Here is a 72,089-nt window from a genome sequence, read left to right as displayed (position 1 = left end):
TGACTGGTAGAGAGTTTACATAATTTTCTTTTCTGAAAATCACACTTACGTCTGTTGTGGTGAAAATAATCTTTACTCATCATTCAAATGAATGCTACAAAAATTTATCTAATCTTACTTTCTTGAACCCCCACAACTCCTATTTATGCCACTATTATTTTTGGTCATTTTTCTGGCATGGTCCTGTTTTAAAGTAAATAATTCAGTATGCATAGTATATGTATCCATCCATCTCTCCTTCTGCTGTCTTTGCTTTTCTTCATGTGTTATCTCATTCTTGAGGATGCCTGGATGATCGTGTTGCAGCTGCCTACACTTCCCAAAGGATGGTATATATTTTAAATTTAATCTTTACTGTATTTTTCCATTATGAGTTAGTCCCCTTACACCCCCCAACCTGCAGCAATCACCACACTGTCATCCATGTCCATGAGTTCTTTTTCCTTTTTTGCTCCATCCCTCCACCCCCTAATTTTCCCCTCCACTAGCTGTCATCTGCTCCCCATTTATGAGTCTCTCTGTTTTGCTAATTAATTGAGTTTGTTCATTAGATCCCACATGTAAGTGAAATCATGTGGTATTTGTCTTTCTCTGACTGGCTTATTTCACTTAGCGTAATGTCCATCCGTACAGCTGCCTAGGATCGGGCTGGCCTGGCAGAGTGTGGCAGGTTTGTTGTTCTTTGGGTGTTCCAGAGGGGATGGGCTTTGAGGCAGAAGCCTGGCATTCTTCCAAAATTGTGTAGATTTTGTATCTTATGTTGTTTTAGTTTGTAAACTAATCCTATAGAAATAAAATAATTAAAAACTAATAGGAGAAATAATAGGGGAATTTCAGAGTTAAAGATTTTAGCTGTAATTGATACGCTTAAGTGATTAAAGCATGTAGAATGCTGTCATTCCAAAACTGTGTAGCTTTTGAATAAAGACTCCTTCCCTGTATCACCAAATCATTGCCTCTGGACTTTTGCCTGGAGAGTGGCTGCAGGTAGCACGCCCTCACTTGCTGTTTGGTAACACGCGTTGAAATATTAAGGGACATGACATGAGCTAACCTTAAATGTGCTTGTGTGGTTCAGCGAGGCTTCTTGTGCCTCTGCCCTATGTCACGAGAACTTCAACCAGGTAGTTACTGGTCCAATCAGGATGCCAGATGTGAGGAGCAGACCTGGGCCTAATCTGCAGCCTTAAAGCTGAGTAGGACCAGTTGACCTATAGACCGTGTTGCATGTTTGTTGTCGGAAGCACTGAGTTATGGGTTGTTTTTTTACACATCTTGCAGTGATATCCGTTAATATGGCTGGATTCTACAATAAATGGCCATGTTTAATAGATGTACTCGTTCTGAATCAGTTACAATTGCTAGTACTTAAATTAGCTAGGCTTGCATTACAACACATTTCACCCTCCCCCACATGCCCAAGTAGCTGAAGATGGCTCAGGAATGGGGGCTACAACATGATCTCACGATATGAGAGAGGAATTTTTCCAAAGGAAAGTGGTGGTTTTTACCAGAAGAAGGGAGTTGGTTTGCAAACATAACAGGCAAAAGTCGTTAAGCACTCTGGTGCTCTTTATACTTCAGTATGCATTGCTAAATTTTAACTTGGTTGTGTGCAGGAATTTTGCCTTACTCAACCTGTATTTATTTTAACACATCAAATCTTCCAAATTGTGCTCATATCACTTAGGATTAGGATTCACTGCAAGTAATATAAACCCCCCAAGTAGCAGTGACTTTAAAAGAGAAGACCTAATTTTTTCTCTTGCATTAAAGTCTGGAGGTGGGCAGTCTAGGGTGGGTGTGGAGGCTCTGATCCACGGAGTCCTCAGGCCTGCATGCTGCTTCTAGCTTTCTGCTTTGTCATCCAGGGGATGTGGATCTTATCTTTGTATGCAAGAAATAGGCCCTTTCATTAAAACCACATTCTGAACAGCAGGGTGGAGGAGAGTGAGAACACGGCACAAAGAAAATAGATCAGCTGCTTTTTAAGGATATTTCTCAGGAGCTGCCACATAGCATTTCTGGTGTCTACTCCTCCACCCCATGGTGGTTAGAGTCTAGCTGAAAGGGAAACTCGGGATCAGGTTCTTATTCTAGTATCCATATGCCCAGCTGAAAGTCAGGGCTTCTCAAAGGAGCATGGAGTTGGAACAGGTGGCAAGCAATCTCTGTACAGTGCTCAATAAATTCTTGAAAAAATATGTGAGTTACGCATTTTAAATTACATAAGAAAAATAAAAAATTGGTTCATAAACAGTGAAGACTAAATTTTCAATCTAAGACTTAATGCTGGCTTTAAAGAGTTTATTTGAGGTTAAAATACCTGTTAAAACTGAAACTGGAAAAGTCATCATGTTGCCTGTCACTACCAGAACCAGTAAGTAGAAACCAGGACTGAATCTTTACGGCTGCTTTGTTCGGATGCTGGTGATGTGAGAAGATGGTGAGTTACACACCCTCAGAAACCACGTTAGCATCTCATCGCAAGCTGACCTTTTTATAAGGAGAAGAAAGCATAGGTAAGGGGTTTGGAAAAAAGGTTAATCAGATAAGAGCTGCAGTCTGGCTGCATTTTTCCTAGTACAGTGTTCCCTTGGTTGTCTTCATCAATTCATCTGGAACCTGTGACAAGTGTCAAAACTGACAAGACTGAACGATGAAGCATTTTCTCTTGAAGGCAGCATTGCGACTCTCATAAGTTCTAGGAAGGGAGGCTGACTCTTGAGCAAGTGATGAGTGCTGAGACATTTTTTCTCGTCAAAATGTGGTGAGTATCAGGTTTGATGAGTTCTGAAGCTGACGAGTACCGAGGAATAGGACTGTACTTCTTTATCTATTGATCAACAATTCTTTATCTGCATCCTTCCTGGAACACAATGGCTCAAATGCCATCTCCAGTTCTTGCAGACTCCATGGGGCACGAAGGTGGAGTTGCTTGTTGACCTTCTAGAATCTTGCATTCCAGTTCTTGGAATAATAGCTTTCCATGTGCATTAATCACTTAGCCCTATACACTATGACTGAAGCTAAAATTGTCAATTCTTGAGTTCCCCTATCAAAACTACTTTTCTTTTTTGGTAAGTAAGAAAAGAAAAATGAACTATTTGTTTTAGAATTCTTTTTACTTTGAAGTCAAATTGAACAGTGTAGCAGGATTCAGTTTTGTGAATCCAGTTTCTGAGTCTAATCCTTAATCCTTATAGGAGTCTAAACAGAGTCTTGTGCTGCTCTCTTGAAATCCTGCACTTCTTAGAAAATGTCTTTCTTAAAATTATGCCTCCTTTTAAGCTTAGACAAGCATCTCTTTGAAAGTTTGGGATACAAATATTTGCATTAAAGGGATTTACCACCTATAGTTTCAGTACAATGCTGACATTATAGGGAAGCTATCTATTGATCCATTGTGCTGTTGTGAAAGCAGGGCGAACCAAACCCCTTTCCAGCCTGTGTTTAAATTCACTGCTGTTGGCATTGTTGGGAGGAGATTGGGCGTTAACTACCAAGCTATTGATTTCTTTTCACTGTGGGCCAGATCCAGCCTTTAGTAATGTGCGCAGTTCCCACTGCTCAATTCAAGGAGATAAAAGGGAAGTTTAGTATTGATATCCCAAGTTACAAAATAGTTGGTTTCATAATATTTTACCAGAGGTTTATTTTTGTATTTCATTGTGTGAATATCAGATATCTGCGTGTGGAATACTCAAACTAGAGATGGAAATCTAGGAATATGTCTGAGTTAACTATTGGTACACCCATTGAGTAAGAAATAAAATGTAAGATTTCAGAATTTTAAATTGTAAAATTTTAGAACTTTCTTTGATTTAGAAAGGTTTGTTGATAGGAAACAATGACATTAAGGGGAAGTGAAAAAATATAACATTTTCTTTGTTTTTTGAATTTTGAAACTAATTTAAAAATTTTAACACTTTTTAATTCATTCATTCAACACATTTTTATTAAATGCTTATTATATGTGAGATACTTTGCCAGGAATTATACAATAAAGAGCAAAACGGTCCACACTCTTGAGAAGTTTGCAACCTAGTACAAAAGACAGGCAGGAAGTAATTGCTTTTGGAATAGAGTTTTTGATGGCACTGAAGTATATTTGCATTTTAATTGCTGTAGCACTGTAGAGATATCTAAGTTCCACATTGACAAACAATATTTTTCTATCTTGTTTTTGTAATTCCGTTAAATCTAAAGTGTTAAGTATAATAATGATTCATTAATCTATAATCTGTAGGATATGAGGGGTTCCATACTTTTTTTTAAAATAATTGTTTCAAAACGTTAAAAATTTTGGCTATTTTAAAAGAAAGCTGCAATAGAATGAATGTTTACCACCCCAGGCCCCCTCCCCCAGCCATTCATATGTTGAAATCCTGCCCTCAGTGTTGGGCCTTTGGGAGGTGATTATGTCTTGAGGGTGAAGCCCTCATGAATGGGCTTAATGCCCTTCTAAGAGTAGCTCCAAAGAGTTGCCTTTTCCTTCTGTGGCATGAGGAAGTAGTGAAAAAATGACTGTCCTGGACCAGGGAGTGGGTTCTCATGAGATACTGAATCTCATCTGCCAGCATTGATATCTATGACTTTCTGCCTCTAGAGCTGTGAGCCATAAATTTATGTTGTGTATAAGTCACCCAGTCTATGATATTCTGTAATAGCAGCCCAAACTAAGACAAAACCTTTCTAAAATGCATTATATTATTTTAAAAAAAGATTTATTTATTTATTTTTAGAGAGAGGAGAAGGGAGGGAGAAATAGGGAGAGAAATGTCAATGTGTGGTTGCTTCTTGTGCACCCCCTACTGGGGACCTGGCCCGAAACCCAGGCATGTGGCCTGAGTGGGAATTGAACCTGCAACTCTTTGGTTCGCAGGCTGGTGCTCAATCCACTGAGCCACACCAGCCAGGGCTATATTCTTTTTTACCATTTAAAAATACACAGAAGATAATTTCTGTGTTAACCAGGGAGTGAATATTTTGTGTTAGAGTAGACTAAATTGTTGTAAAAATAGACTCAGATAAACCACTCACTTAATGAACAAGAAGGCTATTTCTCCCTCATGTAATTGTCAAGGCCACTCCAGATTGGTAGCAGCTCTCTTTCACATGGTGATACAGGGACCTTGGATTCTTCCATCTAGTGATTCTTCCATCCCCTAGATCCTTGTCATCAGGAGAACAGTCAAAGCTTTATTTTTTTATTTTTTATTGTTATTACCACATTAGGTTTCAGCCAGTGTAAAGTGGAACAGTGTAGGAGTATACCTCTCTTAAGGCCCGAAGAAGCAGGCAGATATCACATGTATTCATATATCATTGCTGAGAATTTAGCCACATGGTTACACTGATCTGCAAGGAAGACAGGAAGATGTAACCTAATTATGTGCCCAGGAATAAGGAGTGGATGAATAGTGGTGGGCTACCAGTTATTCACCCACAGCCTGTAATTCTGGCTGCCTAGTTTCTGTGTGTATCCTTCTCATACTTACTTTTTCTCCAACCAAGACATAGGACACACCTGTCCTTCCTTCAGGGGAGGCGAATCAAAAGTTCCATCCAAGTATGGTATCTAGCTCCGATCCCACGATTCCTGGGTGATGTTCAGTCCTTTCACTCAGGTCCAGATGTGGCTCAGGTGGATCAGGGTGGATCCGTGTGGATCGAATTATTAAAACTCTCATTCAGAAAGAGAAGAATGGGAAACACAGCAGTCACTGTTCCACAGCCCTGATGGAGACCAGCTGGGAAGGGCTCTCAAAGTCCTTTGTTCTGACAAGGGACAAAGTTTCTCGATTGGACCCAGTTTCTGTACCAATGTTTTTGGTGGCCCCGTGCTCTGCCTTATGGAAGGACATTCCTTGTCTATTAGTCTCCTTGGCCACATCTAAAATGGGTTTTGCAAATAGGTTCTGTTAAGAGGCTGCACATATTTTGTAGCTCATTGTTGGCTTATAGGTTGTTCTAAGGCTCAAAAAGTCACATGGCTTTTCGGTTCTTAGGTTCATAGACTTTTTTTAACAACACACTTTCCCTATTCTTAGTAAGCTCCTAGTTCATATGCTTCTAATGTGTCTGTAAGCACATCCAAAGATGTTCTGGATATATCCAACACTGTATTTCACTTTTTGCTTTCTTGCTCCTTTCCTGGCGTGTTCTTTCATTTTAATGGCTGCTGTCTTGAGGCCATTTGAACCATGAGGCTGGGCTGGGAAGGCAACGGTCTGACCCATTGCGTATCCAGGATCAGTCAGGTTTTCAAGCCAGAAGGTCTTACTAGTCTTCGGCTTTCTTACCTTCACATCATTGTCACTTTCTGAGGAGGCTTTCTCTGGTCACCCTTTTTAAAGCTTCTACCCTGTCTCTTTTTACTCTGATCTTTAAAAACACCAAAAAACCCCACTTACTTTTATTTATATGGAATATGCATATATGATATATGTTTTTATTATTTATCATACAGTTTCTTGCCTGTCTTCTTCCCCTCGAATGTAAATTACATGAGGATTGAAAGTTATATTTTTTTTCTCTGGTGTATCTCAGGGATAGAGAATAGTGCCTACCACATAGTAGTTGCTCAACAAATATTTGTTGAATGAATGCATGATTTGAGAGTGTGCTGCCTTTTTAGGATCTGCTATAAACTTGCTGTTAGCAAATAACTGCAAATTATAGTCATGTCTTCCTCTTCTGTGTGAACAGAATCCTCATTTTGTTGCTTTGATAGGGTAGGGAAAGAAGGATATATCTGTTCTCTAGTCATAGGGAGCTGTTTTATGCCAATTATGAAAATTTTGTTTTTCTTTGTCTAGTCTAGGCCAGTGAGAGGTAAGCAGAGGTGTGATGGAATGGAGAACCCAGGGGAGAAAATTTTTTTCCTGCTCACCCTTTTCCTATCTGCTGTGGCTATTCTTTATTCTTGTGATCATGTGATGTTGAAGCTTTAGCAGCCATCTAGTGCCCATGAAGGCTGGCATCATTGACATACTAAGGTCGGAAGTGTGGAAAGATAGAAGAACTTGGGCCAATATGACATAATTGGATCACCATACCTACCTGGAATCACTTCTTTTTTAAATGAGACCATAAATGTCAACTTTATTTAATCCATTTTTGGTCTACTCTTCTGTTACTTGTTGATTGTAGCTGAAAACATTCTGATAGAATAACAGAATATTTAGTAGCTCTTGAGACTAACTGGCCACTCTACTTCTACTCATTCAACCATTTGTCCACTCATTCATGTCTTTTTTTTTTACATGTTTATTGATTTTTCAGGGAGACAGGAAGTGAGAGAGAGAATGAGAAACATTGATGTGAGAGAGAAACATCAATTGGTTGGCTACCGTATGCTCCATATGCTTACATACAGGGGACTCAACCCACAACCTAGCTATGTACCCTAACTAGGAATTGAACCCTAAACTGGGAATTGCACCCTTAACAGGACGAAGCTCCAACCAACTGAGCAACAATGGCAAGGGTTCATTCATCTCTTTAGTTTATTTTATCAGGCTATATGCAAAACTTAGAGTGAAAAGATTAATTAGATACAGTTCACGCATATCCTCGAGGATTTGAGAATAGGGGTATAAACCAATAATCACAGTTATCTATCTAGCACACTGTTATCACAGAGCAAGTGTCTATTAGCATTCAAATTCAGTATAACTAGTAGAATTAGTCTTCTCAGCAGTCCAAGAGGGATAGAAGGAGTCTGTCCTACCATCTCTGCAACAGGCCCACATGGATTTTACTGTCAGTCACCGTTTGGGGGAAGCTTTTTTCTATTGCCACAGGAGGAGTGACACTAATGTAGGTAGTTTTGACCATTTATGTATTTCCTGACTAGTCAGATATGAATTCATTGGCGGAGAAGCTTACAGAGTTCATGGATCACATGGTAGTTTGCTTCTTTCTCCTCTCTTTTTACCTAGAGGGCCTTCTTAAACACTCAGGAGGATGGAACTGACTTGATTAGAATGTGTTGATCAACGTGTGTCAGCTTAATTACACTGCTACAGGCTATTGGTAAAACTCGCATCTATGCCCAGAAAATAGAATTGCACTTTGTTAAATATTTCAGTTTAATTCATCTGGAAAATAATAATGGTATTTTTTTGTCTTCAAAACAAAAGCAAAAAAGGTCTGTAGCTTTATCATCCAAAACTAGGTATCTAGTCATTAATATATTGAAGGGTTTCTTTTTTGCAAAGTCATTCAGTATGTGCAAATAGAAAGGTTAGCTGCCATGGGAGGATGTAGGCTTTATACTTAGAATTCAGTAAGAGAAGTTGACTGTATGCAGCTCTTTTTCATAACTAGAGTTCAAATTACAAATGCATGTATGCTCAGGATGAGTCCTGAGCTCTCTAGAGTGAGTCATATAATATTAGGTTCCCTGGCTTACTTTTCAATGTTAGGCTTATTAAAAACTTTATGTGGGAAAAAAGTGTATATAGCTAACTCAGGAAAAGGTAGTGACTTAGGGTAGAATACTGATTTCTGGCAGACCTAACAGGTAGATTCATTATGTGCCTAGGGAAACTGTTCAGGAGCTACTCTCAGTTTGCTTTATCTATTTAAAGTTCATGCCAAGTACCTTTAAGTTTAAATACACTTAACTTTTCCTCTCTGCTTGAGAATGATTTTGGGGTTTCCATTCTTTGCTCCTGTCTACTCTGTGGTCACCAGCTCTCTAATGGTATTTGTTCCCTTTGTTTACTTTTGGTTCGTGATGTACAGTAGCTAAATGCAGTGAACCAGACATAGAAGAGAGATAGTGATTTTCATTTTTGATACATGTGCACTTATTTTAGAAAGAGGAACCGCTTACATATATGTCTGTGAGGAAAAAATAGATTATCAAAAATTAGCAGCTTGGCCTGTAACAAAGCATATTTTGATTTTTATGTCTTCCTTCTAAGGAGGTCAAAGTAATTTATGTATTGTTTTATGTTTATGATATTCCTACTATTACACAGGAGCAGATGCCATCTCCACTTTGTATTGTGACATTGAAGAGTGACTTGTTCCTAGAACAGAGATGAGGGTGACTCCAAGAGCTGTGAATTTTCCATCAATCAAGAAAGATGTATTTTTTACTGCTATCCCATATATGGTACCCTGTATTTTATAGTGTGTCATTGCAATGCCTACCAGAGTGTTCCTAAAAATTCTGACTCACAAACTTCCATGGGGCCCACTTAGCATCTGATTTGATTAGAGGAATATAGGGCAGGAAGTGCACTTGCTAGAAGGGCAGCAGTGGGCATCCCTCCTCAACAAGACTTCTTGCATCAGTCCTCACAGCACTGAAGGGGTTCATCTCTGGCTTCCAAGTTGACAGTTCAGGTGCAAGGTGATGAGGCACGTACATGTGCTTCATCTTGGCTTGAAAGGAATAAGTATCTCTTATGACAGTGTTTGAGGCAGAAATTCCAGAGTCTCTGCAAGAGGAGCTGCCAGGTTGTTAGGAGTCATCACCCTCAGGGAGCCCAAAGCTCTCATTCCCTACCAGGTAGTTATAGTTCATATACAGTTTCTCTCCTGCCAGATGCAATTTGTCATTTTTTATCCTAAGAAATATTGCCTAGTAGCACCACTTCCATTCTACCTTTTTCAGGTTTCCAGGGAAACAGTGCCATAAAGTTTGTTTATAAACACAAAAGGTTTTGTTAATGCTTTATTTACCCATAGTTACACAGCCTCTTTGTACTGTTAACACTAGGCTGGAGGCTTCGAAGACCTCTGTCATTGATCTGGCCCTTGTGAAGATGGAATAAGTTGCCTCTAGTTTTGTAACTAACAAAAATATTCCCTGACCATGTTATGTTATCAATAAAATTCTGTCATACTGTACTTTGTTTTTAGAACTACAGGTAGAGATAGAGTTACTCTGAGTAATTGCCCAGCAGCACAGATCAAACTCAATGGAGAACATAGCCACATGGTTGGGAATTCCCACTGAGTTCAAATGTTGTGATCCAGAGTGATCCAAGCTCTCCAGCACATAATCTGACTCTCTACTCACACCTGAAAGGGCACACACAAGGACAGATCTTTGTAGGCATGCAGGAAATCCAGGCACAACACAGCTAAATTTTTCCCAGTTTATTACTTTTCCAGAAGAGTGCCTTTGACTTTGTCATAAAGTGTACATATATCTCAGCTGTGTACATTGAGCACAGATTTATATTCACATGTCTAAAATGCAATATTATAAATATTTTTTGAGGTACAATTTACATGTAGTAAAATGCACAAATGTGCAATTTAATAACATCAATACATCCATGTAATCCACATCATTGTAAGATACAAATCATTTCTATCTCCTTAGAAAATTCCCTCATACCCCCTTCCTATTAGGGCAACCACTATCAATTAGTTTTGACTGTTTTGAACTTTCTCTCAATGGAATCATAAAGTGTGTGCTCTTTTGTGTTTGGCTTTTTTTGCTCATTATGTTTTTGTGATTCATCTGTAATTGTAGGCAGTAGTTCATTCATCATCATATGAATATACTATAATTTGGTTTATCTGCTCCCTGTTCTTGGGAAACTGTGTGGTTTTCAGTTGTAAGATATTATAATATGGCTGCTATAAGTATTTCTCCATAAGCCTTTGGTGGACATGTGTTCACTTCTCTTGAGCAAGTAACCTAGAGTGGAATTGCTGGGTCATATAGCGGGTGTGTATTTAACACCTTTAGAACCTACCAAGGAATTTTCCATATTTGTACCATTTTGTACTTTCAGCAGCATGATTTATTTGTTTTAGTTCTGTGAAAAATGCCATTGGTATCTTGATAGAATTGCTTTGAATCTATGGTGTGTTTTGGGTAGAATGGACATATTAATGATGTTAACTATAACTACTCTTATCCATGAGCACAGTGTATGTTTCATTTATTTGTATCTTCTTCAGTTTCTTTCTATAATGTCTTATAATGTTCCAAATTATAAGAAAGTAATGTTAATTAAAATTACTGTCTTGTAATTAATGTTAATAATACACTTTAAACAACTGTATTGAAAATAGTATTTCAGTTAATCAATATGAAAATTATTAATAAGATACTTAACATTTTTTTTCTATTCCAAGTTTTCAAAATCTGTTATATAGTTTACACTGTCAACAGCTCTCAGTTTGGACTGGCCAAATTTCAAGTCCTTAATAGCCATGTGTGGCTAGTAGCTACCATATTGGACACTTGTATCTAGAGCATTGTTTTGTCAAAAGTGAGTCCTTGATAAGGACTAGAAAACTGCCTTGTCAATAGAATGACATTTATGAAGAGATGCAGGGAAAGAAAGCATCATGTATCAACTACATATGCACAGGGCACTGTTAAAAACATTTTGCATAGTATCTTATGTTTGGTTTTCCTCCCAAGCAGAGCCTGAGACAAACATTTGGGAGAAGGTACTCTACTTGAGTTATGATTCCAGGGAGCAAATAAAGGATGCATTACTGAGCCAAGTATTGCTATGGATGACTGATGCTCACTTCTGCCAAAGCCCCTCCAAAAAACTGCATAGAATGGATTTCAGCATTGTCCCTCTGGAAAACAAAAGACTGAGAAATCTGTTGACTAACTCATTTTTCATCAGTTGAGTGTTTGCCCCTCTGAGTGTAAACTCCTCCATGTTTCCAGAATGTCCTGCGTAAGGATGAACAATCTTCTGTCTTTAGTGCAGGCCCTGAGGCAGAACAGCTGAGAGGTAAGACTCGAGCTGCGGGTGGTATTTTGCCTTAAGCGTGGAAATTGCCCACTACCAGTTGCATGTTTCCACGCAAACATGACATGACAAAGTTCACAAAGGATGTATTTTGGGGTATTTTCTTTTTTTTAAGTAAAACTTCTGGAGATTTTTCCCTTTCGTTGTATGTTATTTATTATTTTAAAAATTTAGACAGATCTACAAAGTAGGTATTGGTTGAAGTATCTTTAACCAGTTCTTTTGAAATGGTAGTACCATGAACTTTGCATTAGAGTCTTAAAAGCATATGGATATACTATTTAAGAAATGCACATTTTCTCTTGTGCTTGATATTGTCTGTGACCTTCAAAAAGAAATTTCCAATAAATTTTGTATACTCACTTATTTCTGTTACTCACGGCTGAATTTCTAGTGCAGAGCTCATTTTCAAGTTGATTATTAGTTCAACAGATCCTCCCCAAATGGAAGAGATGGAGCACGGCACAGACTGGACAGCTGCTGTTATCTGTAATAGCAGCAAGTGGCTTTAGTGTTAGAGATTTGGTTTGAAGGATTGTCCTCTTGGAAGACTGGCTGTCATTGTTTGTGAGGCGGAACAAATTATAAAATGATTATGGCTTCCGAGCTGTGTGTTTCTAAATGATTGCCTCACCAGTCCATAAAACATCTACTTTATCAGACGAGTGAAATATGAACGTCTTAGGAGATTGGATCATTGGGATACATCACTACACGTGTCTTTAAAGGGCTTGGATGCAGGCCCGCTGGGGTATGTAACTTAGCAAGAATACTGATGGAAAGTCATCAGCATAGAGAAAGGCAAGTTTATAAACAAGAAAGAAAAGCCGTAAGAACAAAGTAGCAAGTAATCTGAGCTGGAACACAGATAAAAAGGTATGGCCCAAACTGGTAGCTGTGTTTTCCTCTGCAGTGGGCTGTGAAATTGGGGATACTCAGGGATGAGAGAGGTAGGACCAAAGGACTCTTGTCTTTTTCTCTGTGTACTTTCATATTTCTTATGAAAGTTAAAGTTAAAAATTCTTATTGAATTTTTATTTATTTTTTAAATTAAAATTTTGTATTTACTTAAATTTTTAAATATAAAACCATGTATTTTGTACAATTTGTGCAACTAACCGTAATGTGAAAAGTGAATGCCACTGATAGACTTACATTTAGTTTTATCCTGCTATTTTCATTTCCAGTCTAACATTCCAGTCTAATAACATGCAGGAAGTAGTCGCTAGGCATTTACTAGAGGAGGGAGGGAATCCTCAGAATTGTTGATGTTGTCAACAGTTCTATTTTGCAGTCAGGGATACCCTCTAGCTTCACGATGTTTTCTTTAAAAATGTACATTTCACTGTTAAATGTGATAATATGCTTGACAGACTCATTCTATGCAGTAAGGGACAAGGCGCCCTGTGCTCAATAGAAGCTTTGTAGAAATTACAATGATGAAGAACCTGCCTGAAACAGAATGAATATTTGACAAAAAAGGGGGGGCAACTAAATTTGTAATATTTTCATCTTTTTTAAAAAAGATTTTATTTATTTATTTTTAGAGAGGGAAGGGAGGGAGGGAGAGAGAGAGAGAGAAACATCAATGTGCAGTTGCTGGGGGTTATGGCCTGCAACCCAGGCATGTACCCTGGCTGGGAATTGAACCAGCGACACTTTGGTTCGAAGCCCGCGCTCAATCCACTGAGCTATGCCAGCCAGGGCTTGATCTTTTGTTTTTAAAACTCTCTTCTTTGTGTTTATCTTAAAATGTTTGTTTTTATTATTAAAGTCATACATGATTTTTTAGAATTTTATTTGGGCTCCTGCTTGGCCTGTTTCATTGGTGTTGACACTCTCCCTGACGTTTGGCTGAAGGAAAGAGGGTGAGTGTCTGCCATATTTTGACCAGCCGACTTCCCATTTCTGGGTCCAGCTGGTTGAACAAAACAAGGAGCCCAATGCAAGCTGAGCCAACAAGCTTGCCTATTGTCGATTTGATCTGAGAAAGACAAAGACTCAGTCAGGTGGTGGTGGTCTCGGGAACAGTGGGCTGAAACAAGAGCAGCCATACTGGGACCCTGCCCATGAGTCCACAAGTAGAGGGAATAGAGAGGGAAGGAAATATAAGATGCTTGTCCTCAGAACAAGAGATGATGTGCTCAGTGAGAGGAGGGACAGAAATGCTTGTTTTATGGCTTTCAGATTTAAGTTGCTTGTGAAACCTGGCCCTACTTCCTGCCTTTAGTTTATGGGTACTCCCCAATACTAGATAGTTTAAGATAGAGTGAGCTTTGATTTTTGCAACAATCATTTAGAGAATATATTAGAAATTTAAATTGCCTGTAAAACCATACCCATGTATAAATTTCTTTCGAGTCTCTTTTTTCCCCTATAGAAGTGCTATAATCATACTCTATGTAAAATCTTTCTTTTTAAAAAAATTGTGAGCATTTTTCCATTTCGTTAATTCCAGCTTTGTTTAAAGCCAACCCTCAGTTTTTCAGAGTCTATCCCCATATTCCCAAACAGGTCTGGAGAAAAACAATACCTTGCTGACTGTTCTCACTCTTTCAGTAGTAACCACAGGTGGGCACTTCATACTCTACGGCAACCAGACTGTGTTGCTCTAGTCCTGCACTTGCCAATTGCCCAGAGGCTATTTTCCTCTCACTGCCTCCTCCCCCTCCTCCATTCTCACTCTCACCGGAGACCTTGCCTTCCACTGTACTGGGATATTAAAGGCCACTGGAAGACACATCCCGCACGCTTCTGTTACTGCATCTATGCCCCCGCTTGCTCTGTGTGCACACACTGCCTTTCATCACTACAGGGGAACTTTCCACAGACTAGCTAAGGCCAGTCCTTTCTAGTTGCTCTCTAGTTTCCATCCCTGTCACATGTTCAAGGACGTCACATCAGCAGTTGGCTTCTCTCTTCCGTAAACTCATGATTTCTCTGTTGTTTGCTCAACTTCATGAGCTTATAAAATGCTATTGTTTCTCCTATTTTAGGGAGAACAAATTTTTCCAGATTCTTTATCCCCCCTCAGTTGCTGGGTCATTTCTCAGCTTCTGTGAAAAGCAGATCTTCCCAATAATATATCTACTCGATATCTGCAGTTTGCTCATCTTTCATTTTCTAATCTAGGCATTCGTTCTCGTGGCTCCTACAAAAGCGCTCTTGTAAAATTGCCATTGACTTCCTCATAGCTACAACCAGTGCTCAGTCTTAGTTATCATCTTACTTGAGTTGTTGGCAGCATTTGGTAGAGATGATCCCTCTTCCCTTAAATGTTTTATTCACTTGGTTTTTAGGACACTGTACTCTTGGTCCTGTTCCTACTTCACTGGCGCCTTCTTTGTAGACTCCTCTGTGGTGTGGTCTGTGCGTCCAGAACTGAGAGATATTAATAAATGCTTGCTGTTTGTCACCCAGTCTATGTATTTTGTTATGACAGTCCAAGCAGACTCAATCATTTTTAATAAGTGGCAAGTTGTTGCTGCTGTTACTGCCTTAGTCTTATCCCCTTTGCATATCTTTGCATATCTCACTCTTCCCACATGTGCTAAACAGCATTTGCGATTCTCTCCCCAGTAGCTTTCTCAGGATACAGGCATATACTTGCCAGCACAGACCGGAAGTGCCAATGAGTTAATATCCCCAGGATCAACCCTCAACTCTATCATCCTCCCACCTTGAGATGGCATAACACTGAGGTGGGTTCTAAACAATGTCCCAGAGGTTTCTGGGGACTGAGCCGTTTAATTGATTTCCTTTCCTGCCTGTCTTATGTCCCCAACTCTCTACTGATGCTTCTGGACCATCTCATAAATAAATTATTTATTTCTGCTTCTAGGAGAGCCCAGCTAAGATAAAAAAAATATTTGTAATGTAGTTTCTTTCTAGATTTCTATTTCTCTTTTTTGTATTTTATATAAATATATAAAATATATTTATACATAAATATATATAAATATATATATATAAATATATATATATATATAAAATATATATATATATATTTTTTAAGATTTTATTTATTTATTTTTAGAGACTGGAAGGGAGGGAGAAAGAGAGAGAGAGAATCAATGTGTGGTTACCTCTCACATGGCCCCCACTTGGGACCTGGCCTGCAACCCAGGCATGTGCCCTGACTGGGAATCGAACCTGTGATGCTTTGGTTCGCAGCCCACACTCAATCCACTGAGCTATGCCAGCCAGGAACTAGATTTCTATTTCTTAAGAATATATTCCTCAAAAGAGAAATATTGGATCAAAAAGTGGATTTTTTTTTCATTGATTTTTGAGTATTCAATGTCAAAATCTCTATATGTGGAGAATTCCACTTTATGGATATTGGTTGTAGGGAAGAATTTTCTTCTGTAGAGGCTAGAAACACCATATATTCACTTTGTTAGCCTCTTTTGAAACTAGGCCATAAGCATGGGGCCTGGTTTGGCTAAGCAGATGGATCTTTCTCAGGGTATGTTTGGGATGCAAAGAAGACATGGTGGGGAAGAATCTTCTTTGCTAGTGTTGGCTGTTTCAGCACTTCCCAGTTGCTGGAGACCACACCGGTGGCGGCGCCAGCAGCAGTTACTAGCTCCCAGTGCTGGCAGAGGAGGCAGTGCAGGCTGTAGTGGTAAGAGCAGTCTATCCAATAGATAAGCTGTTTAAGCTTCTCTAGCTTAAAAAAGTGAAAAGAAACAGGTAAAATTAATTTTAAGAATATATTTTATTTAACTTGTCTTATAATTTCAATATGTAACCAACTTAAGAAATTTGTGAGCTATTTTACAGTAATTTCCTTTGTACTTCAAAATTCTGGCGTAGAACAAATTTCAATTTGGATTAGTCATGTTTCAAGTGCTCAAGATTCATATGCAGCTAGTGAACCCCATATCAGACAGTGAAGGCCTAGAGCTCAGAGACAATGGGAGCTGTGTCTTCACACAGGCCCATGTCTGTGCTGTGTTGTGATGTATGCACTGGGGGTGATTTGCGAGACTCTGAGCCTAATTCTTAAATCTCTCTGTTGCATATGTTAATAATTTCATGTTCTTTGGATATTCTTATTTTCCAGCTGTTGGTTTCTAATGTTTGTACTCAAACATTAGAAATTTCTATGCCAGGTATAGAAATATAAATCAGAAGTTTGTGTAGGCACAGGCATTCAGAGAAATAAGGGGACTCAGGATTGCTTATCTGACCTTGTAAGGGCTTATGATAGTTTGGATTGTTGTTCAACAAATACTGTTTCCTTTTTTCTTCTGTCATGGGTGGGGTATTATAACCTGCTTCATTGATGTTAGGCTTGGCCATGCGATTTGCTTTGGCTAGTGGGATATTAGTGGATATCAGCAAAGGCCTGGGATGCATGTGTGAAATAGTGGCATGCCCTCTAGCACTTATCACTGAGAAAAATATGCCCCTACTAGTTTGTTGGTCTGAGGCGGATGAGAAGTACATTGGACAGCTTGAAAACTCAACTGAGCCCAAGCTAGATCTGCTAACTTTGAACAACCTGAGGTTACCAGAGCGAGGGTGGGTGTTTACATTATGCAACGTAGTTTTGTTATGCAGCATTTCTGTGGCAATAACTAACTGATACAGAGATAAAGTAGTGAAAACTCTTGCAAGTAAGCTCTGGGTCTCTGGCAAACTATGGTATGCAGAGGTGACACAGAATATTAAATTATTCACCCTGGAATGTAGTACTCCTTAAAGGAAGGTTTTAGGGGACCAATTAATTAGCTTCTGCTACAGGCCAGTACAAAGAGCTATGGAAGACTTATATGCAAGTATTGTATTTACTATTAAAATTTCTGTATCATCACTTAAAAAATAAGTTTACTAGTACTAATCATACAATTTATTGCTTAAGGCGTGAATTGAAAATTGTTGACCTTTTCTTTTTGACTATGCAAAAGGAACATCACATTTCTTGCACCCCCTGGGTTGAGAGAGTTAAAAGACACACGCATGAACACTGAGTCTGTATGTTGCCAAACTTAATGTCAGTTGAATTCACAACCTTATCATGTGTCTGAAGTGAATGAAGTCTGGGCTCTGATCACGGTGCTGAGAATGGAGATTTTCTTATGTAGGAGGACCTTCAACTCCCCACTGAGTTTTGTTATCAAGTAAGCAGCCCTCCTTGCTCTGATGGTGCTCTTTTCCCTTTGCTTGATGACCCTTACCCCGTCCTGTAACAGGCCCATCTAAGGGATTGATCTGGCCAGGGAGGCCAATTTCCCTTCTGTTCACCCTTACTTCTCTCTTTGTTTGTAGAGCTTTGACTGTTGTCAGAACCCAGCATGCTCTGGGAACCAATTTAAAAGCAAATTTGTGAGATAAAAAGAGTTCACATAAAAAAATTGCAAAATTTTGTTAATTTATATCAGAATTTTATACTATCTGTGTGTGTGTGTTTGTATATGGATTCTGAGGGAGTAAGGCCAAGGGGGAACTGATGATTTTAGATCAGGCTGATTTGATCATGATGGGGACTCTCACTGAGATTTTGGACTCAGTGTGCTTCTTCAAGCTGGGAGTAATTCTGATTGTTTGCTTGCTTTGTTGACTTGTCTAAGAAACAAAGCCTCACACTGTGTTTGAATCAACAATAACCAGTGACATTATTATTCTAGAAAACAGCAGATGTTGGGGAAGAAGAACAAAGTAAACTGATTTCTCCTCACTTGAAGTTTTTATTATGTATATATAGATTGGAAGAATGTAGGGAAAAAAAGGAGGAGAAATTAGATTGGGGGTTTTAGACAATATAAGTGAAGAAGATCAGATATAATCATTTATTAACACTATTTGTTTTTGATCCATTGGAAAACTCTCAGATGAAATTTAAAATTTGGCAGGACTTTTGGGGGAAAGATTCATTCACTCATTCATTCATTCATTAAAATATTCATTGAATATCCAGTATGGTCACAGTATTCCAGGTACTGGAGATATAGTGGTAAATAAGGCTGATAGAAATTTCCTCATGTAACTATACTCTAATAGAGTAAGACAGAGAATAACCAAATAAATTGAACTATGCAGTATATTAGATTATTATCTGTTTAAGGAGAAAAATGAATCAGGATAAATTAAAATTATATATCATCATAGTAAAGGGTACATTTTAAAGAAAGGTTGACAGGAAAGTGTCACTGAGAATGCAAGGTTTGAGTCATGTCCTGAAGAAGCTGCTGAAGGAGCCTTGTGCGTTTCCAGGGCAAGAGTATTCTAGGCATAAAAAAAACAAGAGGGGCAAAGGTCAAGAACATGACTATCTCCACGGAGAAAGAGTGACTGGAGTGGAATGAGCCAAAGTGAAAATAGCAGGAGATGAGCTCAGAAGCAAAAAGTAGAGCCAGTTTGGATTATTTCTTTATCAAGAAGATGAAGAACAAAGGATTATTTCTGCTTTCACAACTGGGTTGGACTCCATTCTAGGTGTCACTCCTGCTTGCCGATAGAGGACTTACGGCCCTGTCTGAAGCCAGCAGTGGTTTCTAACCCTTCACTACTCATTGTATAAGTTGCATAGGTGATTTCATTAGCTCTCGCCTAGCCTACTCTTGCTGCGTTGCACTTCATTTTCATGGGAGAATTCCTTCAGATCAATTGACTGCGCAAGAAAACATTTGAGACCGGTTAAAAAAGGTTGTGCACACGTTGGCACCATCCAGGAGGAGATGGCTGTAACGTCATTTCCTCCCTGTGGAGTGACCCTGTAGGACAATGGAAAAAGAAATTTCTTCCAGTGGACACAAATTCAAACAATTTATCTTATTGTTCACCTTTTCTTTTAGTAGAAAACCTGAGGTAAGTGCCTCTACTGATGAATGGCTAACGGCTAATGATATAATCAGATTGTCAGGGACCTAAAGGAACTGAAATTGTAGGACTGATCACAGGTTTCAGGAAAAACTATTTCCCTCCTAGTTGAGCCAGCCTCCTTTAAAAAGATTTCTAGAAAGCCAGCAGTGGGCTCTTATTTATATCTTGTTGATCTTCTGTCATGGCAATGTAGTTACTGAGCTTGGCACATTGTTACCTGGCATAAAATGGGAATTTAACAGAATATAAGAAAGAAAGGGCAAAGTGGATATTGGGTTCTGTCACAGAGATTGAAAGGGATCTCAAAAATTTCAGTGCAATGGCAATTTTTAGATATGCTAGCCTACCTACCAGAGCTCAGAGTATAAAGACAAATATAATTTCGAGCCAGCTCTCAAGGATATGATTGTTCAGTGGAGGAGACAGACCGTAAACAGCTAGTCTCTTCTAATTCTGTGGCAATAATGAGAGGTGTGCTGGGAGTTGTGGGAGGGCAAAGATGAACTCAGTCCAACCGGATTCCTGGAAGAAATGTTCCCAGAATGTAAGGGTAAGAGCTGAGTGACATTCTGCACTTGGAGATCAAAATAAGGGAAGTTGAGGATGAAGGAAACGTCATTGTTTAACAGGAATTGAAAGCAGTTGCAGAATGTGATGAGGTAAGACTGAAGGCAGAAGTGAAACAGTAAATAAAGAGTCAAGACACAGAGTGCCTGGTATGTGGACTGAACAACAAAGCTATGGAAAGCCTTGCTCGGAAGTGGTTTAAGCAGGGCATCTCCATAGTCAAATTGAATTTTACATGTGTCATTCTGGCTGCTATGTGGAGGGAGCTTCCAAGAAGGGCAACATTGAGCTAAAGCGGGTTATTAGGAGGCTATTTCAGTAGTCAAGGTAAAAATGGAAACCTGACTAGGCGGCTCTAGTAGGGATGGTGAGAAAGATTATAGAAACATGTGGGAGGAATAAATTGTGAAGGAAAAGTGTGGGTGGATTAAGAGAAAGAGGTTTAGAATGAAGATAAGACTTCTGCTTTAAGAACTAGGTGGTTGATGGTACCATTAATTGAAAATTTAAATATAAGAGTAGGAGGAGCAGCTGAGGGTAGGAGTAGAGGAGTGGGAAAAAGATGAGCTCCCTTGGAACAGTTTGAATTTTATGTGTAACATCCAGTTGGAAATACTTAGTAGGCAAGTAGATATATAATCTGAAGCTTATGATCAGGGTGGAAGAAATATATTTTTAAGTCAGAGCATACAGCTAGTAGTTTTATATCCATATGAAAAGATGAGATTGCCTTTGGCTAGAGTGCAGGCAGAGGACCAACTTCAGGCAAAAACTCTGCTGACACCATTTGAGGAAGAAACACCTGTTAAACACAATGGAATTGTGTGGTTACTGAGCTTGAGATTGAGTGGTTACTGAGCTAAGCAACAAAACAAGATTACTAAGGGTTTCCCATGGACCAGGCACTGTAGTGTGGCTAATAACCCTGCCATGGACATGACATAGTCTCTTTTTTCATGGAGCTTAGAATGTAGTGGATTGATACATGAAGCAGAACTTACCTTCATTATGAATGATTCATAGGAAAAACCCGGCTGTTGGAGCCTGAAAGATGGTGATTATAGCTAGTTTTGAAAAGGCTTCCCTGAAGAAGTGACATTTAAGCAAAGGCCTAATCAGGAGACACATATGTGAGGAAAGGTGGTTAGAAATCGATCCTGCAGAGTACAGCAGTCCAGCATGATCATCTCTTGTGCTGCCTGCAGATAATAGTGACATAATCTTAAAAAGCATGTACAAAGGAACCATGCACAAAGACAGTGGGGTGGGGACTGTCTTTGGGAGTAGGGTTTGGACAGGGCAGGGGAGAGCAATTGGTGGGAAAATGGGAACAATTGTAACTGAACAGCAGTAAAAAAATAAATTAAAAAAACCCCAGACAAACATCTTAACAGAGGAGATTCTGTGAAGGCCCACCTCCAATAGAATGAAAGCTGTCTGGACCCATGAATTTCAGCCACCTGAAGGACTGGATCACCCCTAGGACCTGTGCAAAGGAAAGAGTTGAATACATTCAGCCATTCCGTGGAAACAGTCCACATTCATTGTCAGCACTCTCGTAGTCATCTGCGTACTCCTTTCTGGCCCCAGTTCAACTGTATTTTTTTTGTTTAATTTTTGTGTCTTGCTTTCTTTCAGCTACTATCCTTATTAAATCTCAGCAGCCAGAACAGTCCCAGTGTCAACTGGGTTTTGGAATTGCTGAGTTTTAAAAAGCTTAAAATCTTTTTTTCTAATTGTTGGTCTTTTTAGAGCTCTTCATACTCTAATATATATTGTGACTCTCTAAGAGAGAAAAATAATATTTAATATTTCTTGACCTTATTTGAGCACAGAATCCTGTTCCATTGCACCAAACACCTGTTGGGAAATGCTGCTGAAAGCTATTCTTTGATAATGTCTTAATGTTGCTTCTAAGTTTACTGGTACTTTCATAAAGGATTAGTGATGGTCAACAAATCTTTGATAGTCAAAGTCACTCAGCTTCAGTAGAGCACCCTTGGTGTCCCACCCTTGGCAAGCAGTGGACATGTATTTGGGCAGGTGAGACTTCCTAGAATCCCTTAAGTCGTATTATGTATTTGCAAATCAGCCCCAACAATCTTGGCTGCATTTTAAAAATACTTCTTTTCCTATGAAATCAAGATTGTATTCTTGCACTGCTATGTTCATTGCTGCATTCTTTATAATAGCCGAGATTTGGAAGCAGCCCAAGTGCCCATCGGTAGATGATGAGTGGACAAAAAAATTATGGTACATCTACACAATGAAATACTACTTGGTCATAAAAAAGAAGGAAATCTCGCCTTTTGTGACAGAATGGATGGACTTGGAGAGCACTATGCCAAGTGAAATGAGCCAGTCAGAGAAAGGCAAATACCATATCATCTCACTTACATGTAGGATCTAATGAACAAATAAACAAGCAAAATAGAAATAAATTTATAGATACAGAAAATAGATTAACAGATGTCAGAGCGGAGGGAGCTTGAGGGCTGGGTGAAAAAGGTGAAGTGATTAAGCAAAAAAAAAAACCCCTCATAGACATAGTGTGGTGATTACAAGAAGGAAAGGGGGTGTGGGAGGTAGGAGGGGGTAAAAAGAAGATAAATGGTGACTGAAAATGACTTGACTTTGGTGGTAACACATAGCACAATATATAGATGATATGTTAAAAATAAAATTAATAAAAAGATTGTATTTTTATCATGATCAATATTTTATTGTATGTATTAGTCAGGGAAACAGAACCAATACGATACATCTGTATAGAGACGCAGACAGAGATTTATTCTGAGAAATTGGCTCACTTGATTATTGAGGCTGAGAAGTTCCGCATCTGCTTGTCTGAAAGCTGGAGGCCCAGGGGAGATAGTGGTGTAATTTTAAGTTTGAGTTCAGGGGTCTGAGAACCAGGGGAGATGATATAAATCCCAGTCCAGAAGCAGGAGATGACATGAGGTGTCCCAGGTCCATAGTGAGGGAGGTAAAAGGGACAAATTCCTCTTTTTCTGCCTTTGGTTCTATGCACACCCTCTCGGTTAGGTGATGCCCAACCACATTGAGGAGGGCCATCTGCTTAAAAGATTGCGTTCCTTAGCCTAATCTTTGAATTCCAACCTGAAAAAAAGTAACCAATATAAATAACGTTGAGATAATTTGAAACAACTAGTTTTCAAACTACCACTGAAAGAAAATAGTGAATAATAATCTTTGAGCAAGAATTACAAAGAATATGTCAGATAATGGCTGGAAAAATACCCAATACTGTCACTAGGACACAAAATCATTAGGGTAAACCTTTTAAATAGCTGTTAAGAAAGGATTTCTAAACAAAATGGTTAATTAGTGACATCAAGCACCTCCTGTATGGGGACTTAGAATTTTTTAAAACTGGAAATTCCTAAAGATCTTGAGAATGAACAGATCTTATTTTTTATATCTTAGAAATAAATATTTGTAACCATCTGGATCTGTTTTCTGGATGAAGTACAAGAACAATAATCCCGCAAATTTATCTTTGAAATGTCACTTTTAACTTTCAGTGTTTGGGCAATACTACAGTTTTTTTTCCCCATTCCACTGACTACAGTATTAAATATTTTCTTTTTAAAAATAGAATATTAACATCTTGAAACAGTAGTTTTTATCTTCTAAGCTATAATATTAGAATTCTGTCTAAAAACTAGGTTTCTCTATTATGCTCTGGTAAGACTAATCTGAACACTCTTAACTCTGCTACTCTTCTGTGCCTTGGAAGGTCGAATTGTTTAGTGCAGTGTGGAGGCAGCCTCTGGTATTGGGCTGCTTTCTCCATTCTTGTTGGTTTCCCTTGAGGAGTGATTAGCCTATTCAGTGTCTGGTTTTCTTTGGCCGGTGTCCATGAAGATAGAGGTAATCTTGTCTAGTCTACTTGGGTTTCCGCTGGGACTCCTCCTGAAGTCTGTAGTCTGGGTTTTTTAGGGTTCTGTGTTCTATGGTCTCACTCTCCCAGTACCAGATACTTCCGAATTTCAACATCAGGTCTCCTCAGCGCTCTATTTTGGGCCATGGGAATTCCAGGATCTATATGTCAAGTGTTGGTCACGGGCGAAAGGGATGCTCACTTCTATCTGCTTGTGTCCAAAATTCCACAGTTGAGCAAGGTTGCTCTATATTGACAGGAAAAATTAAAGAGACATAACAATTTCAATCTGTCTGATCCCAGTAAAGGGAGTAACCAGTGAGAAATCATTGTTATAAGACAATTGAGAGAATCAAGAAAAATGGAGTAGATTTTGGCATTCTTGTTGGGAAAAAGGAGGCATTCAGTCAGTCTCTACTAGGCTATTGAGCCTTGCTAGAAAACTGTGGTGACATCAGATTGGAGAATTGATCTAGAATAACAGAAGCATTCAGTAAACCAAAGAAATGTGATGGGTTTTCAGCTACAGACAATTTGATGTCTCCAAAGCTGTTTGGGATTGCTATCATCAAGTAAGATAGGAGAGGTATTGTCAAACTTTTGCATAACATTTTCTATTATTAGTTTCTGTTAAAACTCCTGTCAAGGTTGGCCAAGGAATTGTTTACATGTCATTGCCTAATCTTTCTGGAAATAACCAAATGTGATACATTTCCTTATGCCTCTTCCATTAAAATATTGCTAGTGAAAGAATAGAATCTGGTGGGTAGTGGGTAGCAAACTAAGACAGTGAATAATATGTTACTTTCAGAGACTATTTAACTTGGCATCACTTGCTTTATCTCTTCTGAAAATCTCTAAAAATTTTTGAGATGCTATGAGTATAAAATTTATAACCTAAGAATTCCCTGCAGGCTAAATAATTTGCTGAAACACTTAAGACCAGCAGGTGTTTTTGGAATATGTAGCATCAAAAGCCATTTCTCTTAGTGAAAGCAATCTTTCACGTGGAGCTATAAAATGGCTTGAAGATTCAGACAGAAAAAAATGTTGAAGCAGTCTGTTATTTTTTCTCTGCTATATCTGTGCTTGAGTTCCCCCCCATTTAAAAATCATTTTAGGCATTTTATTTTTTGCTCCTTTCTGTTGGTGAAAGTGAACCCTTATTTACCCTTTAATTCTTTGGACTTAATCACCTGTAGACGAATGAAAACATATATAATTAGTTAAGTAGAAATCCTGTTTACTCCCTTTCTGAAATTTGATAGGAATTATAGGCACCATCATTCAATTTAGCACTTAATTATATGTCATTTTGTCTTTGTGTAGTGCTATTTACTGTATGTTTTATTTCTTTCCTAAATGATAAGCTTTTTGTATATGCAGTATGATGGTTAATTCTGTGTGTCAAATTTACTGAGCTATAGGGTGCTTAACGTTATTCTGGGTGTGTTTGTGTGGGTGTTTCTGTGTGAGATTAATTTGAATCAGTAGACTGAGTGTAGCAGATTGTTTTCTCTGATGTGGATGGGCCACATCCAATCAGTTGAAGACTTAAATAGAACAAAAAGGATGAGTAAGAGGGTGTTCCTCCCACCTGACTGTTTGAGTTGGGACATTGGTATTTTTCTGTGTTTAGACATGAACTGAAACTCTGGCTCGTCCTGGGTCTCCAGCTTGACAGCCATAGATCTTGGGACTCCTCAGCTTCCATAGTCATGTGAGCCAATTCCTTAAAGAGATTTCTTTATATATATGCACGTCCTACTGGTTCTGTTTCTTTGCAGACCTCTGACCAACACAATGGGCTATGTTTCCAATACTCGTTCATGTTATCAATAGCACGCAGCACACCATGGTTATGTTGGAAACTTGAAATAGACTTTTTTAGAAGCAGAGTGATCCTTGATTAAAATGATCCATGAAACTTAGTCAGTTACTCTAGGACAAAATCCTGAGTGTACATTTACTAACTCTTTGAATGCTATTTGTTTGAGTGTTATCAGTGTACTGTTGCACGTTAGTCTGACAAAGGTGGGAAATGCAGTATTAATCTGAATTAGGTGGTGTCAATGAGCTGAATTTCTATGTTTGAATGACGAATGGTAACTAGAGCTCATTAAACAGCATAATTCTCATCATGAAAGATGTTATATAAGTGATAGGTTAATCTTGTTTACCTTAGCCAAAAACCTATGTATATCTTCTAAAACTTCATGACATTGCATGTGGCATAAGAAAGGACTCTGTATTTATTGTTGCTGCCTGTAGGATTTATAAACCAGTGAAAGCATGCCATCTTTCCTGTAGCGGTTTCTCTTTGTGACCCATGTCAGGGCATGCATTTGGAGTTGTTTTTCAAATAGGAGTGACGAATATCTTGGCACTTGACATAGATTTGTATGAGGACTGATCGAGATGAAACTTTTGGTGTGTTTGTTACAGAACAGAGTAAAGCTGTAACTGAGCCTTGTTGAATTGAAATCTGTGGCCTTGACCTCACCGGAGTTGTGCAGTAACTGACTGAGTGGATGAAGTTAGGAAATGTTCCAAGATAAGCCTGAGTTACGTGAGCAGAGAGGTACGAGTGTGTCATGATTTGTTCACTTCAGAGTGTGACGGCCCAAATGTCCTCACATGAAAGATGATGGCAAATTCTTATATTTATTGGCATCAAACACTTATAATATTCTTTTTTTAAATGGGGACAACTGTTGCTTAATTACAGTTGTCCCCATTTTATATTATATGAACATTAGGAACATAGTTTATGAAAATGTGAAATGTTTCTTTCTTTCTGAGAGGAGAGCTGAAATATTTCAGCTGAAAAATCTGAAAAAGGAGAAACATCAAATTGACAAGCATGGAAGAAAACTTTGTTCAGAGACTTCGACAATCTGCATTTGCCACTTACCTAACTTTTAAATGCATTTCAGAACGTATTTTTTTTCTGATACTTTGCTAGATTTCCCACAGAAATATTTAATGCTGTAATACAAGCTGTAATGTCACCCACTGGATATTAAGCATGATATCAAACACTCCTAAGCCACACCTTCCAGGTTGAAAGTTGATGCTGTTTCAGGGGCAGTAAGCATGGCCTCTCTGTTATTTTCCAGGAACAGGATGTTTTTTCAACTCTGCCCTCACTAGGTAGCTTTTCTTTATCTTCAAATGTGAGGACAATAGAGCCGTCTCTGTCCCCTCCACATGGAGTAGACCAAAAGTGGACACAAAGAGCTCAGAATGAAGACAAGTGGCAGATGGCATTTTGTGGATGTAATGGAGAGCGGTGAAGACAACCATGTTAACAGCATGGCTATTAAGAGCAGATATTACATGGAACATTGAGCAAGCCCATGAGCCAACAGTAAGAATAACGATTCTGCTAGAAGGAAGTGACCTCTGGTGCATGCCTGTAAAACCACAAACCGTGTGTGGCTTTCAACAGAAAATGGGTAAGCGGGAGATGAGAAGCTGGGCTGAGCTCAAACCCCAGCAGTGAAGATTCTCTTAATAATCAATCCTCTAAGGGTTTTCACTAAAAACATATTGAGGAAAAAGTGGGAAATTCATATTAGAATTTCTCTGTATGCCATTTATTGTTTGTATTGAGTATATAATTATATTTAGTTAGTGAACTATGTAGTAAAATATGCATCATTTTAATTTTACAGTGCAAATCTATTCTGTCTAAATTAATTCTTTTATTGGCACAAAGTTCTGGAGTTAAAGTGTGCTTTGCATGCTGCTGTAGGTGGCTACAACTGGGAAGACACTACCTGAAAACAGCTGTCTACATCTGCGGCCCAGAGGAGCCAAACCTGAAAGTCAGTCCATTGTCCAGAATGCTGCCTTTGCCATGCTCATTTCATTCTGGGGGTAATAGATCACATTTTATCTTTTTTTAGGGATGCCATCTTTCCTGTAGCAGTTGCTCTTTTTGACCCATGTCAGGGCATGCATCTGGAGTTGTTTTTCAAATAGGAGTGTCGAATATCTTGGCTCTTGACATAGATTTGTATGAGGACTGATCGAGATGAAACTTTTAGCGTGTTTGTTACAAAACAGAGTAAAGCTATAACTGAGCCTTGTTGAATTGAAATCCATGGCTTTGACCTCACTGGAGTTGTGCAGTAACTGACTGAGTGGACGAAATTAGGAAATGTGCCAAGATAAGCCTGAGTTAAGTGAGCAGAGAGGTACGAGTGTATCATGACTCTGTTCATGAAAACAAGATCACATCTGGTCTGTCTCAGGGATCACCAAGGTCTTCACAAGAGGGCTACAGGGAAAAAGTGAGTGTGATTAAAGAGTATGTCTAGGACTTTATTCGAGGGACTACGCTCAATCACTTGCTGAGTGTCACTAGTCCTTGTTTGTGAGAGCGGGTGTACATTTCCTCATCCCAACGAAGATCCAGCCTTTCTAAGGAGACACCCCTCTTGTCTAATTCCAGAAATGGAAGAAAATCAAGTAGCAAATATCAATACATCCCTTTTATGGGCCCAACACTGGGCTAAGTGTAAGGTATACAAAATAGAGACCAGTTATGCTCCTGAACTTTGAATAATTATTCTAAACACAAAAGTTGTCATAGTCTAAAGCATTTCTTATTAGCTAAAGCGGCAAAGAGAGACAAATAGAAAGAAAAGGATGGTATCTGGAGCAAAGGGGTTTCATGAAAGAGACATGATTTGAGATGTTCCTGGAAAGAGAAGGCTGGGAAAGGGGGGAATGGAGAGGCGGGTGGTAAGAGCAAGCCCGCTGCCCTAAGATGCTCAACTCAGGTTTGGACCTCTTCCCTGACTGCAGCCCAGCTCTGGCAGGCACCCATGGCCTTGTATTTCATTGTTAATGCCATGGTGCCCACATGCAGATTAAGGTCGGTTTCTGATCCCAGGTTCCTTTCAATTTCAACTCCATTCTACCATACTGACTATTTATCCTCCACAAGGAGAAAGAATTTGAAAAAGGGACATGGCTTCTGGTTTTAAGATTTACACGTATACACAGATTTACACAGGTGCTTGCCTACCTCAGGAGAAGTTATCTCTTCGCTTTGTTTTTCAGTTAGATATCCCCAAATCTCTGGGATAAGATACTGGCCATGGCAGATGCTGGTGCTCCCCATCCTCTCTATTGTCCTCTTCCTCCTGAGCCCCCAGGTGGGCCACGTTGTCTAAGTTCTCTTGCAGGTGGGTGTTGCCATGTGCGGGTTCTGAGCAATGGTGAGTGAGTGGGAGTGATGGGGTCATTTTCAGTCTGGCACAGAGAGAACCTCTCACGTGCAGATTGCTTTTACCCCCCGGCTGGTTGGAGAGGACTCCAGAGAACCAAAGGAGGGTATGGCTCCCGGTCCCAAAATTGTGGGCAGAGGACAGAGTCTCCTCACCACCGTTGCTACTCATATTGGACTATGATGTGACATGGTGTGAGCTAGAAAGAACCCTGATGAGTTGACTTCCCAAAGTAATGTCACTATTAATTTAGAGCATGTGGATGGATTTCTCACAACGGAGCATAGTGAATTCTGGTAAACTTTTTAAAAGGTTTTTTGGAACTAATTTTAAGACAAAAAAAGTTGTGAGAACAGCATGAGGAACACCTGTATGCTCCTCACCCTGGTTCACCTGCATTTTGTTCCGTTTGCTTCATCTCTTGCTCTTTCTTCTCATATGCACATGTTCTTCGTATTTTTTCTGAACCCAGTCTCCCCCTGTCAATAAGGACACTCTCCAGTGCACAATCACAGCAGTTATCAAAACAAATGAACAAACAAGCAAACAAAAAAACTTCCAACCAACCAAGCAAATAAAACCCCCCAAACCCTGACCTTTGTGCAATCCACTATTGGTATTCCAGTCTGTGAATGGACCCCACGCTGTCCTTCATAGCATTATTTTTCTGTCTAGTAAGTGTCTAATTTAGGACGGTGTACTGATTTTAATTGCCTCTTTAGTATCCTCTAATTTTTTCTTTGCCTTCAATTTTTGTTTTTAATGACAGACATTTTTAAGGAACACACTCCTTCCTCCCTTTTTAATAGAGTATATCTCATTTTCAATTTGTCTCATGTTTTCTCATCCTTAGAGTCAATTATGCATTTTTTGGGTAATCTTTTTACTGAAGTACAATTAGCAAAGCATTTTGAACGGAAACTTTGCACAACACATAGAGCAAGAGTTAGAGAGTGAGGCATCATGCTGCTGGTTGCTTAGTTGCTGAGTTTCAAGGTAGATGCAGTTTCTAAAAACAACTGTGTGGTTTCTTACAACATACCCCAGATCCCAGCACCAACAAAGAGGGGAAATTGTATGTGAAATTAGGAAATTGGCCACTGTGGATGGTAAATCACAGCTTCACATTTAGCATTTTAGAACCTGTATTTACTCAGAGTTTTCAGAATGCCACAGACTTCCTCCTGTCTGGAGAAGTGTATGGGATAGGCCACAGACACATATCGGTGTCTACTTGGGTGCATCACCCTACCAGGGATATATAGGTTTCAAAGATGATGACTGGGAAGGGCAACCCATGAGTCAGAGCATGATTTTCCAAGGATGGCATTCTGAGACACGTGAACAGGGGAAATGTTTTGGAGCAGTGTGATGGTCGGTTTTATGGGTCAACCGGGCTAGACTCTAGTACCTACTTATTTAATTAAACTCTAGGTGTTGCCACAAAGGCATCTGTAGATGTGGTTCACATCTACAGTCAACTGACTTTCAGTAAAGGACATTAACCTTGATAGTGTGGATTCGCCTCACCCAGTCAGTTAAAAGGCCTAAGAGCAAAAGCTGGGATTTCTTAGGAAAGAAGAAATTCTGCCTCAAGACTGTAAAAATTTCTTAAAGTATATGAGATGGTAAATAGTTTATCAAACTTTTCAGAAATCAAAATGAAAGTATTTTGAATACTAAGAAAAAAAAAAAGATTGCAGCATCAACTCCTGTCTCAATTTCCATCCGGTGGCCTGCCCTACAGGTTCCAGATTTGCCAGCCTCCTTAATTACTCCTTAATTACATGAGCCAATTTATTTAAGTAAATCGTATGTATATCCTATTGGTCTGTGTCTCTGGAGAACCCTGGCTGATGAAGACAGGTAATTATTTCTGTATTCCTCAACCTAGACCTCAGACGTGTTCATTGCTCGCACAATATTTGGACATGAGCAATGTTCCAATAATATGTGTTAAATGGATCAATGAGTAACCAACTGGAAATTCAACTACTATGAAAGTTAGTATTGAGGTTTTGAAGTCAAACATAAAATTACAGCTTTATGGTATTATTTCTCCATAATATTAAAACTCTCAAAAAGAAATAGAAACATTTATATATTCATGCTTTTTCCTTTGTCTTAAGAAATAAGTTCTGCTAATTATTATTATTATTTTTGCAACATAAACTTGAAGTAATGTTACTGTCAAGGACTCTGATGTTTTCCCATTTATCAGCAGGTAATGATACAGGTTTGACCATCATTTCTGTATTGAGTAAATGTTATTCACATGTAATTTTTTTTGCTGCCCTCTGGTGGACATAGTTCAAGAAATAAAAAGTATCTAAATATATATCAAGTAGTCTTCTATTTGAGTATGTTCCCAAAGTTCCTTTCTAAGTTGGGAAAACCAAATGAATTTTTTTCCATAAGAAAAAAGATAAGCAAACCCTGGCTGGCGTAGCTCAGTGGATTGAGTGCGGGCTGTGAACCAAAGTGTCTCAGGTTGGATTTCCAGTCAGGGCACATGCCTGGGTTGCAGGCCATGGCCCCCAGCAACCGCACATTGATGTTTCTCTCTCTCTCTCTCTCTCTTTCCTCTCTCTCTCTCTCTCTCTCCCTCCCTCCCTTCCCTATCTAAAAAATAAATAAAATCTTAAAAAAAAGATAAGCATCTCACATTTGTTTATAAATCCCCTTCATAATACATGAAGTATTGCACCACAAGTAATAGCCCTAACAAAAAGTCGTGATGATGGTTCTGTGGGAAAATGTGTTAAACGTTATCACTCGAGAATGCATCCCCCCTCTCCTGTGCTGTGGCTGTGATTAGGGAGGAAGGCGAAGAGGATTTCCCTGGATCCCTCGCTCTCTGGAGGCGCCTCTGCGGGCTGGGGCACGTGCATGTGTTGGTGGGAGAGGGGCTGTGCGCGGTGAGGTACAGACCTGAGGGCTTTCAGCAGTAAGGCCAGCTTGGGGGTGGGCGGTGAAAGGAAGTGAGGCAGAGCTCAGAGGAGAGGAGCAGGATTAGAAGCCAAGTTTGAGAGACAGGGAAGATCGGGAACTGAGATACGCAGTGGGGCTGGAGGAACAAGAACCGCGCCAAGGACAGGAAAGAGGGAACGGACCATGGTGAGGGCTGTGGTGTGTTGGAGTTGGCTTGTACCCACTCGTAAGAGCCAATTGTTAACTTTTCAAGAATTTTGCGAGCCAGTTGTTAATGGCAGACACTATTAAAAATTAAACCATACAAACAATTAAATAAATTGTTTTTAGAACTAAAGTAGAATACATGCAAACTCATCACTTTCTAATCATTTTACTCTATTTGTGCTACATTATTAATAGTAAAATCACCCCTTGAGGTGATTTACTTGTTTTGGGTTTGTCTGGTGGAAATCCTGTATAATGCTGTGCACTCCCGCCAGCGCTGCCTTCAGTGACACCAGGGGCTTGTAGTTGGTCCTGTGGGGTATTATTGCTGTGGATGTTGGCGAATGCTACAAATCTAAGCTCTCCTTTCCCTCCAAGATGTGGTTGTTAAACTTTGCAAGCATACTGCTAGGTAAGGAGGGGAAAAAAGAAGGAGGTTTCTTGTTTTACTTTATTTTATTTTATTTTATCTTATCTTATACTTTTAATTCTACCATCTAGGTTGAATTGATGCTCGAATTCATTTATTCATTCAATCAACAAAGGTGTTTTATTCTCTACTTGTTGGCAGACAGTTTCCCGTGGATCCTTTATATTATACTTCTACACTGACTGCTCTTTGTCCCAAAATATGCTTTCATGGATATTTATCCAGCGAAGGCCTTGAAAGGTAGAAGTCTTTCTGGAGCGAAGGGCAGGTGTACTTACTGCTTGTTATAACATTTTTGGATTCTCTACACTCAGGCTGCCTCCTCTGTACTGTGTGTGGAGGTGTCCTCTGGTCCTTTTGGTGTTACCCTGCAGGACCCGGGGCTCAGGGAACTGGTGCAAAAATGCCTGCACTCTGGTTACTGCTACTGCTGTGTCACCAGTGGTCCTGCACTTCTGATCCGCAGACTCGTGGCTCCTCTCAGGGTGCATGAAACCATGGCAGACTAACTTACGGGCTTGCAAGTATAGGGCAACAGCCCATGGGATCAGGCAGTGGGCTAGCTGCGGGGACAAAGAGGTGGGCAAGGCAGACGAGATCCTGCCCTGGCAGAGCTCACTGTATCTTATGGGATTATCAACAAAGAGCATTAATACTTATCAAGAAACATTCAACAGTTGTACAGGGAGAAGGATGAAGAGAGAATTGAAGGGTGGTGTGGTGGAATAATGAGACAGCTTGGAGAGAAATCTGCCTCACACAGGTGGTTGGGGAAGTCTTTGCTGGTGGGTGTTAGTGAGAAGTTAGGTCTGATGGGTGATAGGGGGAGATTAAATAAAACAGTCAGGATTATAGTGATATAATGAAGTAACAATTGTTGATTGATTAATGAAGGGTATTTTTTAAAAATTGGGGGGTGTATTTTTTTCAAAATAAAGTAAACAAATGGGAAGAGGGGGATGTCATCGGACTGTGGTAGTGATGGCAGGGAATCGGTGCCCTTTTCCATACTGTGTCAAGAATTGGGGTTTGAAGAAATCCCTGGAAATAATACCTCTGGCTGGATGGGAATGGTGGGAGGAGCCAGGGAGGCCAACAAGGTGGCTGTAGGGAGGGGAGCAGAATGACTACATTGGACAGAGCAGGTGAGAATGTATGAGTTGGAGGTGAACTGCCTGGAGTCCTAAAATTTTCTTTCAACCATTCCTTTGGAGAATTAGGTAGCAAAATCCATAGACTATGGATACACTGTTGAGAGTCAGAGTGAAGTTAGTGTATCTCAAGGACTGAAAGGCTTCTGAGATCCAGTTTCTGACACTCAGATGATTGTTCTGTGGCCTCCATTGTCCTTACGGCACGGGGAGCTTTTTATGAGAGGTCCCTGCAACAACCTCGCTGAAGACCCGAGGCTGGAAAGCAAAGGCAGACTCGTAGAGTGTAAAGGTTCCCCATGTCTCACACAAATGTGAGTTGAAGTGTTTCTGTGGAGTTTTAGAGTTTGTGCCCCCACAGCCACAAAACAACTGTCAAAACAATAGCCCTGACAAGGGCTGTTTTTAATGACACAAATGAATATTGCATAACACGTGTTTTAGATAAAATTTGAGTGAGATGTAAACTGATTATAATTGTTTGTTTCTTTTAGAACCAGCCATTAAACAACCTAAAGCATCTATCCCTGGGTAATAAACACATTGCTGGTTTCTGGGGAGTTTCCAAATAAAATGCCGACAAAAGAAATTTAGAAAACACCCAAAGTGTTTTACTGTGATATTTTGTTAAAATGAATGTATTGCTGCGATAATGTACCTTTACACTTACCAAGCACTCATTATACATCATCATGGTTTATACTCCTCTCCAAAGTAGTTACGGTTCTTCTTTTTTTCTTACGGACAAGGAAGCAGGTTCAGAGGTGGAGTGAGGTGCTTCAGGTCATATAATAAGTAGTAACTTTGTCAGGGATCTGCCTTGAGCCTTTTGAACATCTGGGCAATGAACTTTGATCTAAGGACTAACAAAGTTTTTTTGGAGATTCCCCTTTTGTTGCTCCCCTTTTAGTTTATAGGAATGTCCTTGCCCCATGCTCTGATTTTTGGGGTCATGGCCTGTTCTTGCTGCTCTAAGCTTCCTCTATTCAAGGTCTGAACTGAGGCCCCAACACCAATCCTAGTCCCGTGGAAGAGCTGATTGTTGCCTGTCTTGAGTGAAGTGGTGGTGGTTTTGCACACCCCAAACTTACTGAAAATTTCTCCATGAGAGAGTACCCTTTGTTTGAGATTGGTCCATCATGAATACTCATCTCAGCACAATTTAATTTAATATCCAATTGATACAAAGGTTGAAACACATCCTTTCCTATTTAGAAAAGAAAATCAGGGCTACATGTGTATAGCTGTTAGGAAGAAATACAAACGAAGATATTGTCTCTTAACAATGACCCTTGAAAATACTAAAAACACTCAGCTGCTGGAAACCTAGAATAAGACTGTGCTTAAGACTGAAATATGTGGTATTGAAAGAAAAATTATCAACATAGTCAGGGGGTAAAATCACTTAGGCAGGGGGGATTTTGAAAAATAAGAGAATATAATGAAAAGGGCATGAAACAATCAGGAGAACCCTGATATAACTACCACCTTGCGTAAGAGACAGAACATTGCCAGCATCTAGAAGCCTCTTCCTGAACACGAAGCTCTCCCCTGTCCCACTAAAGGTGATTTTATGATAAATCACTTTCTGGGTTTTGTTTTTGCTTTATTTTTTCAGTTTTAACACCTAAATTTGTGTTCACTATACATACATGTATATATAGTTTACATGCATGTAGTTTATATATTTATGGTTTATAATAATTACATGTGTGTTTACACACACACACACACACACACACATTTAATTTTAACCAATACCCTAATTAGAGAATATGTGTGTGAGATTTGTGACCTCCTCAAGATTAGGGGGCCTTCCTCATCTTTATGGGCCTTGTACCCCACTGCCCCTGATGCTTAGTGAGCATGTGAAAGCACGCTGTAAAACCGTGCTGAGCACATGCATATTTATATATGGGGAAACACAGGTGGAATATTTTACAATATTTCACCTCTGTTTTGGAGAGTGTTCTGATTCTGCAGTGTTATATACATTGAGACAGAAACTAAGTTGTCTTTCTTTAGGATCTCCTGGTTGAGGTTGGTTCCTTCATTCGAACAGGCAGACATTCCTGGCCTTCCAGAAGGGACGATCAGATTACAAGAGAGGTACATTCTTGGCTAAATCTATTTCTATTCCAGGACTGAATCATCAACAATGGATCTGAAGGAGCAGATAAAGAGGTGTTTTCCTTGTTCCTCATTCCCTGAGCCAGGGAAGGAAAGAAGTGAAAAGGTAAATAAGAAATTGATGTGCTGCTATTACTGAAAACTGAGGCTGACACTTTCTTGACTGAAATCCTAGGGTGACAGAAACCTTGGATAAACTTGGCGACTCTGAAATGAAGGGGACCTGTCTCGTAGTGTGCTGGACCTGGCTTGTCCCAGCTTTTGAGAGCTCGTTGTTAGGTTTTTAGGAGTTTCGTGAGCCTGTTGGTATCACTTTGATAGTGAAATCAGCTGTGGTGAAAGTTTCACTTTCTGGAAATCGGCAAATGCTCCTCCACCCCCCCCAAGACAGTTAGCTGGTTGTAAAACATTTATCAGCACTCACTGGACCTGTACCTCCATTCCCAGGTGGAGCCTAGGAAAGTGGATGAATGGCCAGGACCAGCTATTTTCTGAAATTTCACATCAGGTAGAAAATTTGTGCTGTGATGCCTACAGAAAAATGGGCGTTAGTCAACTGACCAGGGCCCCCGCCTACCTCCTTGTTCCATGGGAATGAGTAGAACAATTTCCCTGCATCCCAAAGCAGGACAAATGGTAACCGATCTTAGACAATCCTGAGTAATTGACCTAAAGCCCCAGAGTGATACAGGATTGTAGACGAATGCTTTCTTAGCAACTTGGAAAGGACATGGAAGTGGCTGAATAAGGGACCAGTTTTGAAAATGGAGACGTTTCTGTTCGTGCTGTCTGTCACTCTCAGAACCAATAAGCAGAGACAAGGATTGCCTTTTTTCTTTTTCTTTTCTTTCTTTTTTTTTAGAAAGAGAGAGAAAGGGGAAAGAGGGAGAAAGAGAAGTGGGAACTTTGATGCACTGATGTATGAGAAAAACATCAGTTGGTTGCCTCTCACACACCCCCAGCCTGGGTTCTGGCCCACAACCGAGGTACATGTGCTGACTGAGAACTGAGCCCACGACCCTTTGGTCTGGGGGTGACACCCAACGCACTGAACCACACCATTCAGGGCCAATGACCGAATCTTTATGGAGACTTTATTCAGAAGCTGGAGATCGGAGAAGATGGTGGGTTATGTACCCTCAAAAACTGTCTTAACATCTTATCTCAAACCAACTTTTTTATAAGGAGAAGAAAGGGTAGGTGAGGGGTTTAGAAAAAAAGTTAATTGGATAAGAGTTCCCATCAAGGGTGATTTTTCTAGTTCTTTTTTATCTGTTGATCAATGACTCTTTATCTGCATCCCACATTCCCTGCCTGGAACACAGTGGCATGCAGGCCTCCTGGGGCACAAAGGCTGAATTGCTTGTTGACCTCCTGGAGTCACGTAGGTCATGCATTCCGGTTCCTGGAACAACAGCTTTCCACATATATTAATCATTCAAGCCTGTCAGCTAAGGCTAAAATCTTTAACTCTTGAGTTCCCCTATCAGTTTGAGGGGTATTGAAGTTGAGGCCAAATGATGACCTACCAGCAACCTGAGTGGATCAATGATCTTGAACTAGATAAGCAATGTGCATCTCGAAGAATGCTGGTGTCAGTAGATGACAACCCCACATCTCCAGCCCATGCTCTTCATCCTGATTGATATATTGCCATATTTACATGCCCCTGGAACTTAAACTTGATCCCGGGGTAAAAGGAGAAGGGTTGGAATTAGGGTGAAGCATGCAAGGCCCACACCTTGGGTGTAAAATTTAATGGGGTGTCAAAAACTCAGCAATCAAGATAAATAATACTTAATGCAATATTTGAAACCTCAATTAATGCAAAAGCGCACAATGGACAACATAGCAGAATTTCATGTGAAAAAAAGTTCAATGTTACTGAGTTTTCATTTTGTGTCAGGAGGGGATGTGGCTACACCAGGGGCACTGCTACAGGCCTGGCTTCCATGTCCTCTCTACATGGGGGTGAAGGTGGGCTTCCTGAATTGCTTGCAGTTTTGTTTCTGAATGAGGGCCTGAAATACATAGTGAGTTGAATTCCAGAAAAATGAAATTCTATTTCTTGCACGTGTGACTGCTGGGCTCAGATTTGCAATCCCTGTACAGATGCAGTGACCAATCACCTCTTGCCCCTCCCAGCTTCCCTTTGCTTGATATAAAAGAAGCCTGAACTCTGTATTTTCTTAAGATGGATTTGAGGAACTACTAGGGCTCCCATCTTTTTGGTTGGTACCTTCTTGACCAATAAACCTTTCCTTACTCCAAACTCTGATGTTTTCAGTTTTGGCCTTTTGAAGTGTCAGGCACACAGACTTTGGACTGGTAACGGTATTTTGCTGTAATGGCCTGAACTAAGATTAAAGGTAAAGAGAGGACCTGGAGGACACATGGGAAATATTTAGTATACTATATATTTTGTTTTTTCGTTTCTACTGTAAATGAAATATTTTGTTGTCTCTCTCTCTCTCTAGGGTATGTGTATGTGTGTATAGTTTTTTCATCACTGAACTTAAACTCTAAGAGAGATGATGGACAATTAGACAAGTAGTTACTATAAATATGCGATCATAGGGGAGATAAAGCATTCCATGAAAGCTTTCAGCAGGTAGAGCTAGTGAAGTTTATGGAGTCATCAATGGCTTCTGCAAGAAGAGAGGTTTAAATTGTTATCGTAAGGATAAGGTGTTAGGCAGAGGAAGGGGCTGATGGTGGTGGAGTATGGTAAAGAGAAACAAGATAAAGAAGGTCTTCAGGTTGGATGAGGAATTTGAATCCTTATTCACTGTGTAATTGCTGACTGACTTGGGCGAGTTACCTAACTTCTCTGTGCCACAATTTTTTCACCTGTAAAGTAGTCATAATGTTTACGTCACAGGGTTGTGGTGGGAACCGCCCTGCCTGGTATCAGAAGCTGTAACCCCCGCCAAGGCTAAGGCTGAGGGAGTGACCTTGGACCGTAAGCCACCAAGGAAACAAAAGCTTATCTCTCTGGCAGGAGCGCTGCTTCTGCTGCTTTATTCATAACTGAACCCCAATGCTTGGTCAGTTAACCAAAGACAGGTAAGATTCCCCAAGGGGGGAACGACCTAAGACAGGTACGATCATGTGGGAGGCCCCCAAGAAAGGACTTTGGGGGCTACAGCAAAAGGGGGTGATGGACCCTTGCCCCCTCAGCTTTGACATAGCCTGAGTTCTCATCATCTGGGAGAAAGTCTCCTAATCTCTTGGCTGCCTTACTTCCCTTGCTCCACCTAAGCCTGAAACGGTGACAGGGTGGTGCAGCCCTGTGCTGGAAAGGGCAGGTTCCCCGGGTGATCAGGCCTGAGAAAGAATATGTAAAATCCTGTGAAACCTGCTTTGTTTAGAATGCTCTCAATTAAATGATAAGGGTGCAAGGAAGAAGTAAGTTTGTTCTTTAAAGTTTTTTACAGCTCTTTAGCTATCTGACCCTGACTCAAAATAGGCCCTCAGAGTTCCTTGTTATTTGATCCTTACTGTCCGGCAATGAGTAAGAGGTTTACCTGAATTCCTGTGTAAAAGAACCCAATAAAAGTCCATTGAGGAAAAGGCTCTTGGTCCTTCTGTGAGAGATCGGCCACCTTTCCTCCCCAAGCAGATCATGTCTTGGTAGACTTATTCTCATCCATGGCAGATGGGGGGGTGCTCTGTGGACGGAGCCCCCCACAGGGTTGTTATAGAAATTACATAAGAAATGCCTTTAAGTTTTTTAGGACAGTGCTTGGCAGATGATAAATACTCAATACATGGTGGCTTTTATTGTCAATGTATAAGGAAGACTGGGGGTCCCTAGAGGGCGACACCTACCAGAAGAAGCTCCTCAAAGTGCATTCTGCTAGTAGGAGAGGGTCAGAAGCTCAACTGGAGATGTAAACAAAGATACTAATTTGGAGAACCTGTGACTTGATAATGAGTTTGAATATTGTTTCAAGGGCAACGGTCTCTGATGCATTTAACACAAGAAAGTTATATGATCAGATATTTGTTTTAAAAATTGCTGGTATTCACCATTCACATCTCTTTGTTTCTTTCTGGGCATACTAGATATGTTTCCAAGCTCCCTTGCAGTTAAGGGTCATATGCCTGAGTTCTGGCCAAGGGATATATTAGTCAGGATTCTCCAGGGAACAGAACCATCAAGATATGATCATATGCATATTATTTATTATGAGGAATTGACTCACAAGGCTTGGAGGCTGGCGAGTCCAAGATTTGTGGTCAGGGCTGGCAGGCTGGAGACCTGCTGGTACAGACGAAGTCCAAGGTCAGTCTGCTGAAGAATTTTTTCTTGCTTAGGGATGTGGGTCATTTTTTGGTCTCTCACTCCTTCATCTGATTGGATGAGGCTCACTCACATTCTTGAGGACCATCTGCGTTTCTCAAATGTCATTGATTTAAACATCATCTCATCCCAAACACCTTCCAAGTGGACACATAGAATCAACAATCAAATGGGGTGTTTGGCAGACGTGATGTGTGCTCCTTACAGGCTGATCCTCTGAAGTTCTCAAACACAGCCCTGTGTGCTGTTGTTCTTTGTTTCTTGGCAGGTGGAAGTCAGAAGTTCGAGGGGATGAGGGAGCCACTAGATGGAAGGAAGCTGGGCCCCTGAAAGATTAGATGGAACGGAGCCTTCATCCAGCTTCTCTCACTGAAAGGTCATGATGAGAGATAAGCAGATGTTTTGTTAAACTTTGGGATTTGGGGGGAGTAGCAAACTGAGAGTTGGGGATTCTTCAGAGAGTGTCCGTGTGCTGTTCTTTCCTCCCTTTGGAGGACAAGGGGTGTTTAGGAGCATCTGGGTCTCATGCAGTTGGAGACATATAGGACTCAGATTCCTGAGGAATCTGAAGGTGAGAGAGGTACCTCTTTAACAGAGGCCCCAGAGACAGTTAGTGTAACCTTTGGAGGCAGTCATTCTGGCAGAAGTAAGGACAATGGGTTGAAGCAGGGAAAGCCAGAGTTAGGAATTTGTGTCACAAGTCTAGGCAAGAGATGGTGTGGGTCTGGACTAGACTGGTGCAGCTGGTGTGCAGAGGATGTCTGAATTACTCATGCTGTGACTAGTCATAAACTTTTAGCTCCTGACCACATTTTTTCAATGCAAACTCTCCATTTCTATTTTTTTCTGATTAAAATAGATGTTGATCTATGGTTTGGGTTTATTACACAATATAGGGAATCTTAATAATAAATATGATGCTCTTTCTGGTTTCCTAGTTTGGGTCTAATTAAACAGAAAGTGGTGTTAGGCAAAGTCAAGGTGATAATGCTTAGTTAGGAAGCACCCCCTCATGCAGTGAGACAGAGAAGGATGAGAAGCAAGTTTAAGATGATAAACCAGTCGACCACTGCCCTATGGCTCCAGAGAAAAACTGTGCCTCAGAATAATCCATCAGAAGGTGGACTGGAGAGGAAATTTATCTGCCAGTGCACTCATGTCTGCTGTCACTGGTTGGTTAAAGGTCATCCCACGGAGAATTTACTACACTGTCCTATCTCCTGCCCTGGAGTGCTGCTGTGAGTTGGGAAAGGTAACAGGAGGAGAAGACTGGACAGTCAGAGACCAGCAGGGAGGAATAATAAGTGGTCTGCTGGAGGGGCGGCAGTGGGTGTGCTCCAAGGAGAGGGTCTCTGAGGGCCTGACCCCAAAGCCCTTTAGAGAAGAGTCACCTTGGGAACCAGAGGGCAGTGATACAAGGTCATAACAGTACTGTCACATAAGAACTGTGCCTTCTCCTGCCAACTCCTCTTTCCTGGGTCTGGCTTAGCGAGAGCGGGTGAGCAAGGAGGAGAAAGAAAGCCAACCTCATCCTACCTACTGATGAAGGCTGTCAAGAGTGATGGAGCTGAAAGATAAACTTGAAATGAAGGTTGCAGTTATGTGATTAACAACTTTCTCACCATTGTCTCCATGGAGCAGTCAAACACCGTGACAGTGTTGGCCTGGCCCACCCAGGCACCCAGAAAAGGGGCTACTGTACAGGTCAATAAGGAATAATTAGGTCCCCTGGGTCCTTTTTATTTTTATAGCTTCAAGTTTTTGTCTTATTTATTTTTAAGACAGGGCTGGACTTTCTTACCATCTGAAAGAGGCTGAAGAACATTTAAGCTGAGCAAGAGAAAAAACAACAGCAACAACAACAACAACACCAAACTCTAAAACCAAAGCATTGATACTTGCTTGATATTTCCTATTCTGTTCATTCAGGGTGGGAATTAATGAGTCCAGAGAGCAAGTTTAAAGCCTATTTTTCTTTTTTTTGTACGCCACCATATCTGTTTTGTAAAATCAAGTAGGTGTATTCTTAACCACTCTACTATATTGCCATAGAGATCTTCTTGGTTTGGTTCTGGTTTAAAAAAATGCTATGTAAGAAAAAAACCAAAGATATCAGGCCTGTTACTTATTAAACCCATGACCTAAATTAGTTAATACAATTTGATATTACCTTATCAAGCTTACCTTATAAGTGGGACTCAGGAGTAAGAAGACACTCTAAGAGTAAGAATTATAAAAAGAATAGTGTAGAGCCTAACACACTGGGGAGTCTTGGGTAAAGAGTGCATTAGTGGGAGATATGGGCAATGAAACTGAAGGGAGGTGGCACTAGAAACCTAGGTGGGGTGGGAGAAATAGAATAAGAAAGCACTGAAGACAGTTTAGGTATTGTGTTTCATTCATTCTGCAGAATGAAACAGTATAGCCCACCTGATGCGACCTCTGGTGGTTACTCAGTGTCATGACACATGTGTGGGCTGGTGATTGCAGCAGCAGAAAATGTGGAAGTTTACTCCCAGTTCCTCCTGTTTAATATTTTGGAGCTTTTGAACTGTATGGGCAGAGAGTTATTAATCCATATTAATGATTTGACTGCTCAGGTGGAGAAGGATGCACCTAGGCCACCTGATAGCTGACTTCCACGCTGTGTGTAAATTCTGTCACACACTTGAAGCATCAGTGGAGTATCACAGGCCAGTCGGCAGAGAATTAAATAATTCATCAGTTTCTCAACCAACCTTGGGCATGATTCAGAGAGAGCCCATAGACGTTTCTGAATAAATGTTGTTGAATAAATAAACGGGAACTATTTATTATGTGATTTGCTTCTCTGCTTGTGTCATTTGGGAAAAAGATTTAAATTGTAGAAATGGCCATGTTTCCAGGAAAATATCCACAAATTTTCAATTCACCTGCAAGTGGAGGGATAAACTTACTTATAATGAATTTGAAAGATCCTTCTTCTGGGGTTATTTTATTCAGTGCATTTTATACAAGGAATCCAGGACGATCAGGGATAACACACTTTGTAACTGCCTTTGAATAAATGACTTTTTTATGTTAGTTGTCCATAAAAGGCAACTTGCAGACCCCGAAACTTGTATTGGTTATTTTGGAAGTTTAATAATGCATAAGTTCTATGAGGTGTTTAGGAGGCAATATGTATTACAATAATTGTTTTAATTTGTGACTTGATTAATGTAGTTGGTAATTTAATCACTTGCAATGAGTGTAATGTAATGAGAGTACTCGAAAGTGTCCAATTTGTGGATGTAGTGACTCTTGACTGCCCTCAAGAGGGCAGCAAAACCGCACAGCTCAGTTTTCAGAGTTCAGGATGAAAGTCTCAAAAAGCAGGTTCACAGACATTCCCTGCCTTGACCATCCTTCATGTTAGTCCAAGTAATTAAATACAACATGTGCTGAAATTTGTATTGGCATTTTATGGAAACTTAGCTTTTTCTTTGTGAAGTGAAAAAAATTCTTTTCCTTTTAGGTTAGACAGAAGAACTACACTTGCTTGAGTCTCAAAATGCATTGTTTAAACAAGGTCACGCGTTTAAGTCAGCTACTGTGAATGACAAAAAAGTAAGATCCCCCGTCCTGCCCTGGATTTACTTGATTTGTAAGCAGATGATGGTCGTGCTTGATGTTATTGGGTTCATTTTGGAAATCGCCTTTCCATGATCTATTGAAAGACCTTCAAAAATGTATACTTCTCTGAGCGAAGAAAACTTGAAGGAAAATAGGGAAACAGGAGAGAGCTGAACAAACTTCTGTCCACCAGTAGAGAAGGGGACGTTGTCATTGCCTAGACTGGATTATTGACGAAGTTTTTGTTAGCACTTACCGCATCTGCTTCAGTTCTTCCTCTGTTCCTCGCTCTCTGGTCGTCATTCTTGCCCTCAGAAGGTGGTCAGGTGATCCTGGGAAAGGTGTTAATTAATAGTGGTTCAAAATACTTCTTCTCTTTGGTTTATTTGCATTTGGCAGGGATGTCAAACTCATTTTCCCTGGGGGCCACATCAGCCTCATGGTTGCCTTCAAAGGGCCGTATGTAATTTTAGGACTGTGTAAATGTAACTACTCCTTAGCAAGGCCAAGGAGCTCGGCGCTGCTGCTGGGTAGAAACAAGGTGCCCAGCTGGGTAAAACTAGGTGTTTGTGTTTGCCACCTGTGTAACAGAGGATTTGTGAAGACTGGAAGGTTTTCAGGCATACAGGAATGGATCTTCGAATAGTAGCATTCTGGTCCTTAACAGGTTTATCCTTTGTATGTAGTAGACTTTCAGGTTGTTAAAGGAGTGATTAAAAGCCTGAAAGGAGAGATGAGAGATATAGCTGCTCTTCTACCTTTACAAAGTACAGAATAGACATCCTCTTCCTTTTTGTGAGGCTAAGTTTAGTGGGCAGGCATTTAGCTTATTGTTATTCGAAAGAGTGTGGATGGAGCCAGGCGGAAGTATTTGATGACTCTTGTTACATTATGTCAAATAGGTTGACTTTGGGTCAAAGCCGATTCAGTGACAGGGTGGCCTCATAAACAAGCTTAATGTTTAAATTTGAGGGGTTGTTCTAATTTTTCAAGTCTTTAATTGTTGTATAAGAATTAACATTCATATTTATTAAGCACTTATTCTTTGCAAATCTAGTGGTAGTCACGTATTGGAATTTACAATACAGTATAAACAGAAGAATGAGTTATACCCGTCTTTGATAAATTTATAATCTCCCATGAGTCCCAAGACTAGCACGCATGAAAACATTGGTAACCATAAAAAGTACAGATCACTAATGCAAATGAGTGAGTGGCATGCCCCAGGATTTAAAACGTTCTGAAGAAGGGGAGGTCAATATGAGTTCGAGACCCTGGGGAAGGCTACACAGAGGGAGGGGGCCTCGAGCTGACTCCTGAGTGCAGGTGGGGTTTGGATACAGAGAGAAAAGGAGGGTGTGCAAAGGACAAACTGCTTGCATGAAGACGTAGGCGTGTGAGCATGGTACGTCCGGAAAACAGACTAGGGCAGAAGTATAGACTGGGTAATAGTGAGGGCTAAAATTGGAAAAATAATCGTGAGCCTGTCACATAAAGAGTTGGGGAGTTGATGCTATAGAAAAAGATGATGTCCAAAACTTTCTCTCTCTCTTTTTAAATTTATTGATTTTAGAGAGAGAGGGGAATGGGAAGAGAGAGAGAGAATGTTTGGGATGGATAAAAGACAGTGGGATTTTTTAGCTCTAAACTGTGAATATTATAGTTACTCTACTGAATTATATTTTCAAACCTATATTATAATATATTTTGAGAAAGTAGGTTTGGAAATAATAAATCTGTCTCAGTTGCCATACTAAGTATTAGTGATAGATTCCACTGTGGACCCCATGTATGTATCATAGTCATTAGAAATCCACTTAAACTAAAAGATGAGAGCCAATGATAATACGATTTTATTTTTCACTAGGGAGCTATTTCTAACATCAAACACTGGTAAACTAATGGTTTGTTGGAAGGAAATATACCCTTTAATAGAAAGCCAACACATTTTACCTCTTCCAAATAGAAATCTACAGAAGCAATGGGGTTTTTTTTTTTAATAACATGTATTTCAGAAACAGACACAAGATAATTTTATACATCAAACTAATGTCTTTGTCAGGTCTCAATTGTGTACTTCCATAAATGAATGTCGTCACTCTAAATCCATCAGTTCTCAACTCCATTGCCTTTGTGTTTCAAACTGACCGTTTTAATGACATATTTGAAAAAGTGATTGTATCAGAGAAAACTACAAGGAAGCCAAATAAAATAGATTACATGGACCAAAATATATCACAAAATGCTGAGAGCAGGAAAAATAACTTGTTAAAACACTGCAGGTAGAGACATTCCAGCACCTAACAGAATCTGGGAAATGGCAGTGGGGGCTAGTTCGTTAACATTCAGTTCATTCACATTCTTCTCTCCCTTCCTCCTGTGCCCTCCTGTCGCCCCATCCTTGTTCTCTAAGTCTTCCAGATTTCAGTGCAGGTTATTTTCATTAATGCTTTACACTTGGCTTATTCTCAGCAATGGCCCTTTCTGCCTTCCTCCCTTTGTGTGCAAACCATTGTAAGAGCTTGATTTTTTTTGTATAGTGTCTCAAAGTGTGTGTGGCTCTTTGCTTTTCTAGCTTCAAAGCAAAAAGATATTTACTCTTTTAATTTTGATTTGTGTGTTATAATATTTTTTCGTAAATATCCCCAAGTTATCTTAACCTTCTAAAATTTTAAATTGCAAAATCTGTATAATCTTTTTACTTTTTTCCATCACTCCAATTATCCCATTTTTCACTTTCATTAGCCTCATAAGAAATGTATAGGCATGTCATTTGTTTCATTTTGTGTTCCAAAACAAATTCAAAATTGTATATTTAAAATAACCTTTCAATTTAGGTCTTGAGGTTATTATTCTTATTTTTAAGATTTGGAAGCTGAGAGATGAGTGGTTATGCCAGTCAACAAATATTTATTGAATATCTTAAATGGCTCTTGGGCAATCCTCAGTGCCAAGGAAACAAAAGAAATATAATAAAAACTTGGACAATTTTGGAAGTTTTTCCTGACACCAGACTTGCAAGTACTGCCTACTACCTGTAGCAGTAACAATAACACCCAATCTTTATTGAGGGCTTGATATGGGCCAGTCAGTTTTTATAAGTATTTTCATGTGTTTACTGATTTATTCATTAAAGCATTCATATGATAGTCACATGAACACGATCATCAAATAAGAGACAATGTAGTCAGAAAAAAGATGTTTAAATAACTTGCTCATGGTCACCCAGCTGATGAGTGGTGGGGTTGTGGATCTGAAGCTAGGTAGTCTTTTTTTAGAACCAATTTTTAACCACATTTACTGTCCACTATGCGTCCCACCAAGCTTAGTCTAGTCAGGGCATTGCTATCTCATGGTGTGCCTTAGAGAAATTATAAATTTCATTATGTCAGACACATTCAAGATTGTTTGGAAATAGGCAGAAATCCATAATTTAAGTGGCAGCGACTAAAAATTGTCCTTGATCACACAAATATATGTAAAATATAGTTGGAGAAATATATATATAGATGAAAATCATGTGCAAACCAGCATTGCACACGGATGCATTAAATCGCTAAGGAGGGTAGCACAGGTAATAAATAGGGACCGGGCAACCGGGCGGGGATCTGGAATGTTTTGGTGTCTACAAGGAAATATCTTCTGCGAGTGTCGAAGACAGTGTAGGTTCGGAAGTGTGAGTGCTGGCTGGTGGGGTGGGAGATGGAGAGAAGAGCATGAATATAGGAGGGGGCGTGCTATTTGGAAGCAGTAGAAAGCAATGAGTGCCACCTCCAAGTGGAAACTTGAAGAGCTGAGAAGTCTCTGTGGTGAGCCAGTCTTTGGCGGGCAAGATTTTTAGATAAGGGCTGTTCATCACTTGAATCTCAGGGTGAAGAAGCATGAAGCAGAGTCCCCTGAAACCCTTATCTTAACTTGGAATAAAACTCTTACTGTCGAGATCTGGGGATTATTTATTGATATAGTATTTCCTAGCTTATGTAACTAGCTGGTAGGCAATTTCACTATCCCAAGCATATACCGATAGGGATTTAGGCAATGAAGAACAAGAGACAAATCTGAAAGTCAATGTCAAGGAAGAATTGGCAGGACTTGGTGACTGATGAGGTTGTGAGGTGCAAAGATTTAGAAAAAACTGGCCAAATGACCTTAATGCTTTTGGTTTGGGAGAATAAATCATTTATCATAAACAATAAAATGTGGAAGATGATTTTGACAGATAGGAAAGAAGGAGGCAAATCCTTAAATACTTTTTGAGGGGTTAAAAATATTATGAAGTGGGGTAAAGAAAATAAAAGTTATTGGATAGAGATCACTTGAAAGAATTTGGTAGTTCAGAGAAATTTCCCAGTACTCAATAGATAGTTTTTGTTTTATTATGTTTTGTTTTAAAGTTAGACTATATTTTTGCATATTTGAAATCCAGCAGTGTGGAAAAGATGCTGGGGTCAGGCTCGACAAAGTATGGGGTTCAAAGTCCACAGAAGTGAGGAAGGGGTGGGACTGAGAACGTGCAGGGAAGAGTAATTTTGGGGGGGCAGGGGAAAACATCTTCCAGTGAGAGCTGAGGCAAAGAGAAGTATTTTTTCTGTTTTTTGTTTTTTTGGTTTTTTTTTTGGCCACTCCAGCTTTTACTTTATTTTTAAAATTTTATTTTCCAATGACTGTTCACATTCAGTATTATTTTGTCTTGGTTTCAGACTTACAGCATAGTGGTTAGACGGTCCTATAGTTTGGAACTGACCTCAAAGAGGAGCAAAGCTGGCTGTGGTTGCAGAATCACTGAACAGAGCAGGCCTGTTTGAAGTTAGACGGCCCCAAGTGTGCAACGTGCCCCGCTTGGTGAGGTCTGAACAGCTCTGTCTTCTCTCGCAGTGCTCCATATCTTGGGAACGGGCAGGAAAAGCTCACAGTGAGGGTGATCCAAGTTTGTGATTTCTCTATAGATTAAAGTATTTGCTCAAGGTCATACTTACAGTTCTCTCTAATCTGTTCTCATTGTTTTTTATTTTTATTTTTTTGTAAAAATACAATGTCTCCCTAAGGATACATTTTATATTCTTGTGGTTCTAATAATCTTCACATTGGCTTGAAACTCATCTGTGTAATCACCGAAGCCTAGTTCTTTATAAACTGTGATTTCAGTTCTTGGATAACTTTTCTACCGTCTCCCTTTTTTATTTTGATAGACCTTTCAACTAAATCACATTGGTGGAAATATTTCTGTGGTTCTTTATCAAATTTTTTTACCTCATTTAATTTAGATGTTAGAGAATTAACAATCATTACTCATTGCCTAATGTGTGCCACATGCTATGCTAAAAGGCCAGGGATACAACAATAATGAAGCAATGCACATGCTTTTAGGGGACTGAACTTTAGCTGGGAAATGCACATAGACTTACATCACCAGGAAAAGTTTAACCTGAAGCTTCTTAAACTCCTCAAGTTTGTCTGACGTGTTTTTTGCTCTCACTTGTTATTCAGTCAAATATTAAACGAGAGTTACTATGACGGTAACATGATGATGGTATTAAAGTCTATAACTAGTGGACTTAACTAATGGAGATATCCCAGATAATTTGTCTATTGGAAGTCCTTTAGAGCAGAATTGAGGTTTCCTTGAAGGAGGAGAAATTCTGACCCATAATCTACAGTTTTAGTTCATAATGCCTGCCTTATGGATTTTGGACTTCCCTAGCCAGTTCTTGCAACCCATAAACCTATTCTTTGTGATAACCTGTTAATATATATCTCCTACTGCTTCTGTTTCTCTTCATAAATGCCAACTGACACAAGTGATACACTTGAAGAAAATATTTGTGAAACATATCATTAAAAAAGGAGTAGATTTTAATAAGCGGTGGGGATATAATATATAGCATGGTTACTATAGTCAGCAATGCTGTAGTATATATTTGAACATTTCTAATACTAGACCTTTAAAGTTTTCATCACTACAGAAAAGATTTTTAACTATGTATGGTGATGAATGTTAACTAGACTTACTGTATTGATCTTTTTGCAATATATATTGTACACTTGAAGCTAATAGAATGTTAATGTCAGTTATATCTAAATTCAAAAAAAGTATATTTTAGAATAAAAATTAAAACATTTAAAAAAGGAAAAATCACTATCCTAATAGAGAAATGGACTAAGGATCCATTTTGGTTATCTTTCGCTGTATAACAAAGCAATCTGGAACCTGATGGCTTAAAGCAGTGGTTTGTTATTCTCATTAACTGTAGTTTAACAATCTGGGGAAGGGGGTCTTACCCTGATTTCATTTGGGATCATCCAGGCTGTAATTATCTGAAGGCTCCCCCGTGGCTGGGTGCGGCCCCAGTTGTCTTCTCTCAGATGTGCGGTCGTTGGTGCTGGACATTGGCTGAGATTCCACAGGTTTCCTCCATGCGATCTCTCATCTTCTGGTGAGTTAGGCTGGGCTTCATAACACTGAGGTATCAGGGTACAAGAAGGCGAGAGTGGAAGCTGCCAGGTTAGGGGTTATCCCTGGGGCATAATGGGAAAGCCTTACTCAGAGGAGAATTCTGATCTTGTCTGACAGGTTTTAACACTTCAATAAGCAGTCATGATGTACCTGTGTAATAAAATATATGGCTATATAAATATTGCTATAGGCTGAATGTATGTGTCCCCCCAGATTTGTGTATTGAAATGTAATCCCTTGTGTAATGATATTTGGAGGTGAGGCCTTTGGGAGTTGATTAGGTCATGTGGGTGGAGCCCTAATGAATGGGATTAGTGTCCTTACCAAAGAGACCCTGGGGAGCTCCCTCACCCTTTCTGCCACACAAGGACACAGAGAGAAGACGGCTGTATATAGAACAGGAGGTGGACTCTCACCATGCGATGAACCTTGATCTTGGACTTCGCAGCCTTCAGAGCTGCAAGAAATAAAGGCCTGTTGTTTGTAAGCTATCCAGTCTATGGTATTCAGTTACAGCACCCTGAGTAGCCTAAGTCAAATATATACAAGTAGGTGCATACTGTGGCAGATCCTGGCTGGCAGGATCTGTGTATGTTGTGGCTGCTCGTGAACAAATACGCACGGACTACAGGAATCCTATGGAAGAAAAGGGACGGCACGGCCACCCTCTAAGTGAGAGAGAGGGTCCTGACCCCGCCTGGACAGGCTTTTATTGTTTTCCTGGGTATATTACAAAGAGAGTAGTTCTCATTTACTATGCACAGATCCGCATTAGGTGGTTACCTTTTACAGACAACAAAGGAGAGGATGTTGCTAATCACATCAAAGAAGAAAGATATTTGCAAATGTAAAGGGAAAAGCCATTGGATTGTTAACACTCCATACTTGGGAGGTTTAGCTCAGATTTTAGTAAGTCACAGTAAGCTCTTGCTGTCTCAATTCAGGGTGAGGAAGTTTTAGCAAAAGCAAGCCTCATAGCAGCCGGGGTACAATGCAGGCCTGATTCCGCACGGAGAACCTTCTGTGGGCGTGGTCCTGGGTGCTGACACGCACCCCACTGGTTTTCCATGTGAGGGCTGAGCTACATTTCCACGGCATGCAAAACGGTTTCCCACAACATACTATATACACTTACATATATGGAGAGAGTGAGAGACAGAGAGAGAGAGAGAGAGAGAGAGAGAGAGAGAGAGAGAGAGAGAAAGCTTTCTTTCTTTTTTTTAAATAATCTTAATTCTTTGTTTTGAATCTTTGCCATCTCAACTAAAGGTTATAGCTGGTGTATACTTTTGATATGCCAATAACAGACTTCTGCATTCTCTCGACAAGCTTCCAGTTGGAAGAATAGTTGCACGGTATGCTTAGTATGATAAGCAAGGAAGTATTCAAGGTAGTTTGGTGTTAGGATCCCAGTTCTTTTAAGTCCACACTATGCATTAGGCTTAAACAAAGACACTGCTGTGGTTTCTGGGGATACTGGCAGAAGTCCATGTGACCTCACCATCAGAACATTAGGATTTGAACTCCATATTCTTGCTTGTGTTCTGAGATTTGGATGTCAGACTTAGAGATGACTAGGACACAACTTGTAAGACATGGTAGGCAGGCCCTGACTGGGTAACAAGAATCAACCAATGAATACATAAATAAGTGGGACAACAAACTGATGTTTCTCTCTCTTCCTCCTTCTCTCTGAAAATCAATAAATAAATTGAAAGAAAAAAAATGGTAAGCAGTATGAGGCCACTACAAGTTGAGACTCATTTCTGTTGTGTATTATGTTTCTGGTACAGTTAGTGTTCTGGGACTCTTATATTTCAACCCAAAAGGGCTGCATTGGGAAAATATATAAACAAAGGGAAGTCTTTCTAGTTTGAAGAAGAGTTAGTCTAATATTAATATTAGTATTCATATGTGTGCCCATTTTCTTCCTATCCAGGCTAGAAGTAGACACAAGTTGTATTAGGATAAGGTTTGCTGAGAACCAGAAACAGAAATGCTTATGAAAATATAAATGAAAGTCCAAACGATCCTTTTGAGAAATTAAAAGAAAAGGAATTTTATTCTGATATGATTTTCAAGTTGGAGAACATAGCCTTTGTCAAGAGCTAGAAATGCACTCTGAGATGGGGGGAAAATGGCACAAGGTTTTTAAAGACTCAAGTTACAGAGGGTCAGCTAACAAAAGAGATGGGTTACTGGAGAAACTATGTCATAAATATACATCATTCATTTTCTGATTGGTGGGGTTCTGAGATAAGCACAAAGAGTAACACATAGTAACATATGATCAAGCATTTATCAACGTCCTAGTCTCACTTGAGGTCTGCAGAACAAAGAGGTTTTTGGTCAGGCAATTTGGTACAGGTACTGTTGCTTACCAATAGTACAGGGAGAATGATTTATCAGACAGCACATTCAGTACAGGGGCCCTGTTTTCTCTGTGGGCAGTTTTGGAGCCTGAAGAACAAATTCATCCCTTGTAAGCAGTTTCATAGCCCAAACGGCAAAATATCAGAATGTTGGGCCATAAACTATGGTGTCACAGTTCTTATACATCGTCAGGAAGCATATCATGATAGATTGGTGGGCAATAAAGAACAGCTTTTCTCTTCTCCATTCAGAGCAACCTTTTGATGTAATTCTTTCACTATAACCTGACTTGGTATGTATACCTTATGATCCCCTGGGGTGTGAAAGCTAGTCCTAGGGTGTTGGAGGGTGAGGGACAGCTGGTTCAAGTGGCCCAGAAGAAAGGGAACAACCACCATTTGTATTGACCACTGCTTAGAACTCCCAGCAGAATTCAAATTGAGTCAGATGAGGACCTCTACTAGCAGGGAGGACTTGGGGTGGAAAAAGTGACTTCACCAGTATCTGAAAGTGTTAGATCCTGAAGATGGTGCTATGAAGTGTCTTTAGCTTGACATGACCATGTACACAATGATGATAACATACTTTAACAGCAGCCAGAAGGAGGATACTTGTCTAGGACAGGTACTGCTTATAAATACCTGCAACACTGGGCTGTGATCAGATAAGTGGAGGACAAGTTTTAATTTCTCCTTGTTTACTGTGAGCAAGCTGTTTGCAGAATGAGATGAGAATGAGCTTGTTGAAAATGATCTTTTTCTCTTTTAAGCTGTAGCCATATTTGTGTGTAAGGATGTGACACTATTTGATATGAGGTGTAGAAATTGAAAAGTAATTAGTTAAAATAAATTTTCAGGGTCTTTTCTAAGAGACTATTTTAAAAGGACCCTTCCTTAGACTAGTAATTGAGTTGTCCAGTTGGGATAATACATTCCTGAGAACAGTGGAATTTACTCTTTTCTGTGTGCATGCTTATTTGCCCTGGTGTGGGAATGTCCTTGAATGGCTGTAACTGGTTAATGCAGAATACAGCATGCTCCTAAGGGCTATCTTGTTCTTATAGCTTGCTTCTGAGTTATAAGGGTGTTAGAACTATTCTAGCTTAGAAAGAGTGGAAGTTTAGACATAAGTCTTGATATAACTACTTTACAGACTGCCAGTAGCTCCTTTTCCTGTTCCACTGCACTTCTGATAAGAAATATGATGCATGTCCAGAAAGAATCCAGCCATGCAATATGAAAAATAGAGACATTTATTGAAGAAGATGCAAGATGCAAGAAGTATTGCACATAGTACAATGATGCCTCAGCCCCCTTCAAAGAAGGTAGCTTGGTACCTCACACAGTTCTTCCAATCACCATCAGCTGCCCCTTCGTATTTTCCTGTACCTCATTGATGATCTGAAATCTCTTTCCTTTCAAAGGTGATTTTAGTTTTGAGAAAAGCCAGAAGTCTCAGGGCACCAAATCTGGGCTATAGGGGGGCTAAGTTACCTGGGTGATTTGATGTTTTACCAAAAAAACTCTGCCTGAGACATGATGCATGAGCTGGCACATTGTCGTGATGAAGCTGCCAATCACGAGTTGCCCATAGCTGTGGCTGTCTGAATCATCTGAATAGTTTCCTCAGAGGAATATTCAAGCTTAATGCAAAATTCAATGCAGATTCATTGCTGTACTTGCTCAGTCATTTTGAATGCAACAGCCACACACTACACATGCTCACTCAATGATGTCTACTGTCCCCACTGACTGGTACAGTGAAGTCGTCATTGTTCATGCATGCGCATTGCCGTCCACTGTCCTTGGCTGCCAGGTTACATGGATGTTGTGCAAACTGTTTTCCATAGCTGGACTTTTCCTGGACACTACTTGTATCTTTCATTTTCCTTGCTGACACACATCTGGCAGTGAGCAGTGGGGGGACAGTGGTGGGCACATAGACAAACTTTTTAAAGAGATTTAACGAATTATTATCAACTTTACTTGCATGAGATGAATTCATCAAAAATTAATTAGTTGGACTTTGTTGGCTAAGGCTGAATACGAAAAAAGGATTCTTACGCTGTTTTAGGAACTGTTATTTTTATTGAACAAGAATGGCCCTCCGTGCCTAGAATGACTGAGTTACAGCTTCTTTGTTACAGACCGGAAACTTTTAGAGTTGTCCTTTGCCTGCTAAATTGGGGGCACAACACAGAAATACAATTAATGCTAAATTGGAATTATGTTATTGATTTTGTCCTGGTGCTTTTTTTACCTTCACAGAGGATGTGCTTTTTTGTACATTTGCTGTGAACAGCGTTTTTCCATTTGAGAATGCATTACTGGGTGTGAATGTGGAGAGATCACTCTTAGATTAATTAGATTATTATTGTGTGGTTAAAACAATGCTTCATGGGTACATATAACTCTGTGGAATGCTAAATTTGAATGTGGGTTTAGAATGTCTCATTATGTAAAATTTGGCTTCTTTCAGCTTAACCCTTGTGATTGGGAACTGACTTCCCTGGTTTTATGTATGAACCCTGAGTTCAGTGTTAATGGTGGTTACAATAGCGACACGCTGGAGACAGGACACTGCTTAAAACAACCCAGTCTTTGTTTCTTCTTGTGAATAGTTTCTGGAAAGAAATGGATTTCTAGTTCTCAGTTGTAATTTCTCTGACTTTGGGAGCTGATTCCTAGAAAGCTGCAAAGCAATGCTGGATAATGCATTTGCCTCAAGGACTTTTCCAGATTAAATTGTCTGGGCGAGAAGTGTGAAAGCATATATATTCTGGAAGTGCAACTTAATTGTGCCATGTGTATGGCTTTTCAGTCGCAAGTTAAATATTTTATGTATGTTTGAAGAAAGGACTTCTGGTTAAAAATTGTGGGTAAAAGACATTTTGTCCCCATTTCATTCACTCAGAAACAACCAATGGTAGGAGGTGGTGCGGAAGGGGTGAGATTCTTCTTCATTTTCAAGGAAAAGGAAATGGCTAAATTCCTGTGTCTCAACCTTTGCCACAAACCTGCTAAATAACATGGGTTGTGGTGTGAAATGACAGAGATTATGCTTGGTGCTGACTTGTCTTTTCTGATCTTCAGCAGGCAACTATAAAAGTAAATGTTATAGTCTTGAAAGGCTGCTCAGCTATTATTTGATTAAAGTGATGTGATTCAGAGAGATGGATGGCAACCAGAACATGGAGCAAAGATCCAAAGGAAAGGGGAAAACGTGACAAATCATTTCTTATATATGAGCTCTGCCATCTGGTTAAGAGAAAATGCTGGGGGAGAAGCAAAGTGAAGGTGGGCTATCTCCAGAAAACAACCTAGAGAAAATGTGGATTAAAGTACAGTGACTTCTTAAACACAGAACACTGAAGAGACTCATCCACAGACCAAAGAAAAAATAAAAATATGGTAAAAGACTAAGTATGACAAAACTCTAATCAAATTCTGAAGTGCCCAGATATCTGATTAAATACTATTCCTGGGTGTGTCTCTGAAGATATTTTTGGAAGAGATTAACATTAGAGTCGTGGATGGACTGTGTAAACAAGGTTGCCTTTATAGTGTGAGTGGAGATCATATAATCCAGTGAGCAACTGAGTAGACCAAAAACGTGGAGGGAGAACTTGCTCTCTCTGACTTCTCGAGCTGGGATATTGGACTTCTGACCTGGCACTAGGACTTGGACCATCAGTGTTCCTAGTTCTCAGGGCTTCCCAGTCAGATTGGGACTGCACCGCAGACTTCCTGGGTCTCCAGATTGTAGATACAGATCGTGGGACTGTTCAGCTTCCATAGTTGTGTGATTCACTCTGTCATAATAAATCTCTTCATCCCATTTCTTTCTCTCTCTCTCTTTTCTTTATTCTACTTGTTCTGTTTCTCTGGAGAATCCTGGCTAATATATTCCTTAATAATCATTAGAACTGGAAGACAAAATATCAGTAAATAAAGAGAAGACTTATCACTATCAACTAATTTTACCTAACTGATATTTATACCCAGTAAGTGTAGAACACACATTCTTTTTATGTGCACCGTGAGTGTTTACTGAAATAGACCACAGAATTTCAGAGTCAGAATTATACCATATATGTCTTTTGATGACAGAGAAATTTAATTGGAAACCTATAAAATGAGATAACCAAAAAAAATCTCCAAATATTTGTGAATTAAGCGACATTTATTCTAAACACAACATACTCAAAAAGGAGATCAAAAGGGGCATTGGAAAATACTTTGAACTGAATGATAGTAATACACAACATATAAACATTTGTGGGAAGTAGTAGACTTTAAAGGTTGGCTGTAATAATATTTCTTGTTACTTTGTGAATGTCTTTTTTACAATATGACCTGGTTCTCCTCCAATCAAAAGGTGGAGGGAGTTATTTATTACCTCTTAAGTCTGGATTGGCCTTGTAACTTGCTTTCCTTAACCGGTGGAGTATGGCAGAAGTGATGCTGTGAGGCTTCTGACCCTAGGCTGAGAATCCTGCCCAGGCTGGTATCCTTGAGGATGAGAGATGCGGCAGGTGGTCAGCACTGACTACCAAACATGTGAACCCGGTCAGTAAGGTCGTCGTAGATACCCAGCTCCAGTCAGCGCAACACAGGAATGGTCCCGAGGAAAACCAGCAGAAGGGCCTTTGGGCTGAGCTCAGCCTGGATTGTCCGTTCACAGTATAACACACAAATAACACGGTTGTAGTTTTCAGGCACTAAATAGAAGAATTGCTTACTAGGTAGCACTAGATAATGGATATAGAAATTGGAATTAGAAGTAGGGTGCTGATATAACAAAAAATTAAATATGTGGCATTAGTTTTGGTATGAATCAGCAATCCCTGGTTGAAAAAGTAACAAAGATGAAAATAATGAATTTATTATTGCAGGATTAAAAAAGGGTGACTCGTCTTATGTATTAGGTAAAATATTGACAAAACTCTTTCTTGAGATAAGTTGAAAAGTAGGGGTTATGCCTAATTAATGGATGGTTCTGGGTATACCAGGCAAATTTTGAATTTATTAAGTGACTTCCCTTTGCTGTACACCATAGTAGAAGAGAATGAGGAAGTAAGGTGGGAATTGTCTACTTTCCAAGCAGAATTTGGAGGAAATAAGGCCTAGGACTTGCTTGTTTGGAAAATAAAATTAATCATCAATCTCTCCCAATTGGAAAACCTTCTCAGAGTAATGACCTCAGGGTAAAGATCAAAGATGTAACTGTTAGACATTTTGTTAAAACCTCGGAAATATTCAAACACAGCGGACCTTCTGTGCTGGGCAAAAGGGATGCTAAGACAAGGGAATCGTCCCACAGCATCCTAGTATGTGGCACAAAGGAAGTACAGGAGCAGAGTTGTTCTATATCTTCAGTTGGATGATAAATACATGACTGAATATAATCAATATAATTCATCAACTGCAGATGGAAGACTAGTACATTGTATTATATGTAAATATCTCTCTGATCATAAAAGTATATTATAGAGATGAAAGACATATTTAGAAGCAAATAAAAATAAAAATGTATGACATATTTTCAAGATGTACATATTATCTCAGAGATGGGATAGAACTACGACATAAAAATGATTATAGGATATATTCTACTAAGGAATGCAGGTGAAAAAATATATATCCAGCTGTATAATATGAAAAATAAAGACATTTATTGAAGAAGATGCAAGATGTAAGAAACATTGTACATAGAACAAGGATGCCTCAGTCCCCTTCAAAGTAGACACTTTGGGACCTCACACAGTTCTTCTAATCACCATCAGCTGCCCCTTTGTATTTTTCTGAATCTCATCAATGGTCTGAAATCTCTTTCCTTTCAAAGGTGATTTTAGTTTTGAGAAAAGCCCAAAGTCTCAGGGCATCAAATCTGGGCTATAGCGGGGCTGAGGTACCTGGGTAATTTGATGTTCACCAAAAAACTTTGCCTAAGATATGATGCATGAACTGGCACATTGTCGTGATGAAGCTGCCAATCACCAGTTGCCCATAGCTGCCTTCTGAATCATCCAAATAGTTTCCATGGAGGAATGTTCAGGCTTAATGCAAAATTTGATGCAGATTGTTGTTCTACTTTCTCAGTCATTTTGAATGAGACGGCTACACAGTACACATGCTCACTCAATGGCATCTACCGCCCCCACTGACTGGTACAGTGAAGTTGTCATTGTCAATGCATGCACATTCTAGTCCACTCTCGTTGGCTTCCAGATTACATGGACGTGCAAACTGTTTTCGTTTTATTAACAATGGCTGGACTTTTCCTGGACAGACTAATACATATATCTCCTAAAAAAAGGAAGAGCGTACATGGAATAGAAAAGGTATTAAAAGGCATAAGAAAATCCCAGTCCTCCTCATCTGCCAAGAGAAAATGGAGTACTTTTTGTTAATTTATTATGCTGAATCTTTTAATTTAAAATTTTTTTGACTCTTCCACCTTCTCTATGCCATGTTAACATTATCTTTAATAAATAAACATGCCATTAAGGTGCTCTAAACCAAAGAGCAGTTTTCTTCTAAGACATTTTTAGCTTACCATCTTGACCAATCAAATAAAAGTTCAGCCGGTTCAAAACTAATTTTGATTTCTGTCCTTTCCCTTACACAACATTATCTGCCTGAAGCCATGGGATTAAATAATATTCCTGGAGATTAATTTTGTGACTCTATATGGCATTCAATGAATGATTGAATAGCTACTCTTGGTATCCCGTTGTCAAGCTCAGAGAAAGGTGCCCTGAGAAAAAAACCCAAATGAAGTCTTTCTTTACTGGGGGTTGTGCTGTTATTGTCGTAAGCGTAAATGCTGTACAATCGTTCTGCTCCTTTCTCTCATGCCCTGACTTTAAGCTCATCTGTTTCATTACTTTCCTTTCCTCTTGGAAACACTTACCTTTAATTTCCAGGAGATTGTTAGGCAGATTCAATTAAAACTCTGCGTGACAACCCTTTACCCAGTCGCCGGGGGAGATTGAATGCAAACTCCACCAGAGCAGCTTATCTTCGAGTTGCCAAATAAACCTGAAAATCATATAACGAAAATCACAGAAGATTCAAAGTACTTGGAGTTTGATTTGCCCTTCGGGGCAATGTACTTTAGGGGGGAAACATCACTTGAGTTTTGGAAACAGTATTTTACAAAAAAATGAAGTGTTGTTGAAACATGTCTAGGCATTTGGACTCCAGGCCTGCAAGCTCACTTACTAATTCTATAGTTGGTGTCCCCAGCCCTTCGTTTGCCAAATAATATAGAGGGCTGTTTTGAAGATACAGAAAAAAGCTTCAGAAGCATGTTAAAGGCAACCCAGCTGCTTGTTTAACTGAATGCCTTGACTGAGAAAGGAGAAGGTTTTGAGGAGTGCATATAAGTGCCAGAGAGTCTTCTCAAACGTGCCCTTGGAGCTTCTAGGCTGGAGTGAGCGAGTCTGAGAGGCAGCGCTTTGAGGCTCCCGGTCTTCCTTCGCACATCAGACACCTGAGAACTGCCCTTGATTTGTCTCTCATTCACTGATCCTGCCTTTCATCCAGTTAATCACAGTGCCTCTTAAACGTCCCTGGAATCCCCACCACCGTATGGAAGCCATGCTGGTATCTCATGCACATCCCATTCCGCCTCACTGTGTTCCACTCTCCACAGTTTCAGAATGATTTCAATAAAATACACATTGCACTAATAGCTTTGCTGCTCAAAATCTTTCAATGTCTACTCCCCTCCAACCCAGAAGATAGAATTCAAGTTTCTCACCCTTCTTCTTTTATACTTCCTGATCTTGTTCTTGCTTTCTTTAGCTGCATGTCTTTCTGCTCTTCATGTGTTGCTCACTCAGGCATTAGAAAATCACAAAAGGTAGGGTGTTATTGATGTGGTGAGGGGAAGGGAATTCACCTTGGGATGGACCATGACTCACAGAAATGGGTGATGGTTTTATTTTTAACCTTTTTAATGTAAGCCTTGATAAAATTAATGTGGATGTCTCATTTCTATCAACCAGAATAATTTTACCTTCTTCTCAATAATCACAGGCCCCAAAAGATCCTAGCTACTAAAAATAGAACCTGGTGCAAGAAACAGAGACAAAGGTACCTTATAAAAATAATTTAAAAATTTTAGCCTGAATTTCAGGCTTGTAAAATTGAATGTAAAACTTGGAAGTGTCAGATGTTAAATACTGTTTATGAACAAAATGTTTTGGGTTTTGGGATTTTTATCTAACCCTACTTTTTAGGTAGCTAAATACTTTCAAATATCCCAGAACTAGGGCTTCAAGAAGTTATCTGATTTAAATTTTTTTCCCTATAGCAGAGAAATGCCTTCATCCATTAGTACAGATTGTTATTGATGTTTCCAAGAAATTTCACAACTTCTTTTGGCAATGTGCTCCCAAGTTTCAGTGTAAAGGCCAAGAGTTTCTTCCTTCTGCCCAGCTAAGCTCTCTCACCCTCATTCTAATTTTAGCACATCTCCTCTCATTGTTTCCTTGGTCAAGACGGGGAATAATTTGGTTGATTTTATTCACTATGACACCTCTCATTAAACCTCCCCATAGGCTTTTCTTTCCCAGATTGAACAATCTGGGCATCTTTAATCTTTTCACCTTTTTCCTTATTATATTTTACTTTTCTTGCTCTCCTCTAGCCCCTATCAAATGGCCTCACATTCATTTTAAACTGAAAAGACAAACACTGGATACAGTATTCTCTCTGAAGGTCAGACCACTGCCAACAAGAAGGGGAAGGTTGCTTCCTGGCTCCTGGCGAGTTGCACTACTGTTACCGCACCCTGGTATCCCACTACTTCTTTTTATTTTTCTCTTCCAACAATGTGATCTTCAGAGGCATTTGTTCAGTGTCTGTGTGCAGAGCCAGTTTTCAAAAGTATCAAAAAAAATTAAGATGCTCATCTGTTCCCATCAAACTGTTGGTAGGAATAAGTATCCAGTGTTGAGAGCCAAAGGGATACACATAGGGAAGGTTGTAAAACTGGAATTAAGATATTCTTGGTGAAGTGAGTGAAAAAGGAAGAGTCTAGGATGCTATTTTTGTCTAAACTTGCTGGAAATATATACAAGGAGAGAGCAGCAAACAAAGACAGGGTTATTTAGCACTGAGGTTTGGATTCTAAGCTGGAAAATGCAGTGCACTCTCTGAATTATAGGGGAGCTGCACACGGGTCTTTTAATGCTGAACCTGAAGGCTCTTCCTTGGCCCAGAGTGTGGTTCATTGTGTTCCTTCTGTTTCGCTGCAACGTGCAGGCATTTGGCCTGGTTTCCTTGGCCTTTCTGGCCGACACTATTCTGTTCCATGGATGTTTTTCCTCTCCTTACATCTGTTCAACTTGCTCCTTCTTTCTTGCCCATGAAGACAAAAACATGATTTCTACGTTAAGGATGCAATGACCTTCATTAAAAGGAAATAAAGAAATAGCAAGATTTAAAAAAAGATAGGGAAAGGTACACAGTTAACTAAAATTAGCCCCTGAGACGAGAACGATTGCTATAAAATGTATCTGCCCTCAGCTTTTAGTCTCGGATATCAGGTGTCCCACGCCTTCTGCATCTTTCCGACTGTACCCTTTGAAGTAACCAAGGCCAAGGTATGGGATAAGGGAGCACAACAGTGAAACCTTGGCTCAAGCAGAATAAATCTATATCTATATCTATATCTATATCTATATCTATATCTATATCTATATCTACATCTATCATCTATATCTATATCATCTACATCTATATCATCTATATCTGTATCTATCTATATCTACATCTATCTACATCTACATCTATATCTATCTATCATCTATATCATCTATATCTATATCTATATTATCATCTCTATCTACACCTATATCTATCTTTGAGATATACACAATGAAAACTTGTTTCACTAAGTTTTTGATCTTACCATTTCATTAGCATCTCTCCATGTCTATACAAATATTTAGTAATGTGGGGACCTAGTCTGAGACCCATGTTCTCTATCAGTGAGCTGTTTTGAATTCAGAAAGAGTTTTCAGGAAATTTTATGATCCGACTTTTGATTAAAATCATGGATTTTTTACCATGAGTATTAACTTGAGAAAATTCTCATTTATCAAATAAAGATGAGGTACATGAAAAGGAAAATGTACAGCACCATGGACTGCAACATTTATTATTAATACAAGTAAGAAAAAAAGCTGTTATTGTAAAGTTTAAACTTACTCATAGGAAATCAACTCATTTTTCTCTTCTACATTCCAAAAGTTGGCAAATCATTGAATCAATTGGCATTTATATTTGTAATTTTGAGAAAGTAGGCCTTATCAAGAAAGAGAGAAAATTATTTTCCTGTATTTCCATATTTAGGGTACCTTAGATGTTATTTTAAAATGATACTTTTAATTTTAAAAAGGTGATTCAATGTTATAACAAATGTATTCAGTGGAATCATTTTTACAATTCAGGAAATTAAAATGGAATTACTGCTCTTTAACAGATATCAGTGGCTGTGCTAGAAAGTGTTATCAAAACCTTTGGTGGTTTCAGCGCTGACACGATTGGTGAACAGTGAGGAGATGATTACGGGGTGCAGAGTTGACAGAGAAGCCCATCCTGTGCTGGATGGTGTAGTAGGGCTCAGTGTGCTCGTCCACTCTTCAAGGTGCCGAGGACGGAGCCTGGCAGGTAATTCTTCATCATGGTCCATACCCTTTTCACTGGCTCAAACATGCAAATTGCTCTGTGTGAATGCTGGTCTTCTTCACCAGAAAGGCCTGAGAGTCTTAGAAGTGGGAGATGAGACTTCTGGAACTAGGGGAGGTATTAGAAGCCAGGTAATCCAGAATCCTTTGATATGTGAGGTCATACAGAGGCAAAAAATTGGGGTGGGAGGTTGCTTTTCCAGGGTCCCATTATAAAATATCGTAAAGGCTTGGATGAGATTCTGGTCTCTTGAGCCAAGAGTTGGCTTTACCACTGACTCTCAAATTTTACCCCTGTTACTTAGTGACAAAATGTGAGCACAGAGGACTAGAAAAGAGTTTTGATTACATTTACAAAAAATTTTTTCCATTAATGTTCTGTTTTTTTTAAGCACAAGTTTTAGCTCTAACTCCTTTCTTAAATAACATTATATCATTCTGATTACTTCCTTGAGGTTGGCTCCACCAAGATTTACATAAAATTTATTTTTTCCTCATTACCACACTATTGCTTAGATGCTAGTCATCACTACCAGTCATTTAATTATATACACACAATGTATTTCCCTGAATGGAATTTAGGGTCGCAGGGTCTGGCCTTCCCCCTGTTTCAGATCTCCCATTGTCTAAACAATGTTGGATTTTGAAACAATTGCAAAATATATTCAGTGTGTATATATTGAATAAAGGATACAGGGTAAATTGAAAAAATATACTACCACTTACTACTCTAAAATCAAAGCTAATGACTTCAGGTTGAAATTTTCTGGTGATCAACTTTGCTTTAGTAATCAGAGGACTGATGATTACTCTGTACCTCTTGACATGGCCTTATATGTTGGTAAAATTACAGGTTGGTAAAGTATTTCTACTCTGTTGTTGAGAAGGCAATACATTCCTCCAACCTAAGTCCCAGCTCTTGGCCTTGGGGACACCTACACTTCTTCATGATACAGCAAATGAAGAGTTAACACCCGGTCATAGGCACGGCAGCACTGCTGGCATCTAAGCTTGCAGGATTCAGAATATTTTGGGCAAGTTGACAAATCTCTGTGTGCTCTTACAGCTGGCCTGACTGACTATACATTACAGTTTCTCAGCCAATGTGCTTTGTTAACTTCTTCAATTATGTTGCATGATAGATTGAATAGCTCCTCAAACACCAATACCCCCAGCATGCAACACTGCTTTCAAGGCTCTGTTGGCCTTTCTGGCAAACTTTAAAAGATATTTTCTCAATTTTCTCATCCCAGGAATATTTTTCAGTCCCCGTATTAACTTTTTGAGGCATTTGATATGACTGACTGCTCCTTTTTGGTGGCATCCCTGGGCCACTATTGTGGTTTCCTTTCTCTCTGACTATTCTGTCTCAGTCCCCCGCCCCCTCACCAGACTCTCTCATTCTGTTATCTTCCAAAACTTGGTGCTGTTCAGAATCTCTTCTTGGTCTTTCCCTTTTCCCACAGGATAATAGACCATCAGTCCTTTGCACGACTTCCACCTATGCTGACATAATGATGACTCCCCAATCTCTCCTCTAGGTTTCTCTTCTGTATTCCACCTGCATTCCCTACTCAGTCTCCCAGCCTGAATACTTTTCTCCCCACACCTCTCATATACAATGAGTCTTCAAGAATGGTGTGTGATTTGTTTATATCTTTTAAGTTGTACTCTCTTTTCTGCTGGGTTTGCTTCTTGCTGGGATTAGTTCAGACATTCCTCTTTTTTTTTAATGTTTTACTTCCTGTATTATTTCAATAACCTTTAATCTAAAGTGCAATATATACGCTTACATGGCCCTTTATAAGACCATGAGTTCTGGGGTGCAAGGATTGTGCCTCTGCCATCTTCATATGCCTATTGTCTAACAATGCCTGCTACATAGTAGGGCCTCCATAAATGCCTGTTGAGTGGACAGTACATTGTATCTGAATGTTCACCTTCTCTGGGGGAATTTCTTTGCCTCTCTCCCTTAGACTTCATTGTTACTGTAGCCCAGTCTTTCACCACGTCTTTGTGTCTGAGAATTGAGCTCATTATCTTTGAAATGTCGATTGCCTGCATTCATATCAGTTCAGCTAGAGATACCTAAAAGCAAGTTCGGCCCATAGTGAGCATCTTGTTGTAAATGACCGGCTTTGAAAGGTTCCCCTGGGAATCTCATCCGTTTCTGTGGGTAGGGACATCTTGTGCTGGTGCTTTCCAGGAAGGCACCAGATGGCTCACAGAAAAAGCATTCTTACTTAAAATCGTTTCAGAGGTGTCGGGGGGAAAGTGTTGTGGGAAAGTATTCAAACAAGATCTGTAAACGCAGCAGTGACTAGAGAAAGGCTATCATTTCATTTACCCATCCCTAGCTGATCCTTGTGCTTGGTTCTGAGCAGACAGGGGCCTGATTTACTGACTCATTGCAGTTCCTAACCTGTGATTTTTAATCCTCCAGAGCCATTTCCAGTGAGCAGGCTACAAACACACCTCTTAACAAGACCTTTAAAATGTGTCTTAGAAATGGGATTATATTGCTAATATGGTTTTTGTTAAAGGAAGATTAATAGACAATAACACTGTGCTTCTCAAATGTAAACAAGCTTTGGATGATAAATGCTCAATACACGCGAGCTCATAGAAACAATGGACAACAGTGAATGGACTTATTTGGAGAAGGAGAAAGAGACTAGTGTTTCCTTCCCCTAAAGTTCTCATTGTTTCTTGTTTCTTCTTCCATCTTTAATGTGACCACATCAAAGGAACTGGGGATGTTGGAAAGAATTGGAAGCAAGACAAATTCAATGCCATGAACTGAACTTTCTAGGAGATTTCCTGGTCCGGGGAAGATCAAACCACACCAGTAAATTCAGGGTCTTCCAAATGTATGGGCTGACTTACCCCTAAGGTCAGTGGCTAGGTGTCCGGGGACCTATTTTCAAAGGTGTGGGAAAGAACATATAACTTGTCATTTTCTCTACACTTTTCTCAAAAATGTGGAATCAAGAACATTCATCCTTTCTTAAAGGTATAACATAAACATCCTAAAGGCCCTTTATTTTTATTTTTATCTTTGCGCTTTAGCACATATAAGTAGCTAACTAGCTTATTTTTCCAATAAATTGAACTTTTCTTCTCTAATGTGAAGAACAGAGGGCGTTCTCAATTCTATTTGAACGGACTGAAGGAGAGGCCAGGTCTTAATTTATTCACATTTTTTTGGTCTGGAAGCAGTTTTCTCGTGTGCTGAAGGTAGATGGGGGCGGTGATCCTAATACGTGGATTCTCTAAGGTTCCCCTGCCGAGGCCTGGTACAAGTGGGCAGCTGAGCCCCAGGATGCGTCTGTGTCTGGGGCAGGTGGCTCACCGGCCATCTGTGAGTAATTGTGCTTGATAGCAATTCCTGGGCATAGATGCCATGTTACTGCCAGATGTGACCATTATAAGGAAACTTTCAGAAAAACTGGAGTCAAGGCAGCTGATCAAGTTGCATTTTTTCCCCTGAAATACAAAAGGTTTTTTTTCAATAAATTACACAGTCTCAAATATAGCGAGTCATTAATAAACCTAGTAAGAATTGTTAAGAAGTGACACCTCTTTCATGGAAAGGTAGTCAACTAACCCTTCTCTCCAAAAGTGTTCACAAAAGGGTTTCCTTCATCATTCTTTTATACAAATTGAATAAGCTGAAGGTGCCATTTTCGTTATCCATGGTTATTTACTTTAGAGATTATATCTCACAAGTGAATTAGAAATAACCCTTCTAATTTGCCAACCTACTTGTCAAATAGGGTATATTGATATTTATACAGAAAAATACTGTATTGAGAAAATTCCAGAAGCTAACACCATCCTGATCATTTCTCTGGACAGAAAAAGGTGTCTTTCTCCTTTTTTCCCTCTGCCTCTGGCATCTATGTCTTTTTAGAGCGTCTTCCTGTTGCACAGGTGTAGGTGTGCGGCCACGCTGCTCCGCCTCGGGTCCCTGCTCTCTTTCACCTCTTTACGACCTTTTGCATTAATGCTCAGAGAAAGGCATGAGAAAAATAGCATGTGGTTAAAATGAAATCACTTTATATTTAATCTGTTAATGGGTTTTTATTCTCCCATCAATAGAAATAAGTTGCCAAAGAAAGTATCACAAGCATCCACAGTTATGGGAAAATGTAGTCAGAATGCATAATCATACCCCTTACTTGTCTCTGACTGTGAAAGTATTTAATCAAGAGACTTGTTAAATCGGAGATTATACAAATTAACATAGTATTCACATTTTGAAGTTCCTTCAAGAAAGAAAAGCGACCTCTGAATCTGAAATAAAATAAAACATTCACCTTTGATGCATCAAATCCATCTTGCTTAGAGAGCAATAGATACCTGTGGTTCCTATTTTACATGTGAATGACCTGCGAGAAGCCCTAAAACTTATTGAAACAGAATCGAAGGGAATGAGAAGTGCAGTAAGAGTGTCTGTAGAATGAGTGCAGGCACAAAGATATAAGCACACATGCACACACTTACTTAAAACATATACGTGAAAATGCCCAAGTGAAAGAGAATACATTTATTTCTGTTTAAAAAAATGAAGAAGCCAACAGTTTAGTTTAGAAAGGAGTTCAGTAAAAGTGACCTGGTACTTACGCTATAAAGGGTATGCTTTCCTTTTTCAGAGTTAAGTGGTTACACGTATTTTTGGGTAGTGCTTTTTTTTTTTTTTTAATGTAAGAATGGGTTCCAGTTCATTTCAGTGTTTGTCTTAAAAGTTTTTTTTTTTTAATTCTTTGCTTCTAACAGGTTGAAGATTATTTCCAGGCAGAGAATCTCTGGTTTAACTATCAGGGAATGATTGCCAGAATCTCACTTCACTTTGCGGCCTCTCTAACAGGATCGATGCTCACTGTCCGTCTGCATCTCTCAGGTGACTTGGGCATGTATGCTCTATTTCTGGTTTGCTTGATCTGGTTTGCTTGATCAAGTTAACCCAATAGCTGCCAACTACCATTTTTAAATGTGTGTCATGGTGCCACAGATGTGTTAGGTCAGCAACTGCTGGTTCCCCCGCTTCCCGTTTAGCACTTTGTGATGTGTAGACAAATCAAATAGAAGCCAAGCACATCTGGAAACGTTCAGGAAACAATAGCTTGAGAATTTCTGTTTCATTTGGACTCCTAATTCAGAAAAGACTACTCATAGAATAATTAGATTTACATTTTGATTTCACCTGGGAAGTTCATCTCCATGGCATCTCTTAAACTATTAATTTCCCATTTACGTTGTCATTGCCTGGATTTACCAGTAATTCTACTTAGCCCCACTTCCTCTTCATAATACACAACCAGTCTCCCATCCTAAGAATTTTCTTCCTAAAACAAAGAATGGGGGATCCTGTTACTATTCACTTTATAAACTTCCAAAGTCTCCCCAAGGGTGCGCTGACAAATCCGAGCTCACTAGTTTCACAGTCAACATTCACCATGTGCCATAATCCATCGGGTTTCACCTCTGTCTCATGTCTTCACACATTCTGTAGTCCAGCTACATCCCTCTATTTCAATGTATGTGCCTTTCTTTTGCTTCCTTTCTTCCTCCTCCTCTTCTTTTTTCTCTCCTGTTCCTCCTCCACCCCCTCCTCTTCTTCTTTTATCATCATCACTATTTTCATTTTTATTGATGGATTATCTGATCTTCAAATGCCACCTTTGTCACACTCTCCTCCATCACAACCAATAGCAATTTTTCTCTTGGGCTCCTGTCATCTGATGTTCACACCCTTATAATGTAGTTGTTTTAATTCTCAACGTACAGGTGGTTGAACATCACTTTCTTCTACTAGATTTTGAGTTCCTGGAGCACAAGGCCCACCTCTTATCACCACTGTATCTCACAAAGCCTAGCATAATGGTGTAGTGGTGAGAAGGGTGCAACATTAAAAAGGGACATGATAAAAAGTAGTTAAAGGGGAAAAAAGATGAATGCATGAAAGTCCTAGGGTCATCTTGTAACAAACATAAATAAATGGGTTACATGACTAAGCTATCTCAAATTTAAAATTACTTGTTCTATTAAATGACAGAGCTATAAATGGCTATCAAGGGAAGCTGAGATTTTTAAAAACATTTAGGACACTGGTTTGGGCAACAGAAACCTGGGCTGGATTGTGGTTCTGGTACAATATGGGAATTTCCAGTTCTTGTATACATCATTTATTAAAATATAATTTCTTAAACATTTTAATATTGTGTGTGTTTTATAAAATCCATATCTGTATATCTGTGCTTATCTGTCAGGCTCGGCTTCGATAGAAATGACCTAAGGGTGGCACTCATGGTCTCAGGAACTATACTTAGGACTTGAGCTCATGACTCTAGTCTTGAATTGAATTTAGGGACCGTGAAGAAAGCGTTGTTTATTCCTGGCAGTGGCTTTAGAAATGCAGTTCCAAATTAGGGCCACAATGGGTGTTACTGAGAAGAGGAATTTGAAGGAGTTTGGAAGAGCCAGGTTATTAGGGGCAGGCAGAGTTTAAAAAACCTTTTTGATCGACCTACTCAGATGGAAGATGGTTGAGTCTCACTTCTCTAGCTCCTATTCCTCACAGGAAAAATACTAAAAGCATCGATTACAATCAAAGTATACAGAACTGGCCCTGGTCCAGAGGCTCAGATGGTTGGAGCATCGCCCCATATACCAAAAGGCTGTGGTTCAATTCCTAGTCAAAGAACATACCTAGGTGGCAGGTGTGATCAAAATGACAATGGCCTATCCACTTCTCCACCTGGCAGAGAAATTCCTCCAGGAATGGATGCCACTTGTTTTTATTTTAATTTCTCATTTTGATGGCCTTGTATTGGGTTGGCTGAAAAGTCCATTTAGTTTTTTTCCATAAAATAAGACATATTTTCATTGTCACTGATAACTTTATTGATTTGAATATTTTGAGCATGTTGGCTATCTCTCGTGTGGTTTAAGAGTGATTGTTCTCAATGAAGGTCTCAGTTTGATCCCTGTCAATTTCAACTAGTCTACCCAACTGAGGGGCATTGACCAATGAGAAATCTCCAGCATAAAACTCTGCAAACAACTTTTGACATGTCTGATCAGTCACAGCACCTTCTCCATGAACCACACAAATCCTCTCTTTTTTTGCATTTCAGTTGTGCTTTTGTCTTTCTTGAAATAATAAAGCATAATATGCCAAAAAATTGCTTATTTTCTTCCACCTTCAATATTAAAATGGCTACACAAAAATTCACCAATTTTGATGTTTTTTAAAAAATGCATGCTGATATGACAGCTGTCACAATACAATCTAACAAAATTGTTTTAAATGAAGTTAAAGATAACTAAGCATTGCTAGAGCCATTTTATGGAAAAAACCAAAATTTTGGCTAACCCAATACTTTTCTACAAATCTCAAACCATTTTTAGTTCTCCCAAAGTTTTTGAAAAATAAGTAAGCTTTTGCAAAACAAAACAGCAAGAACTAACAACCAACAGATATGATAAACTAAAATAACATTTACAATAAATGACCTGATTAGTAGGAATCAAGTGAGTTGAATGCCTCTCTGGTCTATAGAATTTTTAGTGTAAATATAATTTTTTATAATAAGAATATCAATATCTTCTAACTTGGGCCATCCACTGGAAAAGGAGATAAAAATTTAAAAGTACTTTTTGATAAAATTGTGAAAATCAGTTTTAAAACCTTGAAATATGGCTTATTTTATATCACATGGTAGGTATTTGAGGACTATTTTGGTAAAAGATAAATCAGAGATAATTCTTTGCAAAACAAAGCATCTTTAATCACTAGTGAAAGGCTCATTAATGAGTCAATAAATGTAGAGGAATTACACCAGGAGAATAACAACTGCCAAATAAATGATTTTATAGAGAAACACATTACTGCAGAGATAGTTAAGATATCTTTTTAATATATAGATATAGAACCTATTCTATTAAATGTTCTAGACAGCCATTTGAAGTTGATTTATAAAGACCAGTGATCTTTTTTTCATGTTAGTTAATATGTAATACATGTTAATAGATTTCAGATATGTTCCTATTCTTAAAAATTTATACCCAATTCTTAAAAAAGAGAAACAATAAGTCCATTAAAATAGAACTACCAAAGGGAAAACTTAGAAGAAACGCACATGCTCCAAACCTATGTTTTACACTAAGGAAAAGAATCTGTTTTTTAATGTCCTACAAAGCCTTGCAGAATCCTGCCTAATTTCATACCTTATCATTGTATTTTTTTCTTTTTGCACCAGATTCTTGGCACATTGGCTAGTTTTCACTTCCTCGGACCTACTTAATTTTTCCTGACCTTAAGGTCTTGAACCCAATATTCCTTATGGAATATTCTGCCAGGACTGCTCTGCCCGCCCCCCCACCCCCACCCCCCACCCCGTATTTACTGGGAAACTCCCTATCCTTTGGGCTGGTGCATGTAATTTTCTCAAGGAAGCCTTTTCTGGCCATATTGAGATGGCTCCCTTGCTCTAACATCTGTGATTCTTATGT

This window comes from Phyllostomus hastatus, unplaced genomic scaffold (assembly GCF_019186645.2).
Source record: "Phyllostomus hastatus isolate PE091 unplaced genomic scaffold, TTU_PhHast_1.1 phas_contig_86, whole genome shotgun sequence".
Classification (NCBI taxonomy): Eukaryota; Metazoa; Chordata; class Mammalia; order Chiroptera; family Phyllostomidae; genus Phyllostomus; species Phyllostomus hastatus.
Note: the sequence above shows the minus strand (reverse complement) of the source record.